General features: G+C 38.5%; 5 protein-coding genes and 1 long non-coding RNA gene across 7 annotated transcripts; 3 read left to right on the top strand and 3 right to left on the bottom strand.

Moving 5' to 3' along the window:
* Positions 1-12,063: 12,063 nt before the first annotated feature.
* On the top strand, positions 12,064-19,116 carry LOC110872998 (DDT domain-containing protein PTM). Its single transcript, XM_022121899.2, has 7 exons — positions 12,064-12,746; positions 13,882-14,131; positions 14,222-14,346; positions 14,438-14,910; positions 16,433-16,461; positions 17,365-18,090; positions 18,591-19,116. Exons 1-7 carry the CDS (start codon positions 12,372-12,374, stop codon positions 18,776-18,778), a joined length of 2,166 nt encoding a protein of 721 aa, XP_021977591.1. The 5' UTR covers positions 12,064-12,371; the 3' UTR covers positions 18,779-19,116.
* A 23,425-nt stretch (positions 19,117-42,541) lies between these two features.
* Positions 42,542-48,613, top strand: LOC110872987 (BTB/POZ domain-containing protein At3g44820). The gene is made up of 5 exons (XM_022121889.2): positions 42,542-43,301; positions 43,805-43,874; positions 44,415-45,021; positions 46,404-47,005; positions 47,689-48,613. Exons 1-5 carry the CDS (start codon positions 43,252-43,254, stop codon positions 48,247-48,249), a joined length of 1,890 nt encoding a protein of 629 aa, XP_021977581.1. The 5' UTR covers positions 42,542-43,251; the 3' UTR covers positions 48,250-48,613.
* A 585-nt stretch (positions 48,614-49,198) lies between these two features.
* On the top strand, positions 49,199-51,949 carry LOC118479512. The gene is made up of 3 exons (XR_004859714.1): positions 49,199-49,633; positions 50,656-50,931; positions 51,657-51,949. It is a non-coding gene; the product is annotated as an uncharacterized LOC118479512 (long non-coding RNA).
* A 460-nt stretch (positions 51,950-52,409) lies between these two features.
* LOC110872969 (mediator of RNA polymerase II transcription subunit 14) lies at positions 52,410-54,006 on the bottom strand. Its single transcript, XM_022121876.2, has 2 exons — positions 53,086-54,006; positions 52,410-52,769 (listed from the first exon to the last, which is right to left on the bottom strand). The coding sequence occupies exon 1, from the start codon at positions 53,826-53,828 to the stop codon at positions 53,163-53,165; it is 666 nt and encodes a 221-aa protein (XP_021977568.1). The 5' UTR covers positions 53,829-54,006; the 3' UTR covers positions 52,410-52,769; positions 53,086-53,162.
* Positions 53,875-54,772, bottom strand: LOC110872979. The gene is made up of 2 exons (XM_022121882.2): positions 54,392-54,772; positions 53,875-54,011 (listed from the first exon to the last, which is right to left on the bottom strand). Exons 1-2 carry the CDS (start codon positions 54,738-54,740, stop codon positions 53,926-53,928), a joined length of 435 nt encoding a protein of 144 aa, XP_021977574.1. The 5' UTR covers positions 54,741-54,772; the 3' UTR covers positions 53,875-53,925.
* Positions 54,773-55,607: 835 nt separating this feature from the next.
* On the bottom strand, positions 55,608-64,414 carry LOC110872955 (DDT domain-containing protein PTM). 2 transcript variants are annotated; one of them, XM_022121858.2, is made up of 10 exons: positions 64,276-64,414; positions 63,161-64,112; positions 62,302-63,000; positions 61,272-62,196; positions 59,974-60,268; positions 59,769-59,893; positions 58,546-59,018; positions 58,428-58,456; positions 57,524-58,081; positions 55,608-56,950 (listed from the first exon to the last, which is right to left on the bottom strand). In XM_022121858.2, the coding sequence occupies exons 2-10, from the start codon at positions 63,952-63,954 to the stop codon at positions 56,013-56,015; spliced, it is 4,836 nt and encodes a 1,611-aa protein (XP_021977550.1). In that variant the 5' UTR covers positions 63,955-64,112; positions 64,276-64,414; the 3' UTR covers positions 55,608-56,012. The 2 variants fall into 2 exon arrangements, with proteins under 2 accessions (XP_021977550.1, XP_021977554.1); XM_022121862.2 differs by having other exon boundaries at positions 63,161-63,994.
* Positions 64,415-72,089: the final 7,675 nt, after the last annotated feature.

Genomic DNA, 72,089 nt, shown 5'->3' with positions numbered 1-72,089 from the left:
GCTTGTCCCCAGTTATCTTTTTGGGCTTGTCCCCAGTGATCCTCTGGGATCATCCTCAGTTATACTTTGGGCATGTCCCCAGTTACTAATTTATCTTTTACATTGGCTTAGTCCCAAGTTATATCTCACTTTTCAGGTTTTGGAAGTCTAAACATATAAGGATCCTTAATCCTTATTAATTATCAAAGTCTTATCTATGTTGTCTTGATTGAAGGTTAGGATCCTAACGTGGATCCTCAGGTATGATCCTTGACTATTTTTGATTATACTCTTTATCCTAACCAACCCTTATACTTTGACAACCGAACCTATGATCCTTGAACTAAAACGCTTTAAGAATTTTCAACATGAGGATATTTGATCCAGGATCATATCCTAAGATTATTTAACACTTTGTCAACTCTTGTCATTTTAACAAATATAGCAATTGAGAAATAAGAGGATTATTGAAGGATAACAACACAAGATAAGCCAGAAAAGTTAAGTTATATTATTAAACAAAAGGATCATTAACCCTTTCAAAAAGTTGTCAAAATTGCCAACCCACATTTCTACCAGCAAAACGTGGCCCGTCCACATGGGTTGGCAAAGGGTGTCCATTGTCTATGCGGTCTTAGCATTTTTGCAGGAAAGTAAAAGCGGCAGGATCACAAAGGCTTCATCCCCCAAACAGAGGATCCCTCCACCTTTCGTAATCCTACCTATTGTCTAAAAGGATCCAGGATCCTTAACCCTAAGAAACTATTGTTTAAGTTACAGACCATAAATTGTTCCAAATACCACAACCACAAACAAACCTAAAAAAATTGGGCTCCGGCCTAGTCAACAATATCCATCATCGCCCAATCATGCAGCCTACTCCTTCGCTGCTCCATCTCCACCAGCTTCTCCATCCTGATCCTTATCAGCATCACCTCCCTCCAGCCTTGGGATATCCTCAGCATCCTCCTCATCATCCAAGTCCGCCAGCCTTGCCTTCCAACCTTCAACATCCCATGAGCTTTTGTCAAAGGTAGGATCCTGAGCCTCCTCGGCCATCTGAAGTTGTATCTTATACATAGCAATTGCTGCGGAGACCTTAGCATCTTGGGTGATCTCCTGCTTCTCGTTATCCATATCAGTCAGCCTCTGAGCAGCTTCATCCTTGGTGGCCTGGAGTTCCTTCTCAAGATCCGCTATCTTGAGATCCTTTAACACACCCATTTGCTGAAGATCGGCAATCTGGCTCTCCTGGTCCTCAACATTGCCAAGATAAGTTTCAATCTCAGCAAGTTTCTGCAACAGGAGAAGAAAAAGATAAGCATAGGATCAGATGATCCTCCAGAAAAGCAGGATACACAGACAGGATATGATAGACGGATAACCAACAGGGGCAGTGATCCTTACCTCATTCACGTAGTCGAGGAATTGCTGACGGAGGAGGGGAAATCCTTGGAGATCTTCAGAGGTTTTCCTCTTTTTTCCCTTGCCCCGGATAGATGCTTTAGGAACTGATGCTGAAGGACTGGCAGCAGGAGCCTTCTTCTTCTTTGAAGACGTGACATTAGCAAGATCACTTATCCCAAACTTGGAAGCGGATTTAACAGACCTGGCAGATTTTCCAGCACCTACACAATTCAAAAACAAGATAAGTCTCCTTGTTAAATTAAATACTTTTACATAAAACTTATTTTCTATAAAGATACTTACTTGACATTGTGGCAGATGCAGAGGATATTTCTTGAGAATCTTGGATAGTGATTTGGAAGCTTCTAACTTCAGGATCAAGCTTTTTGAAAGCTAACACTCTCTCTTTTGCAGCAGGGGTTAATTTCAGACGAGCAATGGAAATAGCTGCATATAAGACAAAGGAAAAAAGACATCAGTGATCCTCATCATATGAGACAGGACTGATAGTGATCCTTCGAGGATCCTCTACCCTACCATGAGTGGCCCATTCCTTGGGCAGATCCTTCCCATCCGGGATGGAATCCCTCTTAACAAAGAAAAACCGACGTTTCCAGTTGGTATCATTCTTAGTAACTTTGAAGATTGGGTGATCCTCCCCAGCTTTCCGTTTCAACAAATATCGGTGAGAACCGAAGGTGGTGAGATCATAAAACTCAGCTAACTCCGCCATCCCCAGATCAATCCCTTCTTGCTCGATGATCCTCTCGAAGGTATAAAGAACCCTCCAGATCATCGGCATAGCTTGGATGTAAGAGATGCCGGTTAAGGAAAAGAAAGACTGGGTAAAGTCTGGAAAAGGATATGAGTAACCTATAGTAAACGGAGTAGCAGGAAAAGCCACCCAGACATCTGAGACAAAATCGCTCAAAGCAGTAGGATCAAAGGATTTAAAAACAACATTCGCCGGAAAGCAATGGCGAATCATGTCTATATGGACATCAGTAAAGCAGCACCTCTCCGTAGGAGAGTCCTTGATAATCCCCTGGCTTTTTAAGGGACTATCCTTCTTGGAATCCTTGTATGGAGAATTCCGGAGCAACATGTTTTGTGACGGAATAGAAACAGAGACGGAGTAGAAAAAACAGAGTAAAGGAAAGGAAGAAGGGAAAGAGAGAGGAAGAAGATACCTGAACAACCTTCGGTGCAGAATATAAAGGGAGTGTATCTCGAATTTAAATACAAACTGATCCTCACCCTATCTCCTATTTATAATCATGATCTGCAGGATTGTCACATCTGTGACGTAATGATCACAACGGCTAGTTCATGTGTAACGGCTAGTTAATCGGAATCGCCCGTTAGAGATAAGATCGAAGCAAAATATAACTCGTCTATTTACAATTAACTCCTTATATTTTGGGGGCAATTGTTAGGGCTGGGTTTTTACTATAAGTGATCCTTATACGTGATCCTAACCAGTGATCCTTGTTTCTTTGGCAGGCAGTGATCCTCAGCGGACTTCAGGATCAGGATCATAGGACGCTATGGTGATCCTTATGCTAACGGTCACCTTCGCTTACTACAATATTATTTTGCAGGAACATCTAGCAGGATATGCTCTAGGCATCATGATCTAGGAACGCGTTTTCACAATTATGGCAAGAGCTGAATTGAAGATGGACGTTGTACCGGATATGGAAACTTGGCTTGATCTAAGGGCAGCAATTTAGGCTAGATTATCTTTATTTCTAAAGGGGTAATGAGCTGATATTTAGTCATTTTACCTAAAATAGGTCACCTACACATGTATAAGTACCACTCTTCTTCATTCGGAAGGGGACACACGAACATACAAGGCAACTCTCACACACTTAGACACCAAAAGCAATAGTGATCCTTGTACTCGGCTCATTATCATCCAAAGTTGTAATCATATTTTTGTTATATTGAAGTTGGTGATCGGTAGTTGCCATCACCCGAGGTTTTTTATGCCGGAGATCATTCATTGATCAAGGGCTTTTTCCTCGTATAAATCATTGTGTCTTTGCATCTTCATCACAGAAGTGATCCTTTACTTTCATAGTTAACCAAGCATCATACCCCGTTTTCATAAAGTTTGGTTACATTATCCTTGTGTGATTTTTGACCAAAACAGGGAGAATTTCGGAGCAACATGTTCGTGGCAGAACAAAAACAGAGCAAGAGCAGAAAAACAGAGCAGCAAAAGGAAGAAAGAAAGGAAGAGAATACCTGATCAATCTTCGGTGGAGATTATAAAGGGAGTATATCCTGAATTTAAATGCAAATCGATCTTTACCCTATCTCCTATTTATAATCATGATTTGCAGGGATGTCACCTCAATGACGTAAAGGTTGCAACGGCTAGTTCGAGATTAACGGCTAGTTATCCGAGTTGTTCGTTGCAGATAAGATCAAAGCAAAATATAACTCGTTAATTAACAATAAACTCCTTATATTTTGGGGGCAATTGTTAGGGCTGGATTTTTACAATACATGATCCTCACGTGTGATCCTAACCAGTGATCCTTGTTTCTTTGGCAGATAGTGATCCTCAGCAGAGTTCCAGGATCAGGATCACGGACCATCATAGGATCATCATGCTAACAGTTGCTTTCGTTGAATTAATGTTGTTTTGCAGGACATCTAGCGGGATCCGCTCTTAAGCATCACAATCACAGGACGCGTCTTTACAACTATAGCATGTGCTTAATCGGAGATGGACGTTGTGAAGGATATGGAAACTTGGCATGATTTAAGGGCGATAATTTAGGCTAGATTTACTTTTGTTTCTAAAGGGGTAATGAGCTGATTATTAGTCCTTTTACCTAAAATAGGTCACCTACACTTGTATATATAACACTCTTCCCCATTCGGAAGAACACACAACACAATTCTCACACGCTTAGACACTCGAAACTATAGTGATCCTTGTACTCAGCTCATTATCATCCAAAGTTGTAACCATATTTTGATATATTGAAGTTTGGTGATCGGTAGTTGCCATCACCCGAGGTTTTTTATGCCGGAGATCATACATTGATCAAGGGCTTTTTCCTCGTATAAATCATTGTGTCTTTGCATATTTCATACTGAAGTGATCCTTTACTTTTTCAATAAACCAAGCATCATTCCCCATTTACTTAGAGTTTGGTTGCATTATCCTTGTGTGATTTTTGATCAAAACACCTTACACTTTGACAACTAAACCTATGATCCTTGAAATTGATTGCTTCAAAAATCTTCAGTGTCAGGATATTTGATCTGGGATCATATCCTAAATTTATTAAACATGGTTTGCTCAAACTCTTGTTACTCTAACAAATATATTTCTAAAAACAACTGGAAAATAAGAGGATAAATAAAGGATAACAACACGAGATAAGCCAGAAAAATTAAAGTTATATTATTAACAAAAGGATCTTAAACCCTTTCAAAAAGTTGTCAAAATTGCCAACCCACATTTCTACCAGCAAAACGTGGCCCGTCCACATGGGTTGGCAAAAGGTGTCCATTGTCTATGCGGTCTTAGCAGGTGCAGGAAATTAAAGGCGGCAGGATCACAAAGGCTTCATCCCCCAAACAGAGGATCCCTCCACCATTTGCGATCCTACCTATTGTCCAAAGGATCCAGGATCCTTAACCCTAAAAACTATTGTTTAAGTACAGACCATCATTGTTTGAAAACACCAACAACCACAAAAACCACTACCAAATTTTAAAAATTGGGCTCCGGCTATGTCTAGAAATTTCCATCATTGCCCAATCCTGCAGCTCAAACCTTCGCTGCACCATCACCACCAGCTCCACTTGCTTCCCCCTGATCCTTGCCAGCATCACCACCTTCAAGCATAGGGATCTCCTCGGCCTCATCATCATCCTCCAACTCTGCCAGCCTTGCCTTCCAGTCTTCCACGTCCCATGTGCCTCTGTCGAAGGAAGGATCCTGAGCCTCCGCAGCCATCTGCAGCTGGATCTTATACATGGTTATCGCAGTAGAGACCTTAGCATCCTGGGTGATATCACGCTTCTCGTAGTCGAAGTTGATCAGTGCTTTGACAGCTTCATCCTTGGTAGCCCGGAGCTCCTTCTCAAGATCAGCTATCTTGAGGTCCTTCAGCACACCCATCTGTTGAAGGTCGGCAATTTGGCGATCTTGATCTTCAACGTGGTTAACATAAGTCTCTATTTCGGTAAATTTCTGCAAGAAAAATAAGATATGACGTCAGACACAAGTGATCCTCAAACAGGCAGGATATACAGGCAGGATATACAGGCATGATATTCGAGCAAGATATTCAAGTAGGATAACCAACAGGGGCAATGATCCTTACTTCATTAACGTAATCAAGAAACTGCTGGCGGAGCAGGGGAAATCCTTGAAGATCCTCAGAAGCCTTTCTCTTCTTTCCCTTACCCCTAATAGGAGCTTTAGGGGCTGAAGCAGAGGGACTGGCAGCAGGAGCCTTCTTCCTTGCAGATTTAACGTTTGCAAGATCATCAATACCAAACTTGGAGGCAGACTTGACAGATTTCCCAGCGCCTACACAATCAAAATAAGATAAGTACTTTAACTAATTCAAAAAATCCTACATAGAACTACTTTTTAATGAGGATACTTACTTGACATTGTGGCAGATGCGGAGGATACTTCCTGTGAATCTTGAATGGCAACTTGAAAACTTCTTGTCTCCGAATCAAGCTTCTTGAAGGCCAAAAGCCTCTCTTTTGCCGCAGGTGTCAGCTTCAGATAAGAGATGGAGATAGCTGCACAATAAACAAATAACAAAGAAAGACATTAGTGATCCTCATCATAAGAGACAAGTCTGATGGTGATCCTTCCAGGATCCTCTATCCTACCATGAGTAGCCCACTCCTTGGGCAGATCCTTCCCATTAGGGATGGTATCCCTCCTAACAAAGAAGAATCGTCGCTTCCAATTTGTATCATTCTTGGTGACCTTAAAAACAGGGTGATCCTCCCCAGCTTTCCATTTCAACAAGTATCGACAGGAACCAAACGTGGTAAGATCATATAGCTCAGCCAGCTTCGACATCCCTAAGTCAATCCCCTCCTGCTCGATGATCCTCTCAAGGGTATACAGAACCCTCCAGATCATCGGCATGGCTTGGATATAAGACATGCCGGTCAGGGAAAAGAAGGATTGGGTGAAGGCTGGAAAAGGATATGAATATCCTATGGTAAACGGAGTTGCAGGAAAGGCTGCCCATGTGTCAGATATAAAATCGCTTAGAGCGGTGGGAGTGAAAGACTTGAAGATGGTATCCGCCGGAAAGCAGTGACGGATCCTATCGATGTGAGCATCGGTGAAGCAACACCTCTCAGTAGGAGAGTCCTTGATAATCCCTTGACCTTTCAAGGGGCTGTTCTTCTTGTGATCCTTGTGAGGGGAATTCCGGAGCAACATATTCACAGAAGAATAGAAACAGATGAGCAGAAAAACAGAGTAAGAGAAGGAAGAAAGAAAAGAAGAGAATACCTGATCGATCTTCGGTAGAAATTATAAAGGGAGTATATCTTGAATTTAAATGCAGATTGATCCTAACCCTATCTCCTATTTATAATCATGATTTGCAGGGATGTCACTTCAGTGACGTAAAGGTTGCAACGGCTAGTCTGGTTATAACGGCTAGTTATCCGAGTCGCCCGTTGCAGATAAGATCAAAGCAAAATATAACTCGTTAATTTACAATAAACTCCTTATATTTTGGGGGCAATTGTTAGGGCTGGATTTTTGTGATACATGATCCTTACATGTGATCCTAACCAGTGATCCTTGTTTCTTTGGCAGATAGTGATCCTCAGCAGAGTTCCAGGATCAGGATCACGGACCGTCATAGGATCCTCATGCTAACAGTTGCTTTAATTGAATTTAATGTTATTTTGCAGGGACATCTAGCAGGATCCGCTCTTAGCATCACCATCAAAGGACGCGTCTTTACAATTATAGCATGTGCTTAATCGGAGATGGACGTTGCAAAGGATATGGAAACTTGGCATGATTTAAGGGCGACAATTTAGGCTAGATTTGCTTTTATTTCTAAAGGGGTAATGAGATGATTATTAGTCTTTTTACCTAAAATAGGTCACCTACACTTGTATATATAACACTCTTCCCCATTCGGAAAGACACGACACAATTCTCACACGCTTAGACACACATTACGATAGTGATCCTTGTACTCAGCTCATTATCATCCGAAGTTGTAACCATATTTTGATATATTGAAGTTGGTGATCGGTAGTTGCCATCACCCGAGGTTTTTTATGCCGGAGATCATACATTGATCAAGGGCTTTTTCCTCGTATAAATCATTGTGTCTTTGCATATTACATACTAAAGCGATCCTTTACTCTTTCAATAAACCAAGCATCATACCCCGTTTACATAGAGTTTGGTTGCATTATCCTTGTGTGATTTTTGACCAAAACAGCTAGCATATACAAATTTGCCCATTTCTCATCTAGCTTGTCTTCCCAAGGTGATTTATTGATTAATTCCTGGATTTCCTTTTTAATCTTCTTTTCTCGGATTTGCTCTTTACTTTTCTTAATAATCATACTCCTTTTTCTAGGAGAAAGTGGTTTCTCATATTGTGCTTTTCGCACAAATATTCCTTCTTCAGGAATTACAGGGAGTTTTGAAGATTTGGTTTGGGATGAACTTCCCTCTTCGTTGACTGACCTATCTAATTTAAGATAGATATTTAGCAGCTTTTGCTTACCCATACTGTAACTAACAAATAGTCAGTTTAATAAAACACATAATCACATAATAGTAATCAGGAAAATTAAGTATTTCTAAATACTTAATTAGCTTAACTCAGTGGCTCTGATACCACCTTATTTCTGTCACGGCCCCGACCCGGTTTGACCCGTTTCAGGAGCCGCGGGACAGAAATCCCGTGATATCCATTTAATTGATTTTAGCAGCGGAAGTTTATCATCAGGATCTTTTTAAAGCTAAAAACTTTTCCTGATTATTTTATTTCACAACCCGGGATATAAACCCGGTAATTTACAATAACAGGATTTCACTGAGAAATCTTTATTTTTACAAAACATATTTCTTTATTTTATAATGAGCCACTTTCTTAAGCTTGAAATGCTCCCCAGCACTTTTCCTGAATTACAATAGATCACCTGAAACATGTTTGAAAAAGGTTATGTCAGCGGGAAATACTGAGTGAATCATCCTATTTAAAATGACTCGTTTATTATAATTTACAGTATTAAGAGAGATTACAATGTTTCTGATATCTACCAACTACCCACAGTATTTGTCACTCGACCGGATCTGTGACTATGGTCATACCACTATTGGTTGCCCCAATAGTGACGAATATCACAAATTTTAGGTTCGCCCACCTAAAGTGATAACAACAGTAGTAATGTGCACAATACCCCACATACCGGCTGTAATTTGGTGATTACATAAACTTAATCACTGTAATTATAATTCTGAAAATAATTTGGAGTATTGTAAAACATTTGATAAAAAGAGAATGAATCACATTGCAGATTTAACACGGACAGAATATGGATTAGTCTTGTTAACCTAATTTAAATAACAATGCACACAAAACCGGGTTAGTGATCAATACAGCATTTACGATAACTCACGAGATCAAATTCTCACAATGAACGACAAAGTGCGATACTTAAACATCCATCGAATTAACGACGAACGACAAAGTATAACCCTAATGTGGGCGGCACTTAAACATCCATTGGATATATTGATCGGTCGAAAAATGAATCGTAATAGCGATCGAGTTATTACCATGTTTTATGGCAGCACTTCGTAAATTAGTGTGTGGTGTGGACTGTTGTTGCTATAACTCGACGTACACAGAGAATTCTTACGTCGTTTCAACTTCAGAAAGCAAGTGCCAATGTCTGCTATTTATACTGATTTTTGGACACGCTTACGGACCGTATGCCATTTCCCTTACGGTCCGTAAGGGAAGCAGTCTAATTATATAGGCTAGCTGGGTTCGGGACTAGCCTTGCTGACTCAACTCTTAAACGAAATTCAATTTGGACAACGAATTTTATTGATAATTATCACTAGGGTTTATCCCCCCCTGAGTTTTAGGGACCCTGATCCTGATTCCGATTGTTCTGAAAATTTTAGGGTTTATGCAGAATCACTTGGGTGTCTCAATTAGGGTTTTCTTATTAACTAATTATATCCTAATTATTACTTTTTGTGAGAGTTGTTACAATTACCTAATTTCTAGTGGGTTTAAAAGACTATATTGCCTCTAGATATTTCAAATCAGTCCAAATGAATGAAAATATTTTACAATTTGGTCTCTATTGATCTCAACCATTAGATCAAAAGATCTAATGGCTGAGATTCTTTCTTACCCTTCTCACACTTTAGGCCTTTTTTACAGGATCCTCTACCCTTAATTATATATGATATTAATTAATAAAGTGGGCAACCATCACTACCCACCCTCCCCCCACACACCACCACCACCACTTGCACTAAGTGGGACCCACCAAATACCACCGGTTCACCACCAATATCCAACTATCCATGGTTGTCACCATCCATCTCCATGAAACTCACTGATGATTGCAAAAACACCCCAACCAACAATACACAACAAGACCACCATTCCTTGAAAAACCGGTGACAAGACCACCACCGTTGGCCAAAAAAATCCATCTCTCTCTCCCTCGACCCTAACAACCATCTCGGATTTGATCATTCCCTCCCACCACATCCTTTGGAACGACCACCAGATCGTCAAACGCCTAGTTCGACGAAATCATAATAGGGAATACGCCATATTATTATTTGCAAGTATTGTTGGAGTATGACTAGCCTACATGTTGGGTTTTGAAGTTTATAAAGTTTCGAGCAAAGAGGTAGGGTTTAGGTAGGAAGCAATTGCGGGAAGGGGTGGCTGGAAATTATGGAAATGGTGGTCGGTTGTGATTAGTGGAAAATATGACTAGTGGTGCTCGTTTTTTTTAAAGTAGCCAATACATAAAACATAGAAGAAAATAAAAATTTGCACTAAAAATATAATTCATCAAGAAAGTTGAGGGTAACACCCCTCAATATAAGCTAGACCTGTCCCTGGTTGTGATGGAGAACAACGAGAGAGGAGGGGGGATGAATTATATTATATTATATTATATTATATTATATTATATTATATTATATTATATTATATTATATTATATTATATTATATTATATTATATTATATTATATTATATTATATTATATTATATTATATTATATTATATTATATTATATTATATTATATTATATTATATTATATTATATTATATTATATTATATTATATTATATTATATTATATTATATTATATTATATTATATTATATTATATTATATTATATTATATTATATTATATTATATTATGTTATATTATATTACAACTTGGTGATATAGTAATTTACAACTTATAAAGTATAGTGTACAACAACACTTAAGTACATATAGAGAGTTTCTAAAGGAACATGTCTGTAATTCACTCACTCAATCAACATTATAACCTTATGTATATAGGGTACAAGCAATGAGATACAAGTTACAAATGATGATGCACTAAGGGTTTTTTTAATCTCACAAAACTCAAGAGAGAAATAGTAGAGTCAAAGAGTTTTTCTGATTTAGAGGGGATATTTTACCGGTCAAAAAGTCCTTTAACGGAGTTTGGAACAATATCGTCAGAACGTGCACTAAAACAAAAATTGATGGATCTCCGATAAGGAATATTTTTAAAGGGGAGCTGGGTAACGGTCAAGATATATCCTTTTGGATCGATCCTTGGCTGGAGATAGAGCCCTTAAAAGACAGATACCCCAATTTATTCAAGCTGGAGCGCGATAAGAGATGCAAAGTGGTGGACAGACTAAGCAAGCAGGAAGGGAGGCAATACGTGACTTGGAAATGGAGGAAAGGGCCTAAAACTTTTGCTCAAATTACCGAATTTAATTGGCTTTGCAGGTCGCTGGATCAGGTGCAGACCAAAGAGGGACGTGATCAATGGAAGTGGGTTGGGGATGCGGCTGTAGACTTCTCGGTCAAGGTTGTGAAGCGATGCCTAGCGAAAGGGGAGTTGTCTATCGTTGATTTCGTGTTGGAATGGAGTAAACTGATCCCTGTTAAATGTAACCTTCTGGCATGGAAAGTAGAGATGGGTAAAATACCCACCCTGGCTGCCCTCGCTAGCAGTAGAGTGGACATACAGGATACGACATGCTTCCTATGCAACTCGGGCGTAGAAATCGCTGATTATATATTTTCCAGATGTGTTGTTGCTGCCCACGTTTGGTTAGCAGTCTCCGGATGGTGTAAGATTGCCCCGATGATCACTGCGTCAGTCAAAGAAGTTTTGGAAGTTCATAATCATGTTGGTCTGGAGAGTAGTGCCAAAGATGTTTTCTGTTGGATTGTGAGAGTGGTTTGTCGGTGTATTTGGCGGGCTCGCAACAAGCTCAGGTTCGAGAATAAACAAGTCAAGGTGGCCGACATTTTCAGCGAGATTAAAGTGCTAGTTGTTGATTAATTTACACATATTTTATTTATTTTATATGAAAAACCAGAAAATTTAACGGCAATATATGAAAAAACAAAGACACGCCACGCCGTCTACTTAAACCCAGTAGCATTCCAGCAGGTATTCTCTCTCTCTAGGGCTAAATCCCCACCCCAAATCACACACACCCATCGTTGAAGAAATGAAACCCTAATCTGGACTCTTTTGGTCAACAAGGTACCATTTATTTATGCATCAATCTTTCTTTCTGGAGATTCATTACGAGAAAGCAGCAATTCGTGGCGATTTATTCATCGTTTTAGGTTTCAACATTCAATTACTTCGTCATCACCAACGAGCTCTGTGAAAACCCTAAAAGTTGCGTCATTAGGTTTTTTCAAACCGTAAATTGATTGATGCGTGTGCGAATTCACCGAGAGTCCGATTCGGACTCGAATCGGGTCGGGGAAATGGAACCGGTTCGAGGAATGAAAAGGAAAATGTATGGTGGAGAAGATGATGAGGATGATAAAACAGTGAAAAGAGGGTGTTTGTTGAATGCAGCTGATTCTAATGCTATTAAAGGTGCTGCAAAGATACTTTCGTCTTTTCGCCAGTCGAAAAATGTGGAGGGCAGTGTTGGTTCTATTGCAGCTTATGTTATATTCATGGAAGAGAGTTTATATGGTTTAACAGTTGGGAGTTTTAAAAGTTTAAGTTATAGAAATTCATGGCGGAAACGCGTTGAGAAAGCGGAGACTTTGAGTGAAGTAAAGGCCTACTTGCTTCAAGTGAGTATTTTGTTTTGTCTCTATTTTATTTTATCTACAATACTTGTATGCTGTCAATAGCGAATAGCGGTCAATTGCGACAGGCTACCTATATGCTACGTTATGTTTAGTGATAAAGTAGAGAAACAGAGAAATACATGTTATAAGATCAAACCTGAGGTATCGAGCAGTGGAGATGAGGAAAAAAATGAAAAAATAAAATTAAATAAAAATGTCGCGATTTATCGCTATATACTATGTGGTGACATATGACCTAATACGCTACATAGCACGCTATTGACAACTATGCTGAATAGTTCTCTTTAATAGTAAATGAAGTGGTTACTCTTTCCTTGATGTTTGTGATCATAATGTATGTTAACTTAATTTGAAGGGTAAGAAGATTACAAATTTATTACATATTTGCATTACTTTAGGTTGCCATAGAGTGTTTGCAGTTTGGCTAGTAAACAATTATTCTAAAAATCATCTAGGTTAAGCTATTGGTTGTCTTCAGAAAAAAACTTTTATTTTGATAGGCCATTTTATGTGCGCTAAATTATGCATGCCTTTTGTGAGAAGTAGGTTGAAAAATTAGTATAGAAAATCAGAAATCTGTTATTTTTGGAAGTTTTTTTGGACGAACCGTTCACTTTATCCATCTTCTAGAACGCACCCATTTAATGATCAGGCTTATTTGTATGCCTTCTGTTGCAAGCAACGTCTTTCCAGTTAGAGACGTATTCATGTGATTTTAACTTAATTTAGCAGATATATATCTTGAGATCTTATGGAAGTCGAAATTACTCGATGCAATAACTCTTTTTGCCTAAATTGGGATGCCGAGATTGTTAGTTTCACTTGAAACCATTTTTGCTTCCTTGCACTTAAACAACCAGAAAATCTAGCACATTATTAAGTAAAACGCGGGATGCTAAATGTGCGGTCATTTTACCATTTTTATCTATTTCCGTTCTCTACTTTGACTTTTAGTTTTCTATTAAGGCGATTTTCGTTTAGCAAACCGTTCACAATCCAAATCTAAACCTAGTGTCATTTTAAAAAAATGAAAACCAAAAAGATGCATTTGTCTTATTATTATTATTATACAATTATGTCGTGCAATTATTGATACAGTCATATCGTGTGTATGTAGCTTGAGAGGAATATTCGCGACATTGCTTTTTCTTCGGATTGGATCAGGCACATAGATGAAACAGTCTCAGAAGGTCAACTCAGTCAAAGTGCTAAAAGCGTGGTGGGGTCCGTTAAAAAACGTGATAGAAAACCATCTATAGTAATACGTAAAATCCCTTATGCTGATGTCAAAGATCCGTCAACCGATTTTGCTTGGTGGCGAGGTGGTATGCTTTCTAAGCACATGATTAAGCATACTGCTCGACAAGGTAATTTTCATATAATTATTGTTTCGTTGGTCACTAATGATATGGTTTATAAATAAGTTCAACTGATTTTTTATTTATTTATATAATTAGGTGGCTGTAAAAAAATAAACGGTGTGCATTACGTTGATAGTCGCGAGGCTCTTAAAAGAAGCAAACAGTTTATCTGGCGAGCTGCAGTTGACTTGAGCCACACTGCATCAGAACTTGCTCTTCAGGTAATTAACTAATTATTAATAAAATCATTATTCTACATGTTGAGATCAATAGATCATAAATATTAATAATCGTCTTTCGTGAATGCAATAGGTTAGGTATCTAGACCTTCATGTGAGATGGAACGAACTTGTTTGTCCCGAACAACCTCTTCAAGACGGAAAAGGTCTAGAAGCAGAAGCTTCGGCTTTTCAGAATGCGTGCATTACCGATAAGAAAAAGACGGGAACCAAACTTTGTTACGGTGTTGTTTTTGAAAACCAAAAGCATCTTCCGTCACGTGTTTTAAAAAAAGTATTGAAAGTAGAGGAAACCGGAGATAAAAAGTCGAAAAACTGGTTTTTTGAGATGCACATTCCGGTATATCTTATCAAAGAGTATGAGATGGTAGTGGCGGCTGATGTAAAGTTGCCAGATTCTGATATTAAACATGTGACAAAATTACCTAAATTGAGCAAAAAGCAGTTAAAGGCTTCTGGCAAGAATCTATTTTCGTTTCTAGAGCAGAAGAGGGAAAACATGGGGAACGTTTTTTGTACTTTTTGTCAACGTGATGTTTCGTTTAGGTAATGTATTTTCTCCATCTACCACAATGCTTTTTGGAATTTGTTTTAATACTCACAGTTTATTTTGTTTTGAGTAAACTTCATTTTTGCTCCTTGTGGTTTGGTCACTTTAATGGTTTTGCCCCAAACCTTTAAAAATAGCCATTTTGCTCCCTGATGTTTGGATTTTGTCTCCAGTTTGCTCACAGCTCTAACTCAGTTAAAATTTTAAATTCAAAGTAAGGGTATTTCGGTCATTATATATATTCAATTTTATTAAATCTTTAAATCTATTTTTTCTTTTATTGATATTAAAAATATATATATACGTAACTTTAATTATAATATATATTACTCTTTTATTAATATACATACAGACAACATACCAATTGAAATTATCATAATCTTCCATAAATCAAAATCAAAGGGAGGCACGCACAGGTGTGGGTGTTGCGATGGAATCTTCTAATTGGACACCACCACCATCTTGCGGCCGCTACCTACCATCATCACCAGTCCACCACCATCCTCCATCACTGAACTTCCCAACCCATCTCTCTCTCTCTCTCTCTCTCTCTTCATCATCTTCAACCCACCCAAACCCTCATCATAACCTGTTCATTGGTGACCCCCAAATCATCCATAATCGGACCCACTCCTTCATAAGCCCTTCTCCTCGTTACACTCGTTCCAAATCCCTCCCTTTTCACCCCCAATTTGACCCCGATAGCTCTTGAGAAGATGAAGCCGAAAAGGCTGATGAATCTGAAGTTGAAGAAAAAGGGACTTTGAGATTATGAGGGTTATTGGTAAAGGTTCTTTTGGGAAGGTGTTTCAGGTAAGGAGGAAGGATAGAAGTGTCGTTAATGGCAGAGCCTTGGTGGTCAGCGACGGTGGTCTTGGCTGGTGCTCGATTAGATGACGGCGACATTAGGGTTCCAGTGTTTAGGGTTCCGCCATGACGATTCAGATCAATGTTGTAGTGGTGGGGGTTGGATGGATTCGGTGGTCGTAGGAGGTGGTTGTGGTGGTAAGGGAAAGGGGAGGGGTGGTAGTTGTAGGATGTGGTTTCAGATTGTGGGTTGCCGGAGACACAACTTGGGCTTCTGATTTTAGATTGTGGGTTGCAGAGGATGACGACCATGGTGGTTGGCCGGCGGCAGTGTTGAATTTAGTCATGAGAAGGTGGTGGTGAGGTGGTGGCGATTGGTGATGGGTGGTGGTGTAGGAGAGAGAGAGAGAGGGTGATCTTCTAGAGAGAGAGAGAGAGAGTGAAGACTGAACTTGTTATGCATATATTAATAAAATTTACTTTTAAATGTAAATTACCAAAATACTCTTTTTTTATATTTGTAATTACCAAAATATCCTTTCAGTTAACATAGAATATGGATGGAGTTAAGACCGTGGAGCAAACTAGAGACAAAATCCAATCATCAGGGAGCAAAATGGCTATTTTTAAAGGTTTGGGGCAAAACCATTAAAGTGACCAAACCACAGGGAGCAAAACGGAAGTTTACTCTTTTGTTTTGTTTGTCTTTAGGGTTGCTGCAAGGTGCAGTGCATGTGAGGGTATGTTACTACAGTTATTTACGTTTCTATATGTTGTCTCTCTCTGTTTTAGATGTGACCATTTTGACTCATTTACTTATGAATGGCTGATTTGGGTTGTGTTTGATCTCAAACGGGTCAAATAAAAAAGACTTGTTAACCTAGGAATGTGTCAAATGGGTTGAAAGTCAATCGAATTTTATTTTAGTGCATATAGCCTCATAAAATTATTTTGTATAAGACTTAGATTTTTTATTGTAATATTATTGATTTTTCTATTCGTGAATTATCGCATTATTTGCTTATATATTTAAGCCGACAGTTTTGTTGCTGGTTGACCCGTACCATTAATGACCCCTTTCACCCTGTTATCTAACTTACCCATTTTGCTACTCATTTCTTTCTTTCTTTCTTTCTTTTTTTTTTTTTTTTTTTTTGCATATAATGAAAGGGGAAGGTTATTGTACAGTAGCCCCTTGACATGCGAAGGTACGAATTGAATTAGACATGTTCACTTTTAAAATACGCACTTTACAAAATTCATATCCCGCATGCCATCAAACATGAAAATTACGCATGGGTTAAACTCAAATTACGCATGGGTTGGGTTAACCCTATTTATGCATGTTATAATAAATAATTACGCACGTTATTTACTCACTTCGCACCTTCGCACGTTAAAACCCATTTGTATTTAAAACTTTTACTATAATGAAATATCTTAGCTTGCTATTGATGGGATTTACTGAGTATGATGATGATTATGACTATAATGAAATATCTTTTATTCCTCACAAATATATATTTTTTTTAATTGGAGTTTAATAAAAGTACTGAGTTTTGGTGTCTTTACCGTGTTGGTTTATGGTTTAGTATCTATCCTTTTATACATTATCAAAACCTACATGTTTTTATATCTATCAGGTTATTGTCACGACCAGTGTGCTGTTGGTGCATATAATATTCAAACAGCTGCGCGTATCGAGTTTATAGTCACTTGTAAACGGTGTTACGACATTGAAAAAGATGTGACACCTAATAATGAGATTCATGGCGACTCTCCTACTAGTCCTTTGCTATCGCAAGGTCAAGAAAGTCAACATTCAACCTCACTCATTCAGGTGGAAAAACAAAACGGTCATGAAAGACCATTAGAACATTCCTATCCGATATCCAGTCAACCAGAAATAGAGCCGTTGCTATTGCAAGGTCAAGAAAGTCAACATTTAACATCACTCAATCATGTGGGAAAACAAAACAGTCATGAAAAACCGTTAGAATGTTCCAATCCGATATCCCGTCAACCAGAAATAGGTACAACTGGAGAGGAAAGTAGTCAAAACCCGCCTCTACAATCTGTTGACCAAGGTACAACTGGAAAGGAAAATAGTCAAAACCCGCCTCTGCAATCTGTTGACCAAAAGCCGGAAGTTTTTAATCCTGGTAAGGGGATAAAAAAGAGAAACAAGAAGGTATGTTTTGGGTTGATTTGGAAGAAACGGTACGCAGACGACACAGGAGATGAATTCCGGAAAAACAATATACTTTTGAAGGACGATCCAAATGGGCGTTTGCTGGCACCGAAGTGCCAGCTGTGTAAACGACCGTATGACTCTGAATTGATGTATATTCTTTGCCAATCATGCAACAGTAAGTTCTTAATTATTATTAATCTGACGTTTTTTGACCTTGAGGCTTGGCTAGTTTTGCGTCTTTCGTCCAAAGGTTTGTTTTTCCGCATCTGGATCCAAACGGTTTGAAATCTTGCCAGTTTCATCCAATTCGTTAACTCCATCTATTTTTTAACGTTAAGTCAGTGATATTTTCGTCTTTTTAGACATTTTTTATGATGATTAAAGGGTTCTGGTGGGGAGAAAGTCAACAGAGGTAGATCTTTAATTCTTATAGTGCTTTTTATTTTAATAAAAAATGTCTAAAACGACAGAAATGTCCCTCATTTAACGGAGAAAAATGGATGGAGTTAATGAGTTGGATGGAAATGGCAAGATTTCAAACCTTTTGGATCCAGATGCGAAAAAACAAACCTCTAGACGAAAGTCGCAAAAGTGGCCAAACCTCGGAGACGAAAATGGTATTTTACTCTTTTGAATATTTTTCATAGATTATAACATGATTATGTGTTTTTACAGACTGGTTTCATGCCGAATCTGTTGACTTCCAAATGTCAAAAGTTATGGAAGTGTATGGGTACAAATGTTGCAGGTGTCGAAGGATCAGGATACCCATTTGTCCTTATATGGATTTTTTTACCCGAGAGAGGTTAGAAAGGAAGAAATTAGGATACAACGATCCTGATCTTGAGTTAGCATCTGATTAAGTGTTTAAGTAAACGGTTAGAAGCGTTACCTTCAAGGGAAAAACCAAGGCACGCTTTGCATCTTGTACCGCAACGATGAAAGAGATGCTCTCTTTTAGACTAATCTTGCAAGTACAAGGGTCAAAGGAGTCGTACTTATAAACTTTTGCACATGTACTTGTTTATGGTTCAGTAACTTCATCTTACTGTTTTGTTGTTTCTGAATTACCATGTTTAGAACCAAATTGCCTATACTTAAAATGGCGCATTCTGACGCGCGTCCATTTTAACTTGTGAGAGTATTTATTGCTCGATTTTGCCAACTATTTAGTTTTTTTTCTAATCTCTAGTGTTGGTTATATTTGGCATGTAATCAAATAAGATAGCTTATTTGTCAATTTCCTTAAGTAGCTTAACAGTTCTAAGAACATTGTCAAGCGGTAATCTTTTGAAGTTGGTTACAACCATAATCACATGGATCGGGGTACATTCTGGTACGCGGAACGGAAACTGGTACGCGGTTCGTTCATTTCTAAAATCCGGTACGAGGGTGGTAGGTTCATTTGGAACGCCAACTCGGTACATGGTACGGTGTACCATATAGTCTGGTACATTGTATCATAAACAACTAATTTTACACTTTTATGAAAAAATCACAAGTTTAGGAAATTAATGTAAACCAGTGAAAGATATGGGTTTAAATGGTAAAATCACACAAACTAAATTAAACCTAAATTAGTAACTTCAGCCGTCAACATCCGTAAACTTCCATGGGGAAAAACTTGGACATTCAATAAAAAATTAGATCAATTCCTTCAAAAATTAGTGTGCAAAGGCTGTTGAGATTCCAATCTAACGGTACGCGAATTTCATGAACAGAATACGATAATCTAAAAATTCAGAAACTATCAATTAGAGCGATCCAGATCGTGTACCTTGAGCGTTCTGTACGATTCTGTACCCGTTTCCGGTATGAACAATCCATAGGTTAGCATTTCCTGTGACTATGGTTACAACCTTTCCTCCAGAAGGTTTCTTTCAAAGTTGTACTTTGCAGTCTGCACCCTTCCCTTATATGTCACAATCAACCCTTCAAAAGGTCTCTAACTGCCCGAATATAGAGGTGTTACAAATAGACCTTACATGACCCTAAGTTGCTCATATTGACCCTAGTGGGCCATGGTTGACCAGTATCAATTCTAATCAACCATCATTGACCAATAGTGTCCCTAATATTGATGCTAACTAGCCATTACTGACAAAACTAACTAATATTGAACTTAATTGATCATCATTAGCTAATATTAACAAAATTGTCGATTGTTGTTTTTTTTTTTTTTTATGTAGTTCAATCAACCTTTCAAACTAATTTAAGTTGTAATAGTAGGAAGGCCCGCGCGTTGCAGCAGATACGTTTGTTTTGTCGCCTTATAGTTGTTGGAGTTTTTGGTGTCTGTATGATGTTTATGGGCTATTCTTTACGACGATGACATTTTTATGGAAATAAAAGGCGAAAATACAATATTAACATCAAGCACTAATAAATCCATTACCACGTTATAGTATCAGATTTAGTAGAAGGCTTAACCCATGTGCAGACAATCAAACATGTAATTGTTGAGCTTTTCCTTAATGGTAAAAATTCATATCAATATTTTTTTTTCAAAATAGCTATATACCTACATTTCTATCATCTAAACACATTTTTGATACAATAAAGATAGATTTATTATTTAGTGGTGATTAATGATGCTTTTGTTTTGGTGCTTCTTTGGTGTCATATAGTCTACATCTTAAATATGGACTAATACTTAAAATATAATTTTAATATTCATCTTATAACTTGCATGCAACATTACAAAAACATATATACGTTCTTCCCAACGAAAGTACCTTATGCAAAATATGAAATAAGATTCCATATCCATAAATACAATTAATGGATATTATAGGTTTCTATGTGCTCATCTGATGACTACCTAGGTGACTTTTTGACACAAAACAAAGACATATTGTTTGGAAATTACCTTCATATGTGAATTTTAAATAGCAATGGGTAGAAATGAAAGAACATGACAAAAATATGTGAATTTGATGTAGATTTGCTCTTGACCTTTGGTATATCATCTTAAAAATTTGTGCAAATTACTATAAGGGTGTTATGAGTGGTAGCGGCAAAGGGTGCGGCAAACACCGCCGCCAACCCTTTGCCGAGGCGGTGAAGGGTGTGGTGCGGGGAGGGCATGCCGACTCGGGGAAGGACAATTTTGACATTGGGGCGAGTTTTAACGGTAATATTACCGTTTAAATTAAAAAAATATATTTTTTTTCTTTTAAAAATTAAACTATAAAAATTATTTGCTCGTGGATGGAATCTACCCTTCGTGGTTCGTGGTTGTGAAGTCGATCCCTTACCCTCACGAAGTAAGACCAAAAGAAATTCAAGAGGCAACATGAGGCGGCAAGAAAAGACGTCGAACGGGCTTTCGGTGTTTTGAAGGCGAAATGGGGATCCTCCGGTCGAGCCCGCTCTAGACAATACGGTGTTGGGCAAGTTGATGGATGAAGACACGTATCGGAGACTAAAACACGATCTCATAGATCATCTCGCAAGTCAAGATTTACCCCACCTTTTGGTCGATTCTGACGAAGACTAGTTTAATTTATTTTAAGTTAATGTAATTTTATTGTTTTTTATTTTAGTGTAATTTTGATGTTTTTAATTTAATTTATGAAAGTTTATTGTTTTTTAATTTAATGTATTTATTCTACATTTATTAACTTAAATATTAAATAAACTAGTGCACAAAAAAAAAAAAAAGTTTACCACTTCAGCAAGTGTTTAAACCATTGCCAACACTTTTCAGCAAAGTTTAAACACTTTTGACTGATTGACATAGCGCACTCTGATTGGTCTTTTTTTTGTTTGCCACTCTAAGGGTATAAGGAGTGGTTAAACACTTTAAAGTGGCAAACCAAAAAACCGACCAATGAGAGCGCGCCATGTCAATTAGGCAAAAGTGTTTAAACTTTGGTGAAAAATGTTGGCAATGGTTTAAACACTTGGTGAAGTGGTAAACTATTTTTTTTAAAAAAAAAAGGAAAAAGGTGTGATTGGTTGAGATTGGAATGGACCCCACCCCATACCCCCCTCTCTCTTTCCTTTCTCCTTTCCCGCATCGGTAAAGCTTCACCGCATGAAACCAAATCTGATCGGTAAACTTTGGTTGGCAATGGTTTGCCATTTCGGTAAACCAAGTTTACCGACACCAAAAGTTGCCACACCGTATCCCCTAAGGTGTTTAACCACTCCTAACACCCTAAGGGTATAAAACCAAGTTTATTTAATAAGGTAGTATAGATAATTAGATAGATATAATTAAACATTTTCTAAAAAGTAAGTTATTTCGATGGTGATTAAATAGTTTTTTTTTTGGTTATTACGCATATAAGCACGCTCTAAAAAGTAAGTTATTCGATGGTGATTAAATAGTTTTTTTTATTACGCATATAACCACACTCTAAATTCTTGAAAACATAACAAATGAGGTGGTAACTTATGTGGCTGTCATTTTGCTATTAAGCAAAAGAAGTAATGCCGAATTAATTGTTTAAGATGTTATTAAAGAAGCAATGCTTAATTAATTGTTTAAGATGCTATTAGATAAATATATTAATAAAAATAAAAAGCTATTAAATATATTATATATATTATTATTCAACATATACAAAAACCATGGCAGGGAATAGTATTTCCCTGCCATTGGTCGAAATGGGCGACCGCTCCTCATCTATTGGACCAACCATTTTATTATTTTATATCCACTCTAAAATTACGGTTTTGCCCCCAGTTTAAAATTGCGCTTTTCTCTCAACTAAAAAATATAATAACCCTTTTGCCAGCAGCTCGAAATTACGATTTTGTCATCGGTTCAAAAATTACGATTTTACCCTCAGCTTTTTATTTTATACCCGCTTTAAAATTACCGTTTTGCCCTTAGTTTAAAATTACGTCTTCGCCCCCGGTTCAAAATAAAATTATGCTTTTGCCCCCAGCTCAAAATTACGATTATTCCCTCGGATCAAAATTACGATTTCACCCTTAGTTTAAAATTACTTTTTTGCCCCTAGCTAAAAATAAAATTATGGTTTTCCCTACCTCAAATTACGATTTTACCCTCGGTTCAAAATTATGATTTCCCCCAATTCAAAATAAAAATATGACTTTACACCCAGCTAAACCGAAAATACGATTTCGCCCTCGGTAAAAAAAATACGCTTTTACCCTCAGCCAAAATTACGTTTTCGCCCCAGTTCAAAATAAAATTTTGTTTTTCCCCCGGCTCAAAATTACGATTTTACACCAGTTTATTATTTTATACCCACTTTAAAATTACGCTTTTCCCCTAGTTTAAAATTACGTCTTTGCCCCCAGTTCAAAATAAAATTATGTTTTTGCCCCCAGCTAAAATTTACGATTTCCCCGTCGGTTCAAAATTATGATATCACCCTCAATTCAAAATTACGTTTTTTTGCCCCCGGTGCAAAATAAAAATTTGGTTTTCCCCTAGCTAAAAATAAGGATTTTACCCTCGGGAAAAAAATTTGATTTTTCCCTCAAGTAAAAACAAAAAATATGACTTTGCCCCCAACTAAAAATCATGTCAAGGAGCTGCCTAACACTTTTTTTTTACCTTTTCTTTGTAGCAAAACTATGATACTGTTTTTTTAATTGGTTAAGAATTATTCGACCATCGCCCCACAACGCGAGCGGTGCAACACCTAGTTTAGCTACAAATTGTGATCTTATTATTATTGTGTTTAAGGGACCTACTAACTTCATGGTTTTCTGTTGGGATGGTTTTTTATTTTTATTTTTTTATTAAGCAATCAACCTATTGCATTTCTTTTAACAGTGAAATAACCTACTTTTAAATCTTCTTATCATTTATATTGTCGGATTTAGCATATATGTTGCCGGATACATCTTACTATCACATCATGTCATTTAGGGCCAACACCACATCATGTCGTTTAAGGACAACCAGTGTATTCACTCACACCATGACCAATTGACCATCCTTGTTATATATATTGTTGATGAAGGACAATGAATAGTAACTTTATTATTATAATAATATATAACTTTTTATTATTTTTTATTTACTATATTATAATAGTTTATTATTATATTTACTTTTATTAACATATTTTTAATTTTGTTTTCTTTTTTAAATCATATATTTCCTTTACCATTTTTTTAATAATTCTTTTTTTTCCTTTTTTAGAACTTATATTAATTTATCGATTAATTTGATACTTCTTTAATAATTTACGTTTATAGCTTTTTTTCTAAAAACTTAAGTACGTAGTTGTGCTTAATTTTTTTCTCAGACATTCCGTTATAAGTTTTGTTAAAAACGAAGTTGTACTCAAAATAAAGTATTTATTTTGTATCACAAAACGGTACGATGATAAACTAAACCGTTCTAATGGTTTGCCTTTCTAAACAACATGCTTTATTTTCAAATCACGTTTGTTTTACATTATCTTTTGCTCAATTTCGCCGCAACGTGCGACATCAAAAAAGCTAGTAATATATTAAAAGGTAAGTTAAAGTCCAACAAATCTAATAACAATCACTACAAATTTGGATACACTAACCTTATTTGGAGACAAAATAAGTAATTTATATATTCTGTCATTAGTCGTTATATATCTAATACGATTCATGTTCGGCCCCATTCTAATACCCAAGTAAGTGAACGGAAGATCACCCTTCCTACACCCAACCACTTTGGCCATCACATCCACCTCATTACCCCCCACCCCGATATCAAAAAGGTGGGCGAGTCACTCTAGTTAAATCGGTCTTGGAGAGCCTACCAGTATAATTTTTTTTTCTATTTTTAAAGCGCCGGCTAAGGTGGTGGTGGATAAATTAGAAGTTATGATGAGGAAGTTTCTTTGGGTGGGTTGGAAGAGATTAAAAGAACGCATTGGGTGGCTTAGGATACGGTGACACTGCTGAATCACTTGGGGGGGGGGATTTGGGTATTTGTAAACTTAAAGTGGTCAATGAAGCGCTTTTAGCGAAGTGGGTTTGGAGGTTCCAGATAGAGGAAAATAGCTTGTGGCGAAGGGTCGTGGTAATAGAAGAAGATGGTCTGTAACACCTTGAAAATTCCTGTCCAACGAAATAAAGACACGTGTCATGTGGGACAAATGTGTCAGAAACCGGGTCAAATATAGAGATGCGTGGTAGGATTTTTAAGAGGGCGTCATGTTATCAAAATACCTCTGAACGACCCAAGGGCGACATGTTATTAAAACACCTCTGAGCGACCCGAATTTATAAATCCCAAGATCCATAAATTATTTGATAAACATCTTATATATTTTTACCGGCTAATTCTAAATAAAAAAACTCCATCCTTTATAAGGAGGTTGGATTATTAATAAGTGTTACTGCAATAAATTCTGATTTTAAATCCTAATCTAGTGAGAATTGGGAGTTGATGAGAATTCAAGCTTTCCTTGTAACTTCCGTCACTTTGCAAGTCCCACAAGAATCCAATTTGAAAAGGGGACATGTAAGAACCATGCAAGCATGCAATTGTAACACCCGTTGTTTTCGAATGTCAAAGTCAAAGTCAAAGTCTAAGTCAACTTTGACTTTCTTGACTGTAGATAGTCGATTTTGTGTTTTAGTTGTATTATGTGGAGTAAGTGTTGTAATCAGCCAGAATCGAAGTAATCAAATGTGTTATAATGAGAACCGATCCACGACTATAAATGATAGGAAGTAACAATGCGATAAAGTTAACCTAATTAGTAATCAAACCGATCTAACAATCAATCGAACCCGAGACTCGAATCATGCGAATTTTGGTATTATTATATGTGTATGTGTGCCTTATGTGTTACTTGTGCGTGCTTACTTTATGATTGGCGTGGTAATCAATCAAATCAATCGAAACTCGAAAGGCAATCGAACTCAATCGAAACCGACATCGAAACGTAACTTATGGAAGATTGTATGTTAGATGTAGTGGTTGGGAATAACAGTAATTTGACTAGGAACTCTATCATATCCGTATCATCGTCCATCGAAATCGAAACGTCGAAAATCGTCGCAAAACACTCGAAGTGCGTGGCGGATCGAACAGGAAACATCCTGATCGAACAGGCCAGCCGATCGGCTAAGCACCTTGCCAGCCGATCGAGCAGCGCACTCGATCGGAGTTCCCAGCCGATCGGCTAGCACATGGCCCCACAACTCCCAAACCTTTGAAGAATAGTATTGACGAAGTAATGTTCAATCGAATGGGTCACTCGATGGGTAAACATTACTGTTCGGATCATGAGATACTATGCTTCAACTCTTAATCGTTTTCACAACTTGTTCGTAGTAGAGAATGTCAGCCGATCGAACAGACTATTCGATCGGGTGACATTCAGTTGAGGGCTAACTTTGAAGCTCCTAGCCGATCGAGTGAGCTAGCCGATCGAGCGAACTAGCCGATCGAAAGAACCGTTCGATCGAACGACTTGAAAAGGTAGGAACACTTCGGTGTTCTCAAATACTGCAACAAAAACTTCAAAAGTTCAAATCCCCTAACACAAACACACTAGAGGAAGAAACAATCCACTCGAATGGTTCAGCCGATCGAGCCAACCGGCCGATCGAACAGGACTATCCAATCGGATATACCAGCCGATCGAACAGGCCGCCCGATCGAACCTGTCGTTCGATCGACCAGCCCATTCGATCCATCCATACTTGCTTACTTTTCCGCGTTACTCATCGTTATGCTATCGAACTGCTCAGGCTAATCTTACTCTCAGCGCTCCCTTCAATCCACAATCAATCACTGTGAGTATACTCGATCCCTTTTTGCTTTTAGCACTTTTGGGTGTTACATACGTTACCTACCAAATCACAATCAAACACAAACTATTTGAACGCTAACCAACTTGCATGTGCTACTTGACTAAATGAATGCTGTTTATTATGTTTACACGTGGAGTGCTATCTACCTGCCTTAGCAACATAGTACTATAATTTGGACTCAGCACCCGTTCACACGGGGGTTGTTAAGGACAAATACTTGCATGGATTACGGTGGTAATCATGTATTGCGAACCGTCTCGGACGGTCAACCCGCAGTCGTTGGTACCGATGGTCCCATGTCGATAATTAACATGCATCGTTTTCCTCTGTGTACGTGCCTGGTTATGCGTAAACTATTCGAACTCTATATGCTATTATCAAACTTGTGTGCTCACCTTTACATTTTATGTATTGACTTTATTTTAACGTATGTGACAGGTAATTAGGATGCTTACTTGCTAGGAAAGCGAGGCAATAATAAAGCTTTAGAGCCCATCTAGCAGTTGTAGGTCGCAGCCTACCTAGGGGTCTCTAGAAGTGAATAAACTATAGCCATGGAGTCGTTGGAGTTGTTCGATCAAGCATCTATGGCATTAGTTGTCTGTAGATCTTGTCCGGACGAGTCTTAATGACTCTAGGCCGTACTTTTAAGCATTTGGTTTGTAATAAATTGAATCTGAGTTGTCGAAACAGTTCTGTTTGTTTAGTTGTATTCTTTGATAACTTGTTTATTTATTTGGGATACGGTATGGGACGTATCACTTAACTGAATTTGTAATAATAGTTGTTGTGGAAACTTCTGGACAATCTGTTTCGCTCAGTGCCGCGCCCCGATGATTCCGCCATCGGTTGGGGTGTGACAGATTGGTATCAGAGCCATAACTATAGGGAATTAGGCAGACACGACCTAGTCCGGGTCGTTGTCTTAGAGACCTAGACTATAGTTAGGAACCATCAGACCCAGTTTATGTGCTTTATTCTGTAATCCTTCCCTATCACTGCACTCGAAATTTTAATTGACGTCAGGCGATTCAGTCAGGAATAGGTGTGAAAACTGCAAACTCCCGACTAAATTGGCTGACTTATGTTGATTTTAATCATCAATTCATGCTTATCCTATTATGTTCATTTTCATTTAAGGAGAATTATACCAAATCAGGAGTGAAACCCCTATTTTGATGAAAATTCTTCTTAAATTTACTAAAAACTAGGAAGGAATTGCTAAGCCAAGGGGTGAAACCCTAACCTTAGCAATTGCTTTATTCATCCCGCCAAGGCTTCGATGGACTCCAACGACCTGAACTCACAAGTATGACCTAGGGAACGCGTGTGGAATGCCCAAGAATCGAGGCAGAAACACGACCTCTAGAGTCGAAAATGATGACAAGTTTACTGTGAATAGTCGAGTTGCCTTGGTTAGTCGATGTCTAGAAGCCGCAGACAATCTATCTCTCGATTTTATGTGTTTCGATTCTGAGAACCGCAACTGCCTACTCTGATGACTCGTTGATTTTATGTATTTATGTGTGCTTCTCTGTTTAGTGTTTTATGCCTATGTTTTGGGATATTATTCGATTCCTCTATCTAATTCAAACAACACACAACTTGTATTGTTATTCTACCCCTACTCGACACCCAGCTACCGCAAATCTAGACGATATCATGCTATACTGTGATATACGACTAAGTTAGGCTCTACTCTACGATGCTACGAGATATGTTATACAAACGACACGCAAGCTTTGAATAATAAGATCTTGAGGCAGTCAGAAAACTATGTGTGCTTAGGGAATTACGTGGTATTGCCTGCCTCTGTGATTAAATGATTACGTGTTTTCGTGCTTATGCGACTTTGTGTTTATGTGCTTCTGTGCTTACGTGCATCTGTGGTTTTGTGTATATGTGTTTACATGCTTATGTGATTCGACGTGATTCTAAGCTTTAGTAGTCTAGACGTGTGAGGTGAGATTCGATTTCGTTGTGTTGAGTCCTGTGACGATGTCTGTTGCAGACCATGTCGTCGTCTGGATCACGTCAACGTCTGACCCGCCAAGAAAAGAGAGACCGACGTCTCGCTGCTATCATCTCCAAAACCGTGGCGAAAGCTGTGAGTGAGGTGTATGAAAACGCTAGCAAGTCGTCAGAAGAATCTCGAACCGAGATCTCCAAGGATTCAAGAAAGGCTGCTTTTAGCTTCAAGCAGTTTAAAGCATGCGGACCAAAGGAGTTCACTGGCGAAGATGGTCCAACAGCCATGTTTCACTGGTTTGACTCGGTCGAAGTCACTCTGCGCCAGAGCGGATGTCCTAAGCATCTCCGTACTCTCAATGCTACAGGCGTCTTCCAGTCCCGTGCTCTAGACTGGTGGACGGCCGAACGAAACAAGCGTGGGAATGATGCAGCCTACGGGCTATCACGGAAGGAGTTGAAAGCGATTATGATCGAAGAATTCTGCCCTCCTCATGAACGCCAAAAGCTGGAGGACGAGTTCTGGGGAATCAAGCAAAAGGATGGAGACAACGCTGCTCTCTCTGCTCGCTTCAAGCAGCTTAGCATTATCTGTCCTGATCAAGTCAAGACCTCAGATCAAGCCATCAAGAAGTACATCCGAGCCCTACCCGACTGTGTAGCCGATTTTGTTCACGCAGCCAAGCCAGCAACGATCGAGGAAACCTACTTACTCGCCGCTGAGATCAACGATAAGCGAGTCAAGTCTGGTTTCTGGGATAAGCAAACCAAGTCTCTGCATCAAGCTACTGCAACACCCACCGACACACCTGCTCAATCCTCCAAGTCATCGAGAAGGAAGAAGAAGCATAACAACAACAGCTCCAGCAACAAGAGCTGTGCTGCCGCAACCACCGCTACTCCTCTACAAGCAGTACCAGCTCAACAGCAGCACCACCAGCGTTCAGCTCCAGTGATCAATGCACCGCCAGCGAAGCGTGCATACACAGGCCCGCACCCACTCTGCCCAACGTGTTCGTATCATCATCCAGTGGGTCTAGCTTGTCGCTTTTGCACTCACTGCAACCTCTACGGTCATTTCACTGCGAACTGCCGTTATGGTCCACGCCAAGCCCCAGCTCAAGCTACTGTCAACCAAGCTCTACTCCCTGCTCCTCAAGGCCAACCAGCAACTCCAACACCAGCAGTCAATGCTAGAGTCTGCTTTGCATGTGGTGACCCTTACCACTTTGCCAACCGATGCCCGAACAGGGTAGTCAAGCAAGAGCCCCAGCAGCAACAGCAACAACAGCAGCCTCAGCAGCAGCAGCCAGCAGCCCATGCCCGAACTTTCAACCTCAACGCCCGTCAGGCTCAGGCGGATAACAACGTGGTTAATGGTACATTCCTTGTGAATGGTATTTATGCATCATGTTTGTTTGATACTGGAGCCGATAACTGCTTTGTGTCATTTGAATTCGAGAAGCTCCTTAGTCGTAAGCGCTCTTATCTATCCTCGTCATTCGAAGTCGAAGTTGCTACAGGAAGAACTATTGCCGTCAACTCAGTACTCCGTGATTGTACCCTCGAACTCAACAATCACATCTTTTCGATCGACCTTATTCCGATGCAACTCGGAAGTTTTGATGTCATAATAGGCATGGACTTTCTTCGTGAAAACCATGCTGAAGTTGTGTGCTTTGAAAAGATGATTCGATTCTCGCTCGCGAATGGTGATTTCCTATGTGTTTACGGTGAAACAACGTCGAAAGGTCTCAAACTTATGTCGTGTATTCAAGCCAGCAAGTACCTCCGCAAGGAATACCGAGCTTTCTTGGCCAACATTGTAGTAGCGGAGAAGGGAAAGAAAAAGAAAGTTGAGGTCAAAGATGTTCCAGTGGTTCGTGAATTTCCTCAGGTGTTCCCTGATGATCTTCCCGGACTACCACCAAGTCGTGATATCGACTTTCGTATCGATCTCATTCCTGGAGCTAACCCCGTCGCCAAAGCCCCTTATCGACTCGCTCCATCCGAAATGCGGGAACTCTCAAACCAACTCCAGGAATTACTCGAAAAAGCTTTATTCGCCCAAGCACCTCTCCTTGGGGCGCGCCAGTCCTTTTCGTCAAAAAGAAGGACGGGTCGTTCCGGATGTGCATCGACTATCGAGAATTGAATAAGCTAACCATCAAGAACCGATACCCCTTGCCCCGAATTGACGATTTGTTTGATCAGCTACAAGGTGCAGCATGCTTCTCCAAGATCGATCTACATTCAGGATATCATCAGCTACGGATTCAGGAGGAAGACATTCCTAAAACTGCTTTTCGAACCCGTTATGGCCATTACGAATTTGTTGTCATGCCCTTTGGTCTAACCAACGCACCCGCGGTTTTTATGGACTTAATGAATCGCGTGTGTAAGCCTTACCTTGACCGTTTTGTCATCGTGTTCATCGACGATGTCTTGATTTATTCCAAATCGAAAGCCGAACACGTGCAACATCTACGTTTGGTTCTCGAGTTACTTCAGGGAAACCAACTTTATGCCAAGTTCTCCAAGTGCGAATTCTGGTTGGAGGAGGTTCAATTTCTGGGTCACATAGTGAATAGTCGAGGTATCCATGTCGATCCTGCGAAGATTGAAGCTGTCAAAAGTTGGATTACGCCTAAGAACCCGTCAGAAGTTCGTTCTTTTCTCGGACTAGCGGGCTATTATCGACGATTCATCGAAGGGTTCTCCAAGATCGCTGTACCGCTTACCGCTCTCACCCATAAGGACAAGCCTTTTATGTGGGGAAACGCACAAGAGACTGCCTTTCAAACCCTCAAACATATGCTGTGCAACGCACCAATTCTTACTCTGCCCGACGGAAGCGACAACTTCATTGTCTACTGTGATGCTTCTAACCTTGGTCTCGGCTGTGTTCTCATGCAGCGAGACAAGGTTATAGCCTACGCATCTCGTCAGCTCAAGGTCCACGAGAAGAACTATACAACCCATGACCTCGAGCTAGGCGCGGTTGTCTTTGTATTGAAGATTTGGCGACACTACCTGTATGGCACTAAGTGTACGATCTACACTGATCACAGGAGTTTACAACACATCTTTAATCAGAGAGAGCTTAATATGCGTCAACGCCGATGGGTAGAACTTCCCAATGATTACGACTGTGAGATTCGTTATCACCCAGGAAAGGCGAATGTGGTTGCTGACGCGCTCAGCAGAAAGAGTTACGTGCTCAGTACCCGAAACATCCAAGCCCAGCATAACCTCGAAACCCTCATCCGGGAAGCTCAACATGCTTGCTTTAACGAGCGCACATTGAAGAGAGAGAGAATCTATCACGATGGAGCTCAGTTAGTAAGCAAACCAGATGGGATATTCTATTATCTGGACCGAATTTGGATCCCTAAGCGGACCGATTTGCGAAAGATTATCATGAACGAAGCCCACAAGTCCCGGTATTCTATTCATCCCGGTGCAGACAAAATGTACCAGGACCTACGTTACAAGTACTGGTGGCCGGGTATGAAAAGGGATATCGCTCTATACGTTGGAAGTTGTTTAACTTGTGCAAGAGTCAAGGCTGAACATCAGAGACCTTCTGGCTTACTCGAATAACCGCCGATACCTATATGGAAGTGGGAGAGTATAGCTATGGATTTCATAACGAAGCTCCCGCCCACGCCATCAGGTCACGACAATATTTGGGTCATAGTTGATCGTCTAACGAAATCAGCCCACTTTTTGCCGATACGAGAAGACTACAAGGTGGAACGACTAGCCCAAATCTACACCGACGAGATCATTCGTAATCATGGTATGCCTCGTGACATCATTTCAGATCGTGACGCCCGGTTCACTTCGCGGTTGTGGGAAACGTTTCAAGCGGCCCTTGGTACGTCGCTTAATCTGAGTACTGCATTCCACCCTCAAACCGACGGACAGACTGAAAGAACGATCCGTACTCTTGAAGACATGCTCCGAGCGTGTGTAATAGATTTTGGTGGAAGTTGGAACAAACACCTGCCATTGGTGGAATTCTCATACAATAACAGCTATCATGCCAGCATCCAAATGGCACCTTTCGAGGCCTTGTATGGTAGAAGATGTCGATCGCCTATTGTGTGGCACGAGATCGGTCACTCGCAACTAACCGGTCCCGAGATTCTACAAGAAACGACTGACAAAATCCACCAGATAAGAGAAAACTTGGTAAAAGCTCGGAACAGACAGAAGAGTTACGCCGATAAAAGGCGCAAGCCCCTGGAATTTGAAGTCGGTGACTACGTACTCCTAAAGGTATCACCTTGGAAGGGTGAAGTCCGATTCGGCAAGAAAGGGAAACTCGCGCCTCGATATGTTGGACCTTTTAGGATTCTGGAAAGAATCGAAAAAGTCGCCTACAGACTCGAATTACCGGAGGAACTCAGTAACGTCCACCCGACTTTCCATGTCTCTAACCTCCGAAAATGCCTAGCTGATCATGACCTAATTGTACCACTCGACGATCTCCAGGTCAACGAAACATTACACTTCGTGGAAAAGCCTGTCGAAATCATGGATCGCCAAACCAAGCAGCTCAGGCGCTCTCGCATCCCGATCGTGAAGGTCCGATGGGAAGGCAAACGAGGCGCGGAGATCACTTGGGAACTCGAAAGCGACATGAAGGCCAAGTACCCGCAGTTGTTTAAATAAATAGATCTGAAGCATCAAATTGGTAAATCACGGCGCTGTGTAGCCTTCGAGCCTAATTTCAGGACGAAATTCCCTAAACAAGGGGAGGCTGTAACACCCCGTGTTTTCGAATGTCAAAGTCAAAGTCAAAGTCTAAGTCAACTTTGACTTTCTTGACTGTAGATAGTCGATTTTGTGTTTTAGTTGTATTATGTGGAGTAAGTGTTGTAATCAGCCAGAATTGAAGTAATCAAATGTGTTATAATGAGAACCGATCCACGACTATAAATGATAGGAAGTAACAATGCGATAAAGTTAACCTAATCAGTAATCAAACCGATCTAACAATCAATCGAACTCGAGACTCGAATCATGCGAATTTTGGTATTATTATATGTGTATGTGTGCCTTATGTGTTACTTGTGCGTGCTTACTTTATGATTGGCGTGGTAATCAATCAAATCAATCGAAAATCGAATCGAAACTCGAAAGGCAATCGAACTCAATCGAAACCGACATCGAAACGTAACTTATGGAAGATTGTATGTTAGATATAGTGGTTGGGATTAAAAGTAATTTGACTAGGAACTCTATCGTATCCGTATCATCGTCCATCGAAATCGAAACGTCGAAAATCGTCGCAAAACACTCGAAGTGCGTGGCGGATCGAACAGGAAACATCCTGATCGAACAGGCCAGCCGATCGGCTAAGCACCTTGCCAGCCGATCGAGCAGCCCACTCGATCGGAGTTCCCAGCCGATCGGCTGCCACTTTCCTCTTTTGGAAGCCTATAAATAGGGCTGTCATTGTCATACTTTCCACTTTTGGAAAGCTCTGACCGAACCAGCCATCTTCTTCACTTTTTCTCAGATTTCTCTCAATCCCGGTAAGTTTTCACTCTAATTCTTGTACGTTCTTGATCATTACTTGATTCTACACCTTTCTATCTTTCAAAACTTGGATTCTAACTGTGAAATCACCAAGATCTAAGTGTTCTTGGGTGATGTCATCATGGTGTTCTTGAAGAACATCATGTTTTGGCCTCATTCCACTATGATTAGCTTAGATCTAACCGATTTCCACATAAACAAGCTAAGATCCACCATGGATCTAAACATTTTCATAATGTAAAGGATTGAAAGAAGAATTTCCAACTTTCTTTCAACTCTTTTACACTCAATGCCTTCAAACCGGTAGAAACGGAGCTTGAACCGGCTAACCAATCATTCAAATGGTTGGGAGGGTTCAAGAATCGGGTCTATAAACAAGGTTCACCGATAACGGTTAAACTCCAAACCGGCATTCCAAACCGTTCAACCGGCCGGACTTGGGTGATTCCTGTTCGAGCCAAGGGAACAGGTGGGAACGAAGGTTATCATAGTTCAACACGTCGTCAAGATACCTTGAAAGAATAACAAATAAACAAACAACCAAGTGTTAGACGAAAGGCCGACCAGGTCAGAAATGCTGGCCGAACGGCTAGGCTGTCGAACAGCCCAGCCGATCGGACATGCCAGTCGATCGACCGGGCCAGCCGATCGGCTAGCACATGGCCCCACAACTCCCAAACCTTTGAAGAATAGTATTGACGAAGTAATGTTCAATCGAATGGGTCACTCGATGGGTAAACATTATTGTTCGGATCATGAGATACTATGCTTCAACACTTAATCGTTTTCACAACTTGTTCGTAGTAGAGAATGTCAGCCGATCGAACAGACTATTCGATCGGGTGACATTCAGTTGAGGGCTAACTTTGAAGCTCCTAGCCGATCGAGCGAGCTAGCCGATCGAAAGAACCGTTCGATCGAACGACTTGAAAAGGTAGGAACACTTCGGTGTTCTCAAATACTGCAACAAAAACTTCAAAAGTTCAAATCCCCTAACACAAACACACTAGAGGAAGAAACAATCCACTCGAATGGTTCAGCCGATCGAGCCAACCGGCCGATCGAACAGGACTGTCCAATCGGATATACCAGCCGATCGAACAGGCCGCCCGATCGAACCTGTCGTTCGATCGACCAGCCCATTCGATCCATCCATACTTGCTTACTTTTCCCCGTTACTCATCGTTATGCTATCGAACTGCTCAGGCTAATCTTACTCTCAGCGCTCCCTTCAATCCACAATCAATCACTGTGAGTATACTCGATCCCTTTTTGCTTTTAGCACTTTTGGGTGTTACATACGTTACCTACCAAATCACAATCAAACACAAACTATTTGAACGCTAACCAACTTGCATGTGCTACTTGACTAAATGAATGTTGTTTATTATGTTTACACGTGGAGTGCTATCTACCTGCCTTAGCAACATAGTACTATAGTTTGGACTCAGCACCCGTTCACACGGGGGTTGTTAAGGACAAATACTTGCATGGATTACGGTGGTAATCATGTATTGCGAACCGTCTCGGACGGTCAACCCGCAGTCATTGGTACCGATGGTCCCATGTCGATAATTAACATGCATCGTTTTCCTCTGTGTACGTGCCTGGTTATGCGTAAACTATTCGAACTCTATATGCTATTATCAAACTTGTGTGCTCACCTTTACATTTTATGTATTGACTTTATTTTAACGTATGTGACAGGTAATTAGGATGCTTACTTGCTAGGAAAGCGAGGCAATAATAAAGCTTTAGAGCCCATCTAGCAGTTGTAGGTCGCAGCCTACCTAGGGGTCTCTAGAAGTGAATAAACTATAGCCATGGAGCCGTTGGAGTTGTTCGATCAAGCATCTATGGCATTAGTTGTCTGTAGATCTTGTCCGGACGAGTCTTAATGACTCTGGGCCGTACTTTTAAGCATTTGGTTTGTAATAAATTGAATCTGAGTTGTCGAAACAGTTCTGTTTGTTTAGTTGTATTCTATGATAACTTGTTTATTTATTTGGGATACGGTATGGGACGTATCACTTAACTGAATTTGTAATAATAGTTGTTGTGGAGACTTCTGGACAATCTGTTTCGCTCAGTGCCGCGCCCCGATGATTCCGCCATCGGTTGGGGTGTGACAGCAATGGCTGAACAGATGGTCCCACAACTGAAAAAGATGGCTTGGATTCGGGTTTGTTGATTGCATGGTCAAGACTTGGAAAGTTTACAAATTTTTGTCCTCTGACCACCGGTTACGGACCGCAAGGCCCTAGGCTTACGGTCCGTAAGGTGGGTACCTGGGCGTTTTCAGCAAAGGTCGGTTACGGACCGCAACAATCTGAGCATACGGTCCGCAAAGGCTGCATACGGACCGCAAGAGTTTAGGCTTACGGTCCGTAAGCCTGTCGCTGGCAGCAGGATTTGGACAGCTGCCTGTTCAGCCTGTTACACCGACTTAGAAAGGTGGTTTTCGAAACAATGGCCTTGCTAGGCAGTATTTAGCCCTCTAGGGACATCTGGGATGATCTTGTAACTATCCTAGACTACCTTGGCATGATCTTGAGCCTCTTGGTTCATTATAAAAGGGACTTGAGTGGTGACCATTTGGACTTGCTTATTCACATTGCACTCAAGGCACTCTTGGAGCTTCTCTGGACATCAACCAAGATTCCCTTAAGCCTCTAATCCTTCTTAGGACTCTTGTAAGTGTCCTTAACTTCCCTTAATTCGTTTTAGCTTAGTTAATTAGCTAAAAGTCAAACCGTCGTAATTAAGGTTTGACTTCGTGATTAATTAAATTGTGCTCTGTCAAATCACGAATTAAAAGTACCTTTAAGTAGGTAATTATGTGGGTAACAAACCCTTAAAAGGGTATTTCCAGATTCCCACTCTAACTATGCTAATTGTCGAGTCAAAGCTTATTATAAAAAGTCAACAGAATACTTATTTGCGAATTAATGCATAATTAGCAATGTAGGGTACATGCAACCTGTTTGATCATTAAAATAACTTGGTAATAAATGTAAGAACATGTTCCAACATGTTCAACTCGACAATTTTCAGTTTAGGCTCGGTTTGGAACCGAAAGTCGCAAAGTTTGACTATTGCTTTGACTATCAGTTCTGAACCGTTTACGCCAAATTTAGGATTGCCTTAGAGCTTCTTTTGAACCTATTTACATGTTAGTATAACTCTCTGAGATTATACAACTTGGTTCATTAGATATCCTATTCACATGCATGTCTCCGTTAATCGCTTATATGTTGACCATTATGCCCATTTGACCTTAAAACGTGATTTTTGAAAATGTAAAAAGGTAGGCACCTTAGCTACTGATTTATAAACTTGCACCCAAAATTTGAAGTCAGTTTGAGGTCTAGATTAAGAGTTATGCTCAATAGCGTAAATAAGAACTTCCTTACTAATTAAATGGCGTAAATTACGTATAGCCTATCAAAACCCAAATTTTTATACCAAACTCTTTACCCACTGTTATAAAATAATATTTTGCGATTTTTGGTGATTTTTATTTATTTTTAGGCTGAGCATAACTTAGTGTTCTAAGATTAATTCGGTTTATGCCGGTTTTGCCCTTTTTAGCCATAAAATGAGTTTTACAAATCCTTTTGGTCTCAAACCAATTTCTACTGATTTGTTATGATAAATATATTATTTTGAGCCTTCTGGAATATTAAAAATATCAGCTTTTTACAGAAAACCCGGAAATGGCTCCAAATCGCCTTTTTAGGCATTTTTAGCGCATAAGTGTGCTCTAGAACCTTATTAAGCTTAAGGGATTGAACCTACTGATGTAAATAGTGAATTTTTATATTTTAAACAGTAGGCAAATGTTTTGAACTCAGAGTTCCAGAATTGACCTTTTAGGCACATGTGAATTTACCAAAATGCCCCTACGGTGCATAGTAAGATTAAAGATAATAAAATTCACATAGACTTGCTACCCTACTGTTATAACTTAGTAAATTAAGTATGTTTACTAATTTAATCAGACCTGTAACTCAGGTTATTATTTTAACCCTTTTACACCTTATAAAATGACCAAAACGCCCTTATGAGGCATAGTTTTGGTTTAAAATCATTTGGGGCATAATGGAAGGTATCATTCTGATATCACAACATATTTTAAGCATATTGACTTCAGAAACTTGTATTTGACTCTTATGGTTACTCGTTACGCACTATACGCGTTCGGATCGACTTATGTGACTAGTTTGGCCATTTTAGCCGAAACGAGTCAAACCATATCTTTTTGGTCTCAAAATCCAGAATGTGATTATGTTACCCATATTAAACAAGTATGCAAGCTTGTTGGGTCAAAACCACATTCTAAAACGGTCTTCGCCTTATTGTGCGTTTAAAACCGTAATCTTCCTTTATAACTAACCGGTCTAAGCTTAAGACCCGTTAGAATTCTAATAGGTTATTAAAACCTTAATTTCCAGATCTAGGAGCCCAGTAAAAGCTACGTGCACTCGCTATATTTGGTTTATACTTGCTCAGGTAAATACGTTTAACTTATTTTCCCTATACGGGCTTGGGGTACGGTATATAAAATACCGCTTGGTCGGGGAATTGACCTTAACCAGTTGATGGCTAAGTGTTGTCAAATTAACCAGTTTAAAAATGCTGTTTTGTTTGTTTAACGCCTTTGGGGGTTTAATGACCATGTCCCGGATATCCTTGGCATCATTCAAAGAATGGCCACGACCTTAGTACACGGGTGTAGGCGTACACCCGTTGTGCATTCATTATTATATAATCGTTGGCCGAGAGGAGTCTTGCGACGGAATTATATTAAGTGGTGTGTCTATTGAACTTTAACTCGGCACGACCCGGGCTACTAAACGCATAACGAACATGTAATTATTTTACAAGATTATTAAGCAAAATAATTATCCCAAGTTATAAAAAGTTTTATGCCACGGGCATTTAAATCAATTTTAAACATTTTCAAATGAGTCAGTTAAATTGTATTTACCAGTGTAAACTGACGTATTTTCCAAAAAGGCTGAGTGCAGGTACTACGCGTAATAGGCTGGTCACTCCTTTAGCATCCATAGAAGTCTCGCAAGCTTAGGATGCATGAAGTCTGTTGAAATGAAGTTTCCTTTTTGTTTGAATCTGCCTGTGGATCTATTTCGACATTTTGTGATACTTGAATATTACAATAATTTCTGTTGAAATAAATCTTTCTTTTGCTTCCGCTGTACATTTGTATTATTGTATGTTTGACCATGACGATATCAACTACGTCACGGAACCCTCACCGGGCCCACCGGTGACACGTGGAAATTAGGGGTGTGACATGGTCCATTCTTCCGTTGAACTCATCATTATCGGGGGTATGGAATAACATTGTAAGGATGGTAGCAAAAATGAACCTGAATGGGAAGAAATTGTATAATTATATAAAAGGTAGGTTGGGTAATGGTGCTAAATTTAGATGTTGGGTGGACTATTGGTGGGAAGGAGGGCCGTTGATGTATAAGTGGCCTCGTCTTTTTGCGTTGGAGATGGATAAGGTTTGTCGGGTGAGTTTATCAGGCGATGATTGGAACTGGGAATGGTCAAGGCCATTTAATTCTGATGTTGAGGTGAGGGAGTGGGATAAGTGTCTTCGGATTTTGGCTAATGTAGTGACATCGAATCAGTCTGATGCTTGAGTTTTCTTTGGGTGAAGTGTAGGTCAAAATATAAGGATTTAGTGTGAAAAGAATGGTGTAAAAACCCAATGTATATGTTATAAGTGTTGTGTGTGGTTTTGGTCTTGGTTTTCGGGGCCGGTCTGTTTCTATTGAAGTTTAACTTTAAAAAAAAAAGTCATTATATATTTTGGAGTTATATAAACCAATATATCATTGAAAACTCAAAAATTATTTTAATTGTTTTAATTAATAAATTGTGTTACCTCACCATCTACCTTAAAATGGAAGCAAACACCTATCACTTTAGCTTTTAAGATTCTTTTCTACATATGCATTCTTTGTTTGTTCCACTCCAAGAGATAAATGCCACAACTCAAGTGGGTCCTTGAATGCATTAAACCCGTCAATGACTTCAATTCGTATTTCACCTTTTAAATTGTTAATCAAGATGTAAAGACACAAACAAATAAATTTTTTGATACGTTTTGATGGTGGGTCGGTCAGGCCGGCCAGTGGTTTAAAGGTTTGTTTTGATGGTTTGACAGTTTAAACCGGTTTTTATTTTTATTAAATCATTATTTTTATAACAAAATTCAACATGGCGAAGATGATTCATGATTATCATATGCATAGTTACAATTTCAAAGAACGAAAAATCTATATAATACGTGGGAGATGATCAAATAGAAAGTTTATTTTGTCTAGGAATGATAGGAAGTATTATGACATGTGACAAAATTTAAAATAAAGAGTAAGGGTATTTTAGTTAATTTTATCTAAGCTTCTCCTTTCTTCTCTCTGTAACTTCAAAACCCACAATTTTCAAAACCCACCATCTACAACATTTTCTTCACTTTCTATCTCAATAATTACTACATTATAGTGTGATTTTCGTCACTAATCAATTATTCAAATACCAAATCAACGTTTTCTTCAACTTTTTTGAAGAAACCCAGTTTAATTTCATACAATATTTAATTTTTTCTCGTGATTTTAAAGCGAATCACTTGATTCGTTCCATTCGATCGCTGATAAGTATTTCTAGCATTCAAATTTCGTCAATCGTTGAAGAAATCTGAAGAAATCGGCTTCGATCTATGTAAGAAAATATTGAATTGCATTTTTACGATTTGGGTTTTTTTTAATTGAGTCATTGCGTTTTACAAAGGAATGAAAAACAGTTTTTTTTTTTTTTTTGTATTTTCAGTCCATTGCCTCTCTATCCCTATGGATAGAGGCAAGGTCTGTCTACATCCCACCCTCCCCAGACCCTATAAATAGTTTTGCTATTTGTGGGATTTATTGAGTATAGTTGTTGTTGTTGTTATTTTCAGTCCATTGCGTTTTAAAAATAATGCATTTTATTGTGTTTTAGTCCATTCTGTTTTATGTAAAACATATTTTTATGTATTTTTAGTCATTGCGTTTTAGAAAGAACATTTTCTTTTGTGTTTTTAGGCCATTGCGTTTTAGAAAAAGAATATTTTTATTTGTTTTTTGGTCCATTGCGTTTTAGAAAAACACATTTTGAAGTGTTTTTAGTCAATTGCGTTTTAGGTAAAACACATTTTCATGTGTTTTTAGTCCATTGTGTTTTAGAAAGAACACTTTCTTTTATATTTTTAGGGAGTAAATTGTCATTTTAGTCCCTGATTTTTCGTCCAAATTGCCATTTTTATTCCAAGTAGTTTTTTTATCCTCTGGGTCCCTAACTTTTCTTTTTTCTTGTCATTTTGATCACATTGCCTAACTTAGTTTAAAAACCACGTTATAATCAGGGGTATTTTTGGCACTAAATTATTATGAGGTTTATAAATTATGTTGTAAACTACCCCTGGTTATCACTACACAGCAGTTATGCCAAAAATACCTCTGGTTATAACCAGATTTTTAGACATGTGATCAAAATGACAAGAAAATGGAAAAGTCAGAGACCCAGATGAGAAAAAAAACTATTTGGACTAAAATGGCAATTTGGACCAAACCTCAGAGAGACTAAAATGACAATTTACTCTGTTTTTAGGTCATTACGTTTTAGAAAAAAAAAAGACATTTCTTTGTGTTTTCTGGCCATTGCGTTTTAGAAAAAGACATTTATTTGTGTTTTTTGTCCATTGCGTTTTAGAAAAAAAAATAACATTTTTTACGCTTTTTGTCCATTGCGTTTTACGCAACTGGGTTTTCAAAAAAATTCGAAAATATAGCAATAGTATACTCGTTTTAAAGATAAAAAAACGCTCGTTTTTTGGTGCAATTTTTATAAAAAAAAAAATAATGTCGTATGAAAGAGTTATTAACGTTTAAAAAATGTGGGGGAATTAGAGGAAAAAGAAACTATTGATTTTGATTGACTAGAATGCCCCTAGACAAACCCACGCGTCTTTTTTTATCTTCAATTTCACTCATTTAATCTTAACCCTTGATTAAATCAATTGATGATCAAGATTACTTTCTAGCCTTCCTAACAAAAAAAACTTCTTATTATATCTTGACCCTTATATTTTATTTCAAAATTATAAACTAAATTAATACATGATAACAATTCCATATTTAAATAGAAAAACACCTTTTTTTAAAATAAAATTTCAACACAATTTCGATCCTAAAAAAACAGATTTTTTTTTTTCATATATAAAATGGAGAAAAGGTAAATAGAGTAATTCTCAAGAAACGAATCTACTTTTGTCCTTGATCCAATGCATTTCGATAACTGCACGCCACCTGTTCGACAAAAATCCTCACTCACACAACCCACATCACCACACCTCAATTTTAACCCATCTCACTCATCATTGGTAAAGTGTCACTCACGTCTTCAAAGCCAGCCAGCACCAATACACTCATCATACACACATACAAACACTAAAAGACACACATATGTGTGAGTGTGTGTCATGTGTATGGATCTTATGATTAAGTTTTAAACTAATAGCGGTGGACCGGTGGTTGTGTTTTGTAGTAAATGGTTGTTGACTCAAAAGCAGGAATCTCGAAAGCATTTTGGTGTTTTTTTCTTTTTTTTTTCGTTTTGATTTTGATTTTTTTAATAATTTAGGAATCTTGAAAGCATTTTTGTGTATTTTTCTTTAATTATTTATTTTGTTTTGAATTTTTTTAATACTTTATGGGACCATTTTGGTTGCTGGGTGGTTGTAATTAATTGATGTTGGGTTTGTCTCATGGCACTCCCATACTTTTTATATGGAAAACAACCCCACAAATAGAAAACAGTGAAGAAGAAGAAGACACCATTATTGCTTTTTTTTTCTGACCCGACCCGACCCAGATCGGTTTCATGACTCAGTTGCTTAATTGTTTATGTTTTGTTTGTTATCTTTTTGTGGGTGGTGTGTTTCCAATGAGAATTTTGAAATTAAAAGTTTCAAGATTTTGATGTTTTTGGTTTGGGAAAGTGAAGATCGGCCATGGCTCCTGCTGGAAAAGCTTTAGGGTTCTTTCTTGAAGCCAATGATTGGTAAAGTTTATATTTTTATTATGTAATTGAATGCTTCAAATAGTTATGTTGGTGATCATATTCATTACTTTATCTTATGAATTGCTAAATGTTCATCTGAATTTATTAGAATTTGAATTCATAGGATATAGTGCGCGTTTGGTTCGCGGAATTTGTTGGAATTCGGATATAGTTGGTTTATTTTTACCTAAATAAGTTAAATCACAATGATCATTTTTTTAATGACCAACAAAAGCCTGATCACCCGGGTAAACCCAACGGCAAATGGCCACCAGTGTCCGCGAACACATACGGCGCTGCCGGCCCGCCACCATTCCGGAGGAAACCTACAACCCCGAAGGCCCACTGTGGTAAAACCCCTGGCTCAACAACCCAGAGCGAGACTTGAACCCATGACCTTCGCATTAGAAGGTCATCGGCCACAATGATCAATTTTAATGCACATTTAAACGCCTCTTTATTTCGGGATGTTTGTCTTAATTTTTTTGGTTTATGTGGAGCAGGTTTTGTAATGCAGGTTTGCCAAGTGATATAACTATTGTCATTGATAGAGTGAAGTTCCATCTTCACAAGGTAACTTTTCCTTACATTACCTGAAATTACAAAGCTCTACATTTTGTGAAAAATGGATCATTAGAAGCTAGAGGTTGCGGTTTTGACCCATTTTGAATGGGCCGATTTGGGTTGTGTTTTATCTTAAAACCTTTAGCTAAAAGGTGAACAAGTCATAGGTTAGCACATAATTAACGCAATAATCATGTATAGAAAATGGACGAAAGAGTGTTTACGGGTCAACCCAGCCCGACCCAACTAAAAGTGATTCGCTTTAATTCAAACCCGTTTGGCCCGTGGAGCAACATGCTCATCTAGTTACCTCTGTTAAAGATCATATGTTTTCAAATAGTTTTGTGTGCGCTCATTTTGATCACAAGATTAGTGCATTTATTATCATTAGATTTTGATTTTAACTATGTTCAGTTTTATAACAAAGAGCTAAATTCTGGATATCATTCTATATTTGTATCGCATTATGTTCTGCTTCCTTTGCATCTAGTTTTTAATCTTAAAATAGTGTCAAGTTACTGATACCATATTTCTTTTTTGTTTTTCCAGTTTCCCTTATCATCAAGATGTGGAAAAATAGAAAAACTAATCGAACAAACTCAAAACATCGATCAAGACTCTCGCACCATTACGCTAGAAAATATTCCCGGTGGACCCAACACATTTTTAGTAATAGCAAAATTCTGTTACGGTATTCGCGTGGAATTCACACCAAGAAACGTCGTTATCATATATTGCGCGGCAGATTATCTCGAAATGTTCGATAACTATGGTGACGACAATTTATTTGTGCGGGCTGAGAATTACTTCCACAAACATGTTTTAAAAAACTGGAAAGATTGCATGGTTGCTCTTCAAAGTTGTGAGAATGTTATGTCACAAGCAGATGATTTGCAAATAGTTAATAAATGTTTGAATGCAATAGCGATGATGGCTTGTACGGACCCTAGTTTGTTTGGATGGCCGATGATGATGTACGGCCGATTGCAGAGCCCGAATGGTAGTATTTTGTGGAACGGGATTAATACGGGTGCACGAATCAGAAGCTTGGAATCGGAGTGGTGGTTTGAAGATATTTCGTATCTTAGTGTGCCTTTATTTGAGAGGCTTGTAAAGACGATGGAAGCTAGGGGCCTCCGGCCCGAAAAATTAACAGGTGATATGATGATCCACTCTTTATCCGATAAACAAGCCCAGAGGCTCGAGAGCTACTTGGGATCGGCTCGGTTAAAAGCTCGAAGGAGCCCATACTTAACAAGCCCGAGCTCGAGCCTAAATTACAGTTCGGTTAGTTATCGGGCCCGAGCTCGAGCCTGAAGTACAGCTCGGTTAGTTATCGGGCCCGAGCTCGAGCCTGAAGTACAAAGCTCATTTAGGCTCGCGATCCTAAACGATCCCAAACAAATTTTAGTGTTTTTATATATATATTGTAATAATGATGATTGTAACCCAATCCTACAAAAGCCCAAGTCGGGTTCAATTTAGGCCCATATGATTTAAACTAATAACATTGGTGAGCCAAGCTCGAGCCGAGCTTTGGCTTGTTTAAGCGATATCGAAGCAAGCTCGAGCCGGGATTTTAGCTCGTTTGAGATTGTTCTCAAATTTGGATTTTACTCGCGAGCCGAGCTCAAAAAAGTAGACTCAAGCAGAGCTTGAGCTTCATAAAAACATGACGAGCCGAGCTCGAGCCTAGTAGGGCTCGGACTCGACCCGACTTGTTTACACCCCTATGGGTTAACTGCATAAAAAGGTTGCCAATTTTGTTACCTTAATATGCTGGTAGCCCAAATTTTGTGTCTTTCTCTTTGAGAAGAATCCTTATTATATGATCCACATCCAAGATAATTAGCAGCCTAAAATATACATAAAAATGCAGACCTTTTAGCCTAACCTTAGAAAATAAAGAGTAAAATGCCATTTTCGTCCCTAAGGTTTACCCAGTTTTGCGACTTTCGTTTAAAGGTTTGTTTTATCGCATCTGGATACAAAGGTTTATAATATTGCCATTTTCATCCAGCCCGTTAACTCCATCCATTTTTCTCTGTTAAGTCAGGGGTATTTCCATCTTTTTTGCTAACTTTAAGGGCAATCCGGTCTTTTTCAGGGGTATTCGGTCTCTTTACATAAAGTGAAAAAGACCGAATTGCCCTTTAAGTTAGCAAAAAAGACGGAAATACCCCTGACTTAACGGAGAAAAATTGATGGAGTTAATGAGCCGGATGAAACGGCAAGATTTCAAACCCTTTGGATCCAGATGCGGAAAAACAAACCTCAGGGACGAAAATGGCATTTTGCTCGAAAATAAACTATCTATAAAAATGATGATAAAAATATATATTTTGCTTATTTGATTTGCCACATGAAATCTGTAGATATTGATCTGCTTCAGATAATTTGATCAGCTAGTATCTTTGAACATTGTATATTTGGATTATAACCCATTGAAGATGATTTATAGACCCGTTATTATGTAAACAGGTTAAAATTTCCACTTCTACCCTTTAACATCATTTCGGTTTTTCTTATTATTTGCAGGAGCTATAATGTACTATACTAGAAAACATCTTCATGGGTTAGGCCGATGGCAAGGCGGACAAAATATCAAAATCAAATCAATTGCAAGTTTCAGCATGAAACCCGCGATCGTCGATCAACGAGTTCTACTAGAAACCATTGTAAAACTTCTTCCTGAGAAAAAAGGAAAATCTTTTTGCCGTTTCTTGTTGGGACTTTTACGGGTTGCGTTGATTTTGGGTGTTAACGATAACTGTCAAGATTCTCTTGAACGAAAGATCGGAATGCAGTTGGAATACGCCACACTTGATGGCCTTTTGATTCCTACGTATTCGGATTCCGATACTTTATATAACAGTGACTGTGTTGAAAGGATTATTAATCATTTTTTGGCTTGTGAAGAGAAAGTTACGGTTCTTTCTCCGAGATCGATCGTTTCGGAAGTATCGCCGTCGTCTGTACCGTTGAGGAAAGTTTCAAAGCTTGTGGATAATTATATGGCGGAGGTTGCATCTGATGTGAATTTGAAACCTGAAAAGATAAAATCGCTTGCGGAAATTCTTCCTGATTCTGCAAGATCTTTGAATGATGGGTTGTATAGAGCCTTGGATGTGTATTTCAAGGTTTGTTTCTTAAACTAGAGGTGGGAAAATGGGCGGGTCGGTGGGGTTGGTAACGGGTCAAAAATGGTAATTTGGATTTTTGGTGCGGGTCAAAACGGTATGGTCTGGTTGGGTTGATCTAGAATATTTTCTTTAAGTTTTTAGTAACAAGGTAACCAACTGTATTTTGACCACAGAAAACCACATTATTTTTAAAAGAGTGTATCAAAACCACAAGGACCATCCATGTACTTTTGGCAAAAGTTGGGGACTAAATGCGTTACAAAGTGCAAACCACGGGGACCATTTGTGTACCTTTGGAAAGGTAGGGACCAAATCCAAAATTTTGGTCAACCACAAGGACCATCCGTGTACTTTACTCTTACTTAAGAGATTTGAAACTTTTAAGGTGTCTTAGGGGTAAATTAAGTTGGTTACCATATCAGATTTTTTATTTAAACAGGTTATATTTTTTTTCTTTTTTCTACAAATTTCCCTTGCAGGTATTATATATTTTTATTAAATAAAATGATTTAGGAGGTTTCATGCATTAAATGACACTTTTTCCAATTTTCGACCCATTTATGCAACTGTCCCATTTGCTTTTTGGCTAATTTCAATTATTTTAAGGCGCTAATGACGAAACATAACCATATGTTAGGGAAATTAATCTTGATTAAATCAAATATTAATTGATCATGCAGGCGCATCCTTGGTTACCAGAGAACGACAAAGAACAACTTTGCAACATCATCAACTATCAAAAGCTATCTATCGAGGCGTGTGCGCACGCTTCTCAAAACAATCACTTACCACTTAGAGTTGTGCTTCAAGTATTATTTTTCGAGCAACTGCAGCTAAGAAGCGCTTTAGCTAATGTGGCGGACGACGAAAACGCCCATACGGGTCCATTAAGTATCATGCCAAGTGGCGGCACGGGTACAGCTGGCAACATTGTACAAAGAGACGGGTGGGTGACAATCGTGCGCGAAAATCACGTCATGAGAGTAAATATGGAAAGATTGAGGGCTCGAGTCGTTGAACTCGAAGAAGAGTTTAACCGAATGAGGGAAGAAATGAAGAGAGTAAGTAGAACACAAAGTTCGATAGAGTCGTCGTGGTTTCTTTCGAGAACATTTGGAAAATGCAAACTTCTTCTAGATTCATCTAATGTTGAAGAAGATGTTGTGGCAAGCACCGGCCCCGCTACGCCACGCGGGTCGATTGACCGGCCACGACCCTCGCATCACTCCAAGCAACGTTGATGTGGACAGGAATTTCACGAACCAGAAAAGGCGCGAAAAGTTGTATGTGAAGTTGACAAATGAAGTATAGAGTCTTTGTAAGTAGTTTATATGGTTTATGACACCAGAAAATCCATCCCAGATGTTTGGATATTGATGACGTGGACATCTGTTATGGATTTTTTTACCCAAAACGCGTATAACGTCGGGTAATTAAGCCCGTTACATGCTTATTCTTTTGTGAAACGCTGCATCTGCATGCAGTTTAAGTATATAACACAGGTGTGATGAAATTGTAATGATATATTTTATAGTTTGTATATGTTCAGTCCCTACAATACATGTAATTTTGTTTGTTTAAATAGTAAGATATGTTGCAATGTGATTAGCTTTGTTATTTCTTAATATCATGAATTATGCTATATATATATATATATATATATATATATATATATATATATATAGGGAGCCGCTAGAATGAGAACCACCTCGAGTTGTAAGAACCGCGAGAACTACACCCCACGGAGCGCCGTTCGCCTTGATTTTTTTTTACAAGTAGATGTGTATATTATAAACACAGCCGTAAAAAATCATGGCGAACGGCGCTCCGTGGGGTGTAGTTTTTTACACCACAAGTTTGGTGAAAAAAAAATAAAAGAAAAAAAATTAAAAACACCAAACTTGTGGCGTAAAAAACTACACCCCACAGAGCGCCGTTCGCCATGATTTTTTACGGCTGTGTTTATAATACACACATCTACTTGAAAAAAAAAATCATGGCGAACGGCGCTCCGTGGGGTGTAGTTCTCGCGGTTCTTACAACTCGGGGTGGTTCTCATTCTAGCAGCCCCCTATATATATATATATATATATATATATATATATATATATATATATATATATATATATATATATATATAGGGTAAGGTTCATGCGAGAACCACCCTTATTGCGAGAACCGCGAGAACCAATGTGAACAGGGGGCAATTTTGTAAATACATAAAACTTGTAAATTAGTCGCTCCTCCTCTCCCTGCATCTGTACTACTGGACTTCAAACAAAAACTAAATCACAATCTATCAAGAAATCACGTCCGACAATCCCACAAGCATCATCAATCTGCGATTCATCACAGCGATTTACAAAAAAAATCAAGTTCGACGCTCCACAATATCAGTAGTTCATCATCAAACTTCATCGTATGTTCGATATTAGTGCAAAAAGAACATAATCATCGATTTCACATTCCTCTTCGATTCGAAATTAGGGCAAAACGACCATAATCATCAAGATTTGTTGTACAGATAGGGATAATTTGAAGAACATATGTCGTTTAATGGAATCGCGTCTAACGGAATCACGTCTAACGGAATCACGATTCGTTGTTGCACCGTTCTGTGAATTTGTAAGTTCATACACTTTGTTTTGTAGTCGTATGTGACAATACAACTCTTAATCATCGATTCAGATATGTTATTATGTGATTATGACACTTAAACAGTCGTTTCATACCTGTTTCATATCTGCAATATTGAAAATTGTGTTATATATATGATTTTTTGAGTGAACAGGGGCGAATGTTGTGATAGAACTATATGTATTGGGGTAGTTATGTGTTTGTTCATGTAGTTTTTCTTGATGAATAATGTTACGTGAATAATGCTAGATATGATGGGCAACACACAACTTGATTTGGTAAGCGTTAGGGTTTTTTTTTACTGAACTATAACTGTTGATAAGTTATGTCATGTCGATGCACATGTGCATAGCTATAGTTATGCACATCTGCATATTTTGACAAGATATGCTTACACGGAACAGGATAATAAGGTAATGTTGTGATCTATATAGATATGCACATGTGCATATTTTCTAACAGAAACAGAACAAGATAATTAGGTAATGTTGTGATCTATATAGATATGCACATGTGCATATTTTCTAACCGAACAGGCTTACACAGAACATGTCGATTAGGTATAATTGTGTGATATATAGTTATGCACATGTGCATATCTTGACAGAATATGATTACACATAACAGGATGATAAACTAAATTTGTGATCTATATAGTTATGCACATGTGCATAAATTGTTATAATATGTTAATATGCACCTGTGCATAGTTTGCAATAATAGTCTAACAAGGTAGATAATGTTGATGCATATGACTTTGATCTATATGGTTATGCACAGTTATGCTAACATGTATTTCATCTTGGAATATGTTAATAAGGTATAATTGTGTGATATATAGTTATGCACATGTGCATAGATTGTCGGAATATGTTAATATGCACATGTGCATAATTTATCAACATAGGTTCTTAAGGTATTTAATGTTTATGCACATGTATATAATGATGCACGTGTGCATATCTTATATGTTGATCATAAATTAATGTTGATACACATGCTCATTGTAGATCATCTATGGCAAAAAAATACACGGATTAACAGATGATAGAGTTAAGCATATGTTAGACGAAGAGGCGTTGAAGCAATAGGAATGCTGGGGTGTGCTCAACAACTGGAAAAGGAACAGGCAATATGATGTTATGGATGTTAGATGTGGGTGATTCAAGGATCGAAACTGTTGGGGCGGATACGTGAAATGTTGTCTGTGTGAAGATGGCGATGAAACAGCTGAACACCTTCTTTGTTCGTGCAGGGTCTGGTATCACATCAGTCAGTGGTGCAAGGTGAGTCCTTTTATCCTGTTTTTGGTTAAAGATATCATAATTGACTCTGAGTTTTGCAATCTGGATAGAGAAGTGAAAGTTGCTTTACATGGCATTATGTTCGTGACAAGATGGTGTATATGGTTAGCCAGGAACAATAAAAGGTTCTTGGAAACTCAAGTTAAACCCGGAGAGATTATCCGTAATATTAAGCCCATCGGTTTTTATGGTATAAGAATCGGTCCAAAAAATAGGTCCGTAAGTTGGAAAAGTGGTGTAGTTTCGATATAAGGTAGCTGCTAGTCTCCGGTCTTTAGGTTCTTGTGTTGAGTTGTTTTACGTTTTGATGTAGTGGTTTGTTCGACCGCCTCTGTTTTGGATGTTGGCTTCTGTGAATAACATTTACATTTAAAAAAAAAAACTTATGCACATGTGCATAGTTTGTCATAATGGTTTTGTTGCTAGTTAATGTTAAATATGATTGGTGGTATTACGAAATTTGATTGGTAAGGGTTAAGTTTTGTTATTGAAATAAACCTGTTGATAAGGTCAGTCATGTTAATGCACATGTGCATAGTTATGCACATATGCATATTTTGTCAGATTAAGTTAATATGAATGTATTAAGGCATATGCACACGTGCATTTTTACCTTAAAACATAAACATTGTACATATTGTATGTAATATGTTTATTTCACATGTGCATACATGAAATAATTAATGTAAAATATGTAATGTATGCAGGAAAAAATTATTCGAAACTGCTCATGGATTGACAACAAAGGCGTATTTGATTAATAGGTTAACGGATGAAAAATACCAGGGAAAATGATGGACGAAGAGGCGCTGAAACAGGAGGAGTGTTGGAAGATAATTATGAAATGGAAAGAAGATCAGAAGGTGTGAGGTTGTGAACTAATGCGAATGTTATGTAGGTAGTTTGTGGATATGCAATTTATAAAGACATTTTTTTTTTGTTTTCTTGATGTCTTTTGATTGTAATATGTGGGTAGTTTTTTACGATAATGGTTGATATAAGAAGTTTGACGTATACGATGTCTTATATGGTGGTTGATGGGTTAAAACTTTATTTGATTGTTCAGGTATATTGGTATGTTTGTTAATATTCGATGTATTATGTTGTTTGGTATAGAAAATGTTGGTATTGTACATGTGCAAAGTTTGATATAGCATATCATATTACGGATGTGGTACCCTATTACGTATGGGGTACCACATTGCATATGATTATGTATATGTAAAGGAAAACGAATTACATGTAGTTAATATATTCATGTATGCACATGTGCATTGGTCGAAACAATAACAATATGTAGTGAAACATTAAACATGTATGCACATGTTTATTGTTTGAAACAATTACCATGTGAGGAGAAACAGTAAATATGTATGCACATGTGCATTTTTCAAAACAGTAACCATGTTGGTAATATTTGTTAGGTGGTCAATAATGAAATTACATACGCTTATGTATAATAAGTAATTTAATTGATATCAAAGTATCATGATCACAATCATAACATATGAATACGTATACAGACAGTGCAAAATGTTTGTAAACAAAAAGAATAATGATTAGAAACTATTTGTCATTATATATAGGATAATCAAGAATCGTTGAATGTTTTATGACGCCTGGATGAATGTCTACGAGGTTACTCAGGTTCATATATATATATGCAGGGTCTTTAGCATCATCATCAACATCTTCATCAGTATCATTGGATTCAACGTACTCCCAACTGTTAAACGTACTGTTTATAATAGGGATGTATGCAGCATCAACATCGGGTATCCAATATGGTGTGCTATTAGGTGTAGAAGTCGTAATTGTTCCTGTATAAAGAAAAAAAGAGAAAAGCATATAAGATTATGATTAATATGGTATATGGTAGATGGTGTGTATACGCACGATGTATAAATGTTTAACATTTTTTTTGGTGATGAGTATGGGGTGTTGGTAATGTGATGCACATGTGCATAATTATGTACTGATGGTTAACAGTTTATATGTGATGATTATGGATTGTTGGCACATGTGCATGTTCATGTTAATGATGGTTAACAGTTTACGGATGACGAGTATGGGTGTTATCAACATAATGCACATGTGCATGATCAGTGACGAGTATGGGTGTTATCAACATAATACCTTTAGTCACAAATCGAATGAATTGCAACTCTTGATGTTCTGTATTTGTAGGTGTATTGTGACTGTCAAGTGTATTATCAGCAGATGGACCAACCACCACCGTAACCACCATTGTCCCCAAGCCCGATAATGGCGGTATTCAGCTCTCCTCTAACATGAGCAGGAACTGTCACAGTAGCTCTGCGCACTAAGAGTGAATTTGGTGATGCTGACATGGCATTTGTAGAACGGTTAAATCCCACGGGTTGGTTTCCTGGGAGAGACATTACCGTAGGGCCTGCTCGGGTGACATTTGGGGCTGAGAGTTGCGGACCAGGAGACGCAGCCGAATTGTTGGAATTAGTTGGTCCGGCTGATGGTTGACCACCATCGAAATTCGGGTCTAAACCGTTCAACTCCTGAGCAACATGTTCCATGATGAAGGGCCGAAACTGTGGACAGGGTAAAGAACCTCCAACTGTAGGACCGCCTTTCGGTGGCGTTGCAGGTTGCAACCAAACTTGATCACCCGCAAAGCACCTCATGTTAACCGCAAAATATTTCCGGTATATTATCCGAATCCAATACGGGCCACGAAGAACAAACGACACATCAATCGGTAACAGAGTACTAGGAACGATTCCCATGCCACCTCCGCTAGCCACAGTAGAAGCAGTTAACATGGCAGATGCACCAGGGTTTCCACCAGGACCCGTACCGGGACCATAGACATGACCAACATTTGGGTTTGTACCATTTGGCATTTGCCCATTAACATTTGCTCTTGATAGTGTCAGGATAGATGAAGCCGCACCAGAAACTGCAGAAACCGGAGCAGCCCATGCAGGACGTGTTGCAGCATCAAGAGCATGCAAAGGTCCTGCTGTCAGACGAATGCAGTCCAAAAGAGATGAAACTTCCGTCCCATTGATAAAATCCTCGAGAAACTGAAAAAAAAAACAGAACTTTAAGCAATCAATCAAAAGTTTAATACCTGATAGAAGGATAAAACTATCTGAGTTTTCGCAGATTAGTACTGAAACATTCTTTTGCATGATTAGAGGCTTACACTTATTAAAATTTAACAGAAAGTAGACTTTTAATCTAATTTGCAACATAATGCACATGTGCATATGATTTAATACCATATCATTTACAATCAACATAATGCACATGTGCATATAATTTAATACAACATCATTACAGTAAGTATAATGCACATGTGCATAACAGTTAATACAATATCATTTACAAAGTATATACATCAGTCAACATAATACATTTAGTCACAAATTGAATGAATTGCAACCAGTAGATGTGGTGTTACCAGTAGATGCAGTGTCAACTGATAATGATTGATCAGGTAAATTAGCAGTCTCAGAGCCTACGTTGCCTGGTGTAAACATGGAATCAAACGTCTGTATTTCAAACCCATGAAAGGTGTGTCGATTTGCAACTGTTGTAAACACAGGATTGCAACTTTCATTTGGATTAACTGCAGGTAAGGTATTGACATCAACATCAGATGGACCCACGGCAGAAATAGGATTGAAATTGACATCAGATGGGCCAAAAAAACCAGAATCGGGATGTGGATTGTATGCAGACAATGTTGTATGATGATCATCAGATGCCGTAGGTTCAACTCCAACACGAGATGAGTCAGACAAAGCCATGTGTAGCCGAAATCAGTATACAAACGCCGAAATCAGTATCCCAATTGAATCCCCTATAAGATGTGTATATCGCCGCCTATCGCCGCCGTGAATCTAGAGAGATTAGTCACCGCCGAAGATCCCCGTCGCTGATTATGAAAAATCTCCAGCGAAACCCTAGAATGTAAATGACGATAGTGAACAGGGGATGAAATAAGAGGAGTGCGTGTTTTTTATTAGATGTCACTTAATTACAAATTTGCCATGTGTTCACATTGGTTCTCGCGGTTCTCGCAATAAAGGGTGGTTCCTAACGGATCTTTATCCTATATATATATATATATATATATATATATATATATATATATATTATTACAACAGTGATCTGATATAAGTAAAGCGTTTTAGTAGATTTAAATCGACTTCTAATCGGTCTGGCCCATTTGACCCGTTTTCTTTTTAACCAACTATTTATTTTTAGATCTAACTTATGCGCATACTAATGTACAAGTGACTGAAGCACAAACGTATTATTTTTCTTATATATTTTCTTTTTCGTTTGTAACGTTTAAAACAAGACATTTTATAGAACTACGAGTATGTTGTTGCAACATGCTAATTTTTATTTATGTCCACATATAACTTTTACTCAAAATTGAGTTACATATAGTAATACCGTTACTTTAATGAATCAAACCAATACCAACACAATATCTGGCGCAGCGCGAGGAATCCCATTAGTTGCCACATCACCTGCACAGATGCCTCAACAACCTACAACAATCGCCCCATCAGATCCTGCTAGGGTTCTGCTTGCCGGTTTGCTTAAGGAAAACATAGCATTGCTAGTAATGATACAGCAGCATTCATCAGTCATGACAAGATAAATAACTAAAGGAGTAAAACACAATAAAGATCAGCAACATGAATATCTTTAAAAAACTTAAAAAAAACCACCAACAATCAATCAAATACGACAAACAATACTAGAAAAGTCGCTCATCTATCGTGCCTCGGGTGTACCATCCATCACATAGCCCTATCAAAATGGTATACATGCCCCCACAAAACCAAAGGGGAATCGAAATTCGAAAACAAGTATATATGAACCAACCAAATGCGATCTAATCAAACACGATACACCAAACTGGCCAACTTCACTAAATAATCCGCACCCCCCTCTCCATGAACAGTTATGTACATAAACAACAGCAATATGTTAGGGATTTGAGAGGGGAAAAGACGATTATGTCCTCAATGGGATAGAAACACTCACTAACGCCACTAACACCATTAACGCCACTCTCGACAGTTGCCACATTTCCAGCCTGTTTCGGGCTCCCAAGACGAGTCTTCCTCCCACGGTGAGCAATCCTGGTGCAGCCACAAACCGCACGTCTGGCAGAACAAGTCCGGGCACGGGTCGGTTTGTGAACACACCTTACACGGCACCATTTCAAGCCCGGATTCTACGGAAAACATGGGCTCTTGTTGATCATAAGTTATGCCCATTTGGTACTGCTCAGGGTTAAGGTTATAATCATCTGTTGTTGGTCCATTCACGTCTGTCGGTGGGTCCCCGGACCCACCGACACCTTCATCCGATGCAAGCAGTTCATTGAAAGAAAAATACGTTTGTGGTTCGAACTCCATGTCTTCGTAATTTAGATCCCCGTAATCAAACATCATATCATCCGCAACCCCGTTTGCAGAAACATCCCATTCCACAATCGGAGTTGATGATTCCCCTGCTGCGGGGTTTGGATTGTTAATTCCCGTGTACATTGTCGGAATTTCGAAACCGACATCGGATTCCTTTTCCGGTTTTATATGTCTCCTGACGGGTAACTTCTTAGGCCCGGGTCCAACTCCGGAGTCAACTTCAAGCTTGTCATCGTTGACTTGGTCAATCGTTTGAAAAGAATAGAACGGATTTTCACTTTCTTCTTCGAAGTTTACAGCGTCTTCTGATTCAAACAACGGAGTGGAATCGAGATCCCAGTCCTCCGTTGTTACATCATCGTTGGAGTCAAGATCGGAATCGGATCCTAAGTTCTTCTGCATATGAACCTTTGCCATGGCGTCCTTTTTCGCCTCTAACTTCACTCGGGTGTCGGGATCCGTATACGGACATATGGGTATACGGATCCTTCGACACCTACAACATTTGTACCCGAACAATTCCATAATTTTCGACTCCTTTAAGTTAACAGAGTCTGCGTGAAACCAGTCTGCAAAAGCACATAATCATGTTAGAATCTATGTCTGCCTGTAAATGAACCAAACGAACACGAACATATAATCAAACACATTTATTTGTTCACATTCGTTTATTAAGAAAATGGGCATGTTTGTGTTCGTTTATGTTCGTTCGTTTAAAACCTAGACGAACAGTTCACGAACGTAAACGAACATAAACAAACAAACTTAAACGAACATAATTTAACAAAGAACAAATGAACATAATTGAACAAACATAAATGAACACAAAGTATCTTTCATATAAATTAGTGATTAATTACGATTAATTCCATTTAAAAAACACATTTTTATTACTAGAAAACCCAAATTAGTTATATTTGTATAAGTAGTTAGAAAGTTCCTTTTATGTTTAATGTCTATATAAATATTACTTGTATATTTAAACTGAAACGAACATAAATGAACGAACAAAATATGTGTTCATAAAATAAACGAAACGAACATACACGAACTTCCCGCTGAACAAGTTCATGAACGTTTGGTTCGTTTACAGGCCTAAATCTATGAAAACATTTAAAAAGATTAATAACGAAGAAACTTACTTTTGCATTTCTCGCATAGAATATACATCAACTTAGGGTCATACGGTTGTGTACACAATTGACACTTCGGTGCCAGCAAATGCCCGTTCGGATTACCCTTCATAAGTATATTGTTTATCCTGAATTCTGTTCCGGTGTCATTTACGTTCCGTTTCTTCCAAATCAACCCCAAACATAACTTACTGTTTTTGCTACCTTTCTTTATCGACCCCTTACTTGAACTAAAAACTTTCGGCTTTTGATCGACAGAATGCAGGGGCCGGTTTTTACTGTTTTTCTTTCCGCTTGTACCTTTTTTGGGTTGACCGGATATCAGATTGGAATATTCTAACGGTCTTTCATGACCGTGACCGTTTTGTTTTCCCACTTTAATGAGTGATGTTGAATGTTGACTTTCTTGACCTTGCAATAGTAAAGGACTAGTTGGAGAATCGCCAACAATCTCCTTTTTAGGTGTGGCGTCTTTATCGATGTAGCACCGTTTACATGTGATTAAAAACTCGACCCGCGCAGCTGTTTGAATGTCTGTACCGACAGCACACTGCTCGTGACAATAACCTGAGACACCGAAAATATTGATCTCAAAAAAAGACATACAAACATGTAGGTTTTAATATCTCGAGTAAAATGCTGTTTTCGTCCCTGAGGTTTGACCAGTTTTGCGACTTTCATCCAAAGGTTTGTTTTTGCGCAACTGGATCCAAAAGGTTTGAAAATCTTGCCATTTACATCCGTCAAGTCAGGGGTATTTGCCGGATTTAAATAGTAAGATTTCAAACCTTTTGGATCCAGATGCGAAAAAACTAACCTTTGGACAAAAGTCGCAAAACCAGCGAAACCTCAAGGATGAAAATGACATTTTACTCTAATATCTTGTATAGGCATAGATTGTGTGGTAACATACCTTGGCATACACTGCACCTTGCAGCAATCCTAAGGAAAACAAAACGAAAAAACTTTATAAGCGATGGGTGATAAAACAAATTCCGAAAACATTACGGTTGATGAAGAATAGACATTACCTAAACAGAACATCATGTTGACAAAAAGTGCAAAAGCACTTGCCCGAATTATCCCTCTTCTGCTCGAGAAACGAAAATATATTCTTGCCAGAAGCCTTTAACTGTTTTTTGCTCAACTTTGATGATTTTGTCACATGTTTAATATCAGATATTGGTGGCTTTACATCTGCAGCCACTACCATTTCATACTCTTTGATAAGATATAACGGAATGTGCATCTCAAGAAACCAGTTTTTCGACTTTTTATCACCGGTTTCCTCTACTTCTAATACTTTCTTTAAAACACGTGACGGAAGATGCTTTTGATTTTCAAAAACAACACCGTAACAAAGTTTAGTTCCCGTAAGTTTCTTATCGATAATGCAAGCGTTGCGAAAAGCAGAAGCTTCTGCTTCTAGACCTTTTCCGTCTTGAAGAGGTTGTTCAGGGCAAACAAGTTCGTTCCATCTCAAATGAAGGTCTAGGTACCTAACCTGTTGGAACCACATAAATAGTTATTACTAATTTAACACGACATATTGATCGCAAAGGGTAGAATAAGAAATAAATCAAGTAAAAGTCTATTCCCGATTCATATAACTTCCTAGATCATTTTAATCAAAAATCTTGATTATACACGAAAAAAAAAAAAACTTTGCGGGTCAACCAACCCAACACAATTAAACCCATACAAAACTAGGGCTGCAAACCAACCGAACGTTCAGCAAACAGTTCGTGAACCGTTCGGCGGAAAGTTCGTTTGTGTTTGTTCGTATAATAAATGAACGAAAATAAACAAAAAATTTGTTTGTTTAGTTAAATGAAAAAACAAGAACAGAGGCGTGTTCGTTCATTTATGTTCGTGAACGTTCGGTAACGTGTTCGTGAACGTTCGGTAACGTGTTCGTTTATTTACGATAGTTCATTAGTGTTTTTTATTTAAATGCTTTACAATTCCGACAAATAAAATATTTAATAAATATCAGTGTATGAAATATTTTGCTCCTGAACATGAACCTTCGTTTGCGTTCGTTACCTAAATTAACAAACGAACACGAGCACGTTCATTTCCTTAACGAACGAACACCAACAGAAAATCTTGTTCGGTAAGTGTTCATGAACAGTTCGTGAACACATGTATTTCCTTAACAAACAAACACAAAAAAGGTCTTGTTTGTGTTCGTTCGGTTCGTTTGCAGCCCTATACAAAACCGTTCCAAGCAAGCAACTTTTATGTGGATTACCTGAAGAGCAAGTTGTGATGCAGTTTGACTCAAGTCAACTGCAGCTCGCCAGATAAACTGACGGCTTCTTTTAGCAATCTCAAGCCCGTCAACATATTGCACACCATTTATCTTTTCATAACCACCTGATTAAATAAATAAAATTAGAAGTCAATCAAACTCTCTTAAACCATGTCATTAGCAACCAAAAATAATTTAAATTTACCTTGTCGAGCAGCATGCTTCATCAACCTTTGAGGTAATATCCCTTTCTGGAAAACGTGCTTAGAAAGCATACCACCACGCCACCAAGCAAAATCACTTGATACATCTTTGACATCAGCGTCAGGGGTTTCAGGTATTACGATTGACGGTTTTCTACCGGGCCTGCCTGGCCCACGTTTTTTAGCGGACCCTACTACGCTTTTCGCACTTTGACTGGGTTGACTTTCTGAACCCGTATCATCTACGAGCCTGATCCAATCTGAAGAAAACGCAATGTCGCGGATATTCCTCTCGAACTACATACAAACAATATGATTGTATCAATACTTGTATGACATAAATGTAAATAAAAAACGATAGTCAATAAAAAAAAGGGGCAATTTTATATATACCCCTACAAACTTGCAAAATATCATATATATACCCATGCAAAATTATAAATATCATATATACCCTTATAAAGTAGTTAAAATATCATATATACCCAATTCATTAAAAACGATTTAAATAATGACAATTTTTACCCTTAATTTTCTAAAACTTTGAAATCTCATATACGACCTTTTAACTTCAAATATTATATTTACTCATTTCTAGCTTAATTTATTTAGCTTAAATATTATATATGAAGAATACTATTGTTTATGGGAAATAATAAAAAATAAAAATGGGTAAAAATAAATCTTAGCTTAAAATGTGTCATATAAAAATATGAAGTTAAAAGATGAGCATACATGAAAATTTGAAGTTAAAAAAAATAAGGGTAAAACGATTATTTATTAACTATTTTGAAAGGGCATATATGATATTTTTAGTTTTGGTTGGGTATATATGAAAATTTTCAAGTTTGTAAAGGTAGAAAAAGTATATCGTACTATATGCCTTAACGTACGCTGTGTACGCGAGGCAAGTTCGCATGTTATAAAAATCTAATGCTATAATTTCGCATGTTCTATTACATTTCCGAATCGCATGTATATACATTCTGAAAGTCGCATGTTATATTATTGAAAGTGGCATGTAAATCGCATGTTATATTATTGAAAGTCTCATGTATATTATTGAAAGTCTCATGTAAATCGCATGTATATACATTTCTGAAAGTTGCATGTTATATTATTGAGAGTGGCATGTAAATGGCATGTTATATATAGAAATGAAAGTCGCGCGTTATAAACCAAAATCGCATGTTGATAATGCCTCGCGTCCGCAATGTACGTTAAGGCATTTTGTACGTTAACCGGCCTCGTAAGGGTATATATAAAATTAATCCATAAAAAATAGAGATAAAATACTTACTTCAAGCAAGTACGCCTTTATTTCACTCAAAGTTGCAGCTTCCTCGACGTGTTTCTGCCATTGACTTCGATAACTTGAATTCAAAAAAGGCCCAACGGTTAAACCGTACAGACTTTCTTCCATGAATATAACATAAGTTGCAATAGAAGCAAGACTGCCCTCCACATTTTTCGACTGGCGTGAAGAAGAAAGTATCTTTGCAGCACCTTTAATGGCATTTGAAGCAGCTGCATTCAACAAACACCCTCTTTTGCTATTAATAGTAGCTTTACAAGAAAGACACCAGCCACATCTTTCTCTAGAAACTTCCACAAGTTTCTTTTCGTAATTCGGCCAGTAAAAACGTTTAGCAGCAAGTGAAAATGCTTTTGCCTGAAGTGAGTAATTAGCAGACATAAATTTCCTATGGCTGCTTGTTGAAGATTGAGTTTGTGTCGCCAGTTTTTCTTCTGATGATAGAATAGCTAAACTAGCACCGGCTGATGCAGCAAAATCTCCATGAATGTAAACGTTTAAGTACGCTTGTGGTTTAAACGATAAACCCATGTAAGACTTAGCTATATTAGCTTCTTTCTTGTAAAGCAAGTTAGACAAATCATACGCGCTGTTTGTACCGCTTTTATTATGGCTATTCCCATTTTCAGAAGATTTACATTTATCTTCACATGCAGTTACCAAATCCTTTTTTGAGTCATTTTCAGCAACACCGTTAACGTTTCCAGCATTAATAACATCCGGTGCATTAACTGAATCAGGCATTCGAAATATATTTTCCGGAATTTCCCAATATTGCAAAATACCCTTGCATATTTCCATGTATAAAGCTGTATGCTCAACAGAACAAGTAAGTGCATGCAAAACTTTTTGAATATCCGCAGGTGAATAGTATCGGATATGTGAGCCCGAACTTGCGGGAGCTTTCATCCTGCATTCAATCATTCATTAATAAATTTCATATACAAAATGTCCATATAACGAAGAGCAAATATAAAGAATAAAGATAAAGGTTCTGAAGGTTATGGAATCATACACTAGTAGATGATCACAAGATCCCAAAAACACTTGCTCGTAAGGATCAATACCGAAAAACTCAGCTCCTTTTAGAGACGATTTCTTGGTAACAACCGGCCCGATTCTGTTAATCGTACATTCTGGACAATACCAGTCCCCTTCGGGAATGAACATTTTCATTACGCCTATACATCTGGAGTGATACGATGACGGACACCCGTCACAACAAATTAACGTCCCATCCATCCCACATAAGCGGCATTCGTCACCATTACCATCATCATCATCGTCGTCATTGTCATCCCCAGTAGTTTTGGAAACAGGAGCGGTTGGCGTGTGGCTTTCCGAAACATCTTTTACAGCTTCTTGTTCCTTGGGCAACGGATTCTTACGAGGACGGCCTCTTCTAGAGATATTTTCATTACTTACAACAACTCTATCAGCAGCTCTATCAACAACTCTATCGGGATCAGGGCCGAATTCTGATTCTTCACGGTTGTCGATTTCTGCCATTAGTTCGGCTGAATTCGACGCATCGTCACATAACAGCTGCAAAATGGTTAACTTTCTACCGGGCGATAGAGTGTAGTAGTCTTTCTCCAAAACGGTAAGGTAAAAATCTTTCCATTCTTGCCCTTCTGTGTATCGCATAGCCGTTAGATATTGAACTACGAACTCTGGCCACGTTAACGAATCCAGCAAGCTCCAATCCATGCTTCTGAGCAAAAGAAAAAACGATAAATAGATTGAGATAATCTACATTTCTACAAATATAATAAATGCAAGCCTTTCATTTGGAAACTATTGTTTTGAAAGTCATAACGCCGAGAAAGGTGTGATATACATTATATAACAAAGAATATGACTTTGATAAATACCTGAGACATTTCTGTGCAAGCTCCGAACCGTCTGAAGAAACGGTTTCCACATAACTCTTCAATGCACGAATGAGAGCAACGTGAATTGCATCCAACAGTGTATTATGAACGGTACTATTAAGAGCACCAACAAACTCATCAAGTCCAAAAGGACTTAAGAACAAACAAACGCTAAACGAGCGCAGGAAGCTATATACAGAAAGAAGGTACGACACATCCTCCTCGGGGACCCCGAAATTTCCGGAAGAAGGCGGCAATTGTGGCGGTGGAGGACGTTCAACCTCCGCCACATCAGCAGACGGCTCATAATCACTTAAATCACTCGATGATTCAACATCCGCCTCAACCTTCTCAGCACTGGTTAACTCAACACCATTATCTACCACACCGCTATCACTAACCACAGTTTCAACCTTTTTACCACTGTTATCATTTCCAACAACATCCGATTTAACCGACTCTTTTTTGGCTTTTTTCAACAAATACGCATCTAACGACTTCTTCCTCTTCCGAAATGCAGCATCCATCTCACTATCCTGAACAAGAAGCGCTTTCACTTCCTTCGTTTCCAAATCCTCAAAATCCCCATCCTCATAATTAACCCTATACAATCCCGTATCATACGAAACAATCTTCCCTAGAAACTCACCACTCTCCTCAAACTCCTTCTTCACATACCGCCCGATAAGCACCAACGACTTCCCAACCGCCGCTTTTTTCGCCGTTTTCTCCACATCTTCTCCCCCCTTCCTCTTCCTCTTCCTTCCTCTACGCTTAACCACCTCCGGCTCCATTTCGCCCAACCGATTCAGATCCGAATCACACTAATTCAATCTACAATTCAATCAAACCTAATTCAATCAACAATGAGGTAACTTATGACACAAACTTTTAGCAAATTCACAGATCTCGTTCGCGATAACAGATTAATCGAATGTTATAACCTAAATCGCTGCATAAATCAGATAAATCACATAAATCACCATACTTTATACGAATTTCTGCTTTCTCGTAATCAGGTCACAACTGTTAATATATATATATATATATATATATATATATATATATAGATATATGTATGTATGTATACAGATCGATGCAGATATGAATCGTACCTTGTGGAGAAAAGTTAGCTGGTAGAAGGATCTAGATTTAGGGTTTCATCTCTTCAACGATGTGTGTGTTTGTGTGTGTGATTTAGCCCTAGAGAGAAGAATATTTGGGGTTTTTTCAGTACACACTCTTCTTTTCTTCTATGTAAATATTTGATGATGGTTTTTTAGATTGAATCGTTCGAGTTGGCTGACTCGTGACTCGTCCGAGTTGGGATTTTAAATTTTATTATTTAATGTTTCCCTCTTTTAGTTATAAATTAATTAAAGTTCGAGATTAAGTTAATTGATGTCAAAGTTTTTAGGGGTGAAGGGAGGGGGCGGTAAACTTGTCGGTACCGAACCCCCCTCCATCGCCAACCCTTTACCGCTCAAATGTTTACCGAAATGGGGGGAGATTTCGGTAAGTGGTCACTGATTCGGTGAGAGGGGGGAAAGGGGAGTGAGATGGGTGTGTGATGGGGTCCATTCATTCTCAACCAATCACATATTTTTCCTTTTTTTAAATGGTTTACCTAGGTAAACCACCGTCAACGTTTTTGAGCATTAGGTAAACAATTTAGGTGAATTGACGTGGCACTGTGTCACAGCCCCCTGATCCCTAATTCTCGGGAGCGGGCGGCCGTGAGCCAGTTCTGGTGGTATCTCGTTATTATCAAATTTGGCAGCGGAAATTTCATCAGGACCGTAGTTAGGAAATATTTAATCAGAGTAAAATACCACATTTTCCATAACATTAAACACATGGGTAAAACCCAAGTTTTCAGTACACACTTTTCATAGGAATAAATCCTATTTTTATTTAAGAAAAACATCTATTTCTTTTAGGTAACTTTATTGCCACTTTTCCAAGCTTTCAGTGCTATCCAGCTGGCTTCTATTTGGCTTTCACATTTTGTTACCTGAAACGCGTTTTAAAAACATTTTGTCAGTGGGAAATACTGGTGAGTGAATCTCAGTTTAATCAAGTTTAAATAAAAATTCACAGTGAACAGTATTGAGGGCGCATCCGCAATTACATTTGTTTCCAAGTTATATCAATTACCACCACACGGTAATGTCGTTCCGACTTATGGTCATGTTACTCCTTTACCAGGTGGTAACAAATTTTGTATACAAAATCCCAAATTTACCGACTGTAATTGTATTCTTACAAATACTCAATAACTGCTATTCGCATGGAAAAGTATTTAAGGTTTTGTAAAAACAGTTAACAAAAAGAGGATTACTCACATTGCTGTTTTAGGTTTTTCAGTAAGGATTTCCTGGGAATAATCTATAAATTACACAAATGCACGTGTGTTAGTATAATAACCCATTTTAACATTAGTAATACCCTCCCCGAGATGGCATTCCAACGACTACGTCGGGCAGAACCACGACAGCCGTTACGGAACCCTAGATCAATCGAGCAGAGTATCTAATACGTCTCCAGGGGTTATGATACTTACATCGTAGCAGAACCTCGCTATTTAGGGGGTATTAGACCCGCGTATAATGCCCGCTATGTAAAATTGAGAGAAAGAAAGAAAGATTTGGACGAAACAGACTGAAGACCCGAGCTCCCATTATATAGGGGCTGAAAGTGACTCTTACGCGGCCCGCGTAAGAGTAGCCTTAGGGCTACTTGGCCCGCGTTGACTCCGGGTCAACGTGTAGCTCGTCCGGATCACCCCTAGACTTGACACGATGATGACACGTGTCATCACCGGGCTGCGCCACATTTTGGAGCTCTCGCGGCCCGCGTAAACTGATAGTGGGTCTTACGCGGCCCGCCTGAACTAAAGAAATCAACGAAATCAGGTTCCAACCTTGAAACCGCCCGCGTAAGGTTGGGGTAGGGTCCTACGTGGCCCGCCTCAGCTTAATTAACTTGTTTTAAATTTATTTTTTTAATGCTATAATGTATTTCGGGCTCGGGTTTCACATACGGGTTGTATTTAAAGACATATTGGGACATTTTAAAATATAATAGGGTCTCAGAAATATTATGAGGGTGTCGGTTCACGTTAGGGCTGTTATATCCTCCCCACCTTATTTTAGAGCTCGTCCTCGAGATCTATTTGGAACAAATGTGGATATTTCTTTTGCATTTCTGATTCAAGCTCCCATGTGTACTCAGGTCCTCTTTTAGAGTCCCGCTTTACTTTGACCATAACTAATCTCTTATGCTTGAGGTTTTTGATTTTCCTATCTTCAATTTGTAGAGGCCTTTCTACAAATTTGAGTTGTTCATTTACCTCTATATGCTTAAGAGGCACTACAAGTGATTCATCAGCTAGACACTTTTTGAGATTAGATACATGAAATACATCATGTATTCCTGCCATTTCTTCTGGCAGTTGTAGTTGATAGGCTACATGTCCTATTCTTCTAACAATTTCAAAAGGTCCAATATACCTGGGACTTAGCTTTCCTCTTTTGATGAATCTTACCACTCCTTTCCAAGGAGAGACTTTTAACAATACTTTGTCACCTATATGGAATTCTAACGGCTTACGTCTGCTATCAACATAGCTTTTCTGTCGATCACGTGCTGCTTTCAGTCATTCCTTGACTTGAATGATTTTATCTGTTGTTTCCTGTACTATCTCAGGTCCAGATAGTTGTTTTTCCCCATTTTCTGCCCAACAGACTGGGGTTCTGCACTTTCATCCATAAAGTGCTTCGAATGGTGCAGCATTGATACTTGTGTGATAACTGTTATTATAAGAAAATTCTATTAAAGGTAAGTGATCGTCCCAATTACCTCCGAAATCAATTACACAAGCTCTAAGCATGTCCTCCATTGTCTGAATTGTCCTTTCGCTTTGTCCGTCCGTTTGAGGATGATAAGTTGTGCGTAGATTCAGCTTGGTTCCCATTGCTTTTTGGAAACTTGTCCAAAAATGAGAGGTAAAACGACTATCCCTATCAGAAACAATTGATAAAGGAATCCCATGTAACGAAACAATTTCATTTACGTACAATTTGGCTAATTGTTCCATACTAAAAGTTTCTTTCATTGGTAGGAAATGAGCTGACTTAGTTAGTCTATCTACAATCACCCAGATTGTATCATTACCTTTTCTTGTTTTGGGTAATTGGTAACAAAATCCATTGTTATCAATTCCCATTTCCAAACTGGCATTTCTAACTGTTGTAACAAACCTGAGGGTTTCTGGTGTTCAGCTTTAACTTGTGAGCAAGTTAAATATTTAGAAACATAAGCTGCTATGTCCTTTTTCATTCCTATCCACCAGAAATTTTTCCTTAAATCCTGGTACATCTTATCACTTCCTGGATGCATCGTATATTTAGATTTATGAGCTTCTTCTAATATACGGTGACGTAAATTTCCTAATTTAGGTATCCACATTCTCTTTTTATGGAATCTCCAAATTCCATCTGTTCCTTGTTCTATTTCCTTAATCATTCCTTTGAATTTTTCAGCATCTTCCTTGATTACTGATTCTTGTGCTTTTCTAATCTGTTCATTTAAATCTACTTGTAGATTTAATTTAAGAGAACGTACCCTTTTTGGCTTTTCGTGATACTTTCGACTTAAAGCATCTGCCACTACATTTGCCTTTCCTTCATGATATTGGATATCACAATCGTAATCACTAAGCAATTCCATCCAACGTCTTTGTCTCATATTCAACTCTTTTTGCCCGAAAATATACCTTAGACTTCTATGATCTGTAAATACGGTAAACTTACTACCATAAAGGTAATGTCTCCAGATCTTAAGGGCAAAAATTATGGCTCCTAGTTCTAAATCATGGGTTAAATAATTTTCTTCATGATTCTTAAGTTGTCTAGATGCGTAAGCTATAACCTTTTGACGTTGCATCAACACACATCCATAACCTAACTTAGAAGCGTCATAATAGACTACAAAGTCTTCAGTTCCTTCTGGTAACGCTAGTATGGGTGCATGGGTCAATCTTTGCTTAAGGATTCTAAAGGCTTCTTCTTGTTTTGGTCCCCATTCAAACTTAACGGATTTACAGGTTAACTTAGTTAAAGGAATGGCTATTCTAGAGAAATCTCGAATAAACCTTCTATAATAACCGGCCAATCCTAAGAAACTTCTAACCTCAGTTGACGACTCAGGGGTTTTCCATTTGGTAATCGCCTCGATCTTTGTTGGATCCACATGAATTCCTTTATGATAAACTAAGTGTCCAAGAAATTGTACCTGCTCTAACCAAAACTCGCATTTGGAAAACTTAGTGTAAAGCTTTTCCTTTCTTAATAGACTTAAAAGTAAGTGCAAGTGCATTGCATGATCCTCTTTACTCTTAGAGTAAATTAGAATATCATCAATGAAGACAATTATGAATTTATCCAAATATGGCTTACATATTCGGTTCATCATGTCCATGAATGCGGCTGGGGCATTGGTTAAACCAAATGGCATGACAGTAAATTCATAATGACCATACCTTGTTCTGAATGCGGTTTTAGGAATATCCTCTTCCTGTACCTTTAATTGATGATATCCTGATCTTAAATCGATTTTAGAGAAAAATCGAGCTCCTTGAAGTTGATCGAACAGATCATCGATCCTCGGTAATGGATACCGATTCTTAATTGTGACTCTGTTCAATTCACGGTAGTCAATGCACATACGCATTGATCCGTCATTCTTTTTAACGAACAAAATCGGCGCTCCCCATGGTGATGAGCTTGGTTGTATGAATCCTTTCTCCAACAATTCGTCTAACTGTTTCTTCAGTTCTTTCATTTCAGCGGGTGCCAAACGGTAAGGTGCTTTGGCAATTGGGGCTGTCCCTGGTAGCAGATGGATTCTGAATTCAACTTCCCTGTCTGGCGGTAGCCCAGGCAATTATTCTGGAAAGACATCTGAAAACTGGGACAGTACTGGAATGTCTTTTAGTTCTTTTCCTTTAGTGTTAGTGATTATAGAAATCAAATACACTATAGATCCTTTTCTTATACAACTTGCAGTTTTCATCACAGAGATGAATTTAGTGGATCTAGATGGTTTATCTCCTTTAATTGTGATCTTTTTACCCTTTGGTGAATTTACTTGAATCGACTTTTGATCACACATAATACTGGCTTTGTTGGCTATTAACCAATCCACTCCTAAGACAACATCAAATACAGCCAGATTCATTGGGTAAAGGTTTGCAATAAATTTTTGATTAAAAATTTATATTCTTGCTCCCTGCAAGATTTCAGAATTTCCTTACGGTTTCTCCATTTGCTGTCTCTACTAGACATTCGTGTGGTAGTTTAGTTAATGATTGGTTTAGAAGTTTGCAAAACGAAGTATTAATAAAACTTTGGTTTGCACCAGAGTCAAATAATACTTTAGCAAAAATATCATTAACTAAAAACGTACCAGTTATGACGTCCGGAATCATCTTGGCTTCATCTGCAGTTAGAACAAATGCTCTATCATTTTTAGGGTTCTTATTGTTTGCAGCTGGTGTAAGGACTGCCAAAAATGTCCCTAAACGACCCGTAAGTGAAAACCCGGACCCCTGAAACTCTAACATACATGAAAAATCAAGAAAACAAGAAAAATGGTCTTCAGGCGGGCCGCGTAAGGGTTAAGCATGGCCTTACGCGGGTCGCGTCAACATGAAGTTTGACCGGATAAGCATCCGGGACCACGTGTTGACCAGGTGGTGACCCTACTCGTGACCCATTAGACCTACACGTAGACTAGGCGGCCACGCGGGCCGCGTAAGAGTTATGTATGGGTTTACGTGGGCCGCGTAAAACCCAAATTCAGGCTATAAGTAGCCAGTGCATGGGACTTTCATTCTGTTGTCGAAAACTTTTCACAAAAACGAAGATAGACTGCTTAAAGCTATAATTCCACATAGAGAGGTGCTGCCACGATACCGGGTATTAACTCGATTGCTATTACGATTCAATGTCTGATCGATTGGAACTATCCGATGGATGTTTAAGTGCTACTCGCATTAGGGTTATACTTTGTCATTCGTCGTGAATTCGATGGATGTTTAGTATCGCACTTTGTCATTCGTTGTGAGGGTTTGTATCTCGTGAGTTATCGTAAATGCTGTATTAGTTACTAACCTAGTTCGTGTGCATTGTTGTTTAAACTAGGTTATCAGGCTTATCAGTAGGCTAAACTCTGCCCGTATAAACTTGCAATGTGAGTCATTCTCTTTTTCTCAATAATGTATTTTACAATACTCCAATCATTTTCAAAAGGTTATAATTACAGGGATTAAGTCATGGTTATCTTAATCACTGGCTAGTGGGGTATTGTGCACATTACTAATTTCTCACAGTTAGGCTAATCAATCCTAGCAGTGATAATCATCACTACTTGGGTGAAAGGACCCAATAGTGGTATGACCATCATCACACGGCTGTGACACGGCGCCAGATAAAAATAAGATAAAGGCCATTGTAATCGATCTTATGCTGTAATTGATAGCTATGTGTCGCTTTATTCAAATTGAATGATTCACCAGTATTTCCCCGCTGACAAAATATTTTTAAAACATGTTTCAGGCGACCTCATGTGAATCAAGAAAAGTGCCACGGAGCACTAATCAAGCTTGAAGTGGTGGCTCAGTCAAATAAATAAACATGTTTTGTAAATCAGGGAATTTCCTCGGAAAATTCCTCTATTGTAAATTACGGGGTCATCCCAAGTGATGAAATAAAATAATCAGGGCATTTTCAAGTTTTAAAAGATCCTGTTAAAATCTTCCGCTACTAAAATCAATTAATAAATACCACGGGTTTTCTGCCCCATGGCTCCTGGACCGGGTAAAACCGGGACGGGGGCCGTGACAGAAAAAGGTGGTATCAGAGCCACTGATTCAAAGCGAATTAAGTATTCTTAAATACTTAAATTCCTGATTGCCATTCTGTGATTATGTGAAATTTTAGTTACAAGAATTTAACTTAGAATTTTGTGTGTCTCTTCATATATGCTAACAGCATGAATGAACTATCAGAAGCCCTTCAAAACTTTACTATCCATACAACAGATATGGATACTACCACGGGCTATCAGGCTGATTTGGAGGAGCCAATGGTATTCCGGGCTCAACCCGAGGATAAACCAAAGGCGAAAAAGAGGAGGTTTGTAGGTTGGAGACGTGTGCGTAGGAAGAAACCAACGATACCGAAGGCAAAAGCTAAAAAGGTTGAGGATCCCAAGGATAAAGGAAAAGGGATAGAGATTGGAGAAAGTTCTGGGCAAGCTCAAGAAATGCCGCCTTGGGAGGAGTTAGATCAGAAACTGGCACTTAGTGACCTCATCGGACCTGCCGATGAACACTTTTTCTATTACCCAGTTGAATCCCAACTCCCAGTAAATTTGGAGCCGTCTATCCCAGATTCCATTGTGAACCCCCAACCTCTACCCGCAGAACTGGAAGAATGGTGGACCACCGACTGGGAATTTCAGAACCTTTTGAATAACCCTAACACATTTTTCCCTCAGTTCGACCCGGAGCATGCACCAAACCCACCAATGAGCAATGAAAACTTAGCTGAACTCCGCTACTATGGCGAGGAGTTGGTGGATGCAGGGAATAGAATTCGGGAAGTGGGAGAACAGATCTCCTGGAAGTACGACGAGAGTGAACATCGTTTCTAAAATACAGCTGACGGGGAAAGTGTGTGATGGTGTGTTGTTTAATAATAATAAAATAATAGATAATATAATCTTGTAAAATAACTAAAATAAAACTTCTGTAAAATAATCAGTGTGTACGGATGCATACTACTAAAATATATAAAATTGGATAGTCGCAAGGTCGACAATTTTGGCTGTACATGTTAGTGTGATTGTGTGTTTCTGTCTTTCT

The sequence above is a fragment of the Helianthus annuus genome, chromosome 1 (genome assembly GCF_002127325.2).
Source record: "Helianthus annuus cultivar XRQ/B chromosome 1, HanXRQr2.0-SUNRISE, whole genome shotgun sequence".
Classification (NCBI taxonomy): domain Eukaryota; kingdom Viridiplantae; phylum Streptophyta; class Magnoliopsida; order Asterales; family Asteraceae; genus Helianthus; species Helianthus annuus.
The sequence above is the reverse complement of the archived record's forward strand: the minus strand, read 5'-3'. Positions and strand labels throughout refer to the sequence as shown.

Bases quoted from the DNA above. Each gene is read 5' to 3' on its own strand.
- LOC110872979 (XM_022121882.2), bottom strand. From the start codon at position 54,740: ATGGCTTTGTCTGACTCATCTCGTGTTGGAGTTGAACCTACGGCATCT. The intron at 54,012-54,391 runs GTAACACCACAT...TTTTTTTTTCAG, and splicing joins AGTTGACACTGCATCTACTG to TTTCTCGAGGATTTTATCAA.
- LOC110872969 (XM_022121876.2), bottom strand. From the start codon at position 53,828: ATGCCAAATGGTACAAACCCAAATGTTGGTCATGTCTATGGTCCCGGT.
- LOC110872987 (XM_022121889.2), top strand. From the start codon at position 43,252: ATGGCTCCTGCTGGAAAAGCTTTAGGGTTCTTTCTTGAAGCCAATGAT. The intron at 43,302-43,804 runs GTAAAGTTTATA...TATGTGGAGCAG, and splicing joins TTTCTTGAAGCCAATGATTG to GTTTTGTAATGCAGGTTTGC. The intron at 45,022-46,403 runs GTGATATGATGA...TATTATTTGCAG, and splicing joins CCGGCCCGAAAAATTAACAG to GAGCTATAATGTACTATACT.
- LOC110872955 (XM_022121858.2), bottom strand. From the start codon at position 63,954: ATGGAGCCGGAGGTGGTTAAGCGTAGAGGAAGGAAGAGGAAGAGGAAG. The intron at 59,894-59,973 runs GTAAATTTAAAT...TTATTTAATCAG, and splicing joins GAAGCATGCTGCTCGACAAG to GTGGTTATGAAAAGATAAAT. The intron at 56,951-57,523 runs GTAAGTTTCTTC...GTGCTTTTGCAG, and splicing joins TCTATGCGAGAAATGCAAAA to ACTGGTTTCACGCAGACTCT.
- LOC110872998 (XM_022121899.2), top strand. From the start codon at position 12,372: ATGCGTGTGCGAATTCACCGAGAGTCCGATTCGGACTCGAATCGGGTC. The intron at 14,347-14,437 runs GTAATTAACTAA...TGAATGCAATAG, and splicing joins CATCAGAACTTGCTCTTCAG to GTTAGGTATCTAGACCTTCA. The intron at 18,091-18,590 runs GTAAGTTCTTAA...GTGTTTTTACAG, and splicing joins TCTTTGCCAATCATGCAACA to ACTGGTTTCATGCCGAATCT.